General features: G+C 39.6%; 1 pseudogene; it reads right to left on the bottom strand.

Annotated features, from left to right (window-relative positions):
- Positions 1-14,748: 14,748 nt before the first annotated feature.
- Positions 14,749-39,523, bottom strand: LOC100733556 (serine/threonine-protein phosphatase 2A regulatory subunit B'' subunit gamma-like; annotated as a pseudogene).
- Positions 39,524-66,457: the final 26,934 nt, after the last annotated feature.

Genomic DNA, 66,457 nt, shown 5'->3' with positions numbered 1-66,457 from the left:
CACAATAAGCACCTCCTTTGTTGGGTGGAATCTCAGCTTGTCTTTGCTTTTTTCCCTGTCTTGAATTACCAATCAACCAAGAAGAAAAGACAAAAACAGATTTAGGGTTGGGGGAATACAGACTGAAGCAGTTGAACTTTTTTCTTTGGTCTGATTGCCCTTCAGTTAAAATGATGTGGTTTTGAAAGAGTTACTCAGATAGTTCAGACACTTTCAAGTTTACAAAATAATGGTTAACTGAGTACTTACTTGTTTTGAATATTGTTCTGATTTATGTGTGCCAACTCACTTAATTAAACTTTAACCCATTTAATGATTTTTATATAATGATTAATCCTTAGATATATATATAATGCAATTAATCCAGTCATCTAATATATATTAATTAATATTAATTTATTAGTAATATTTAACCTTTATTATGTATTTATAAAAGTTAATGCCTTGTCCCTCAGAGTGTTTAACCATTTAATTTACAAAAATGAACTCTGAGGATTTTTTTTAAAGTTTCATTATCCAATAGTTTATGACAATGCAAGCTAACATTTAATGGCCCTTAACATGGGCCACCCTTGGCATGAACTATCTCATGATTAGATTTATAGCAGCCCAAGAACCTGGTACCAATTTTCCCCCATTTCACACTTAGAGATATTAAGAGATTTATTCAGTTCACAGGGAAATCATGCAATGGAGCTGGATTAAAGTCCAGCTTGTTATGACACTGAAGTCTGCAAAAGCCTGATTTTGAAAATATTCTGCAGCCACAACAGAAACAAACAGAATTCAACCAAAGCAGGCATGTGGTCATCTACAGGACCAAGCCCTCAAATGAACAAAAATATGTGAGAATAGGTAAAATTAGATCCTCTTTTTCTAGGGAACTCTATCTGAAAGCTTTTCTTGTAAGAAAATCCAAATTATGGCTGCACACACAGTCTCAGTGACTCCAAAAAAAAAAAAAAAAGCCAATTTGTTTTACTTGGCTCCTTACACTTCAATCTTTATGAGTTTTGGGAAGGACTGATGTCCAATGTCATTTCACAGAAATCCAGCTAAGGTGGTTGAGTCTTAGAAAACTCTGTAGGTTCCTAAGGCCTTCACATAAAACATGGCTAAACAGAGTATTAAAGTACAGTTTGTGAACAGTGCCTTTCACAAAAGGGCATTGAAAACACTCTAACACCAAGAAAGCACCATTCACTTGTTTAGAATGGATCTTTCCTTCCAAGGTAGCATTTTGCTTTCTTTGCTTTTCTTTCCACTTGGCTGAAATTTGCTTTCCTTATCCTTTGGCTTCACTCTTAACAAAGAACTTTCATATCTAATCTTATGTCATGATCTCTTTCCCTCTCTGGTGTCTTCTCTCTCTCTCCCCACAACTTCATCATGAACTTAAAAAAAAAAAAAAAAACAGAAAAAAAGACTAGTGAACATCAAAGAAATTTCTATCCTGCAAAAATTTCTACCTTTTTTGATACCAAAGTAAAAACTAAATGAATAGTAAGTGCTAATAATCAAAGGTTAACTTAAATACCTAAGACATGAAAAAGATTTTCCATCGTTATGGAGTTATGGTTCTCTGATGTTTTTTGTGGACACGGATTTTGCTAACTTGGTCTTTATTCTTGCAACTGCCACTTAAACAGTAGAGCTAAAATTGATATGAAGCTATTAGGTTTTTAGGGTAAAAAATTTAAGACAATGTTTATTCTTGGTGTAGGAAGAATGTCATAGAAAGTTCACTGTTCTCATTAAACTCTGGCCTACAAACAGCTCCCCATCTTCATCCTTAACACTTTCTCCTCTCTTGCTTCCTTAACCACAGCAATAGGCAGAATGAGCATTTAGGAAAATGTGATCCTAGCATTTCCCAGACAATCCTGATGACTCACTATTCCTCTGTACCCTCACCCTGTGTAGGGCTTCAGATCTGATTCCTATCCAACTTGCCCCCTCCTGTATCATCACTCCGCAGAAGGTTCTGAGGCCCTAGAAGCTCACAGAGTGTGATATACTGTCCAATCTGAATTGTATAGCTGTTACCCATATTTTTGAATAATCTCACCTCTTTACTCTTCCAAGCTAATTTCAACTCAGTTTGCAGATCTCATGAGGAAAGGTGCCAGTGTGGCAGATTATGAGAGGGGTGAGCTATAATCAGATTGCATTTGAATTCCACACTCTAGCTTACTGCACTGACCCTGAAAATAGTATGTAAGACTTTTGGACTCCAGATTCCTCATATATCCATTGTTGGCACCTGCAAAGTACTATACATGTTGCATATTATTTTGTCACCTTCACCGGTGTGCTTTCCATGAGCCTGCTGGTGTGGATGAGAAGCCCTACATGGGCTTCTTATCCACTTGCATCTGGGCTTGCATCTGTGCTTAATTCTTTCCCATGTTGTTATTGTTACAAGTTTAGATCTAAAGTGACCCCCAAAGTCTCATGAGTTTGAAAAGTAGCTAAACTATGAAGCAGTAGAGCTGCTTTGCTGTTGAGAGGCAGAGTCTGATCAGAGGAGACAGTAATTGGACACATGGCCTGGAAGAGTTTATCTGTCCCCTGCTACCCCTTTCTCTGTCTGCCCCCTTGCCACTATGGCTTGAGCAGCCTCTTCTCAGTTATTTTGTACTGCCATGCTGTTCTGCCTTGAAGCCAACCAGCTATGGCCTGAAATGTGAATCAAAATAAACCTCGCTTCCTTTAAGTTGTATCTATCAAGTATTTTGTCCCAGAAATAAGGAAAATAACTAAGACAAACTGATACCACGAGTGGGGCTGTTGCTCTGATGTTCCCTTTCCTTGTGGTTCAGAAACCTTTGGAAGTGGTTAACAAAAGAAGTTTAGAAACTTTAAAGATATCACTGAAAAAATAGATCTAGAATGCTGTAAATTGATCTTGATGGGAGATTTTTGCCTGAGCTCCGAAGACACGAATACACATAGAAATGTAGACGGTAAAAACCAGGTTCAGAGGGTTTCAGTTGGAAGAAGGATTCCACTGGTAGTGAAGTCGCTTGTGCTGTGCTCTAGCAGAAAATTTGTCTACATTTTGCCCGTGAGACTTTCCAGGTGACTGAGATTAAAGGCAACAGACTAATATGGAAAAGGAAATTTCAAGACAGCCCAACATTCAGCATGTGGCATGAATACTTTTTGGGGCATTAGCCAGTTCTACACTGAAAAGAGCAAATGACACAGCTGAGTGATTTTTTTTCTTTTTTTTTTTTTTTTTCCTGGTACCAAGGATCAAACTCACGACCACCTGCTTGCAAGGCAGGTGCTTATGCCGCTGGGCTAAATCCCCAGCCCAGCTGAGTGATTTTGAAAGTCTTGAGTTTCACCAGAAATGAAAAGTTAGGACCTATAAAGTTGGAGCATAGGGAAACCTGGCTGCTGAAAAGATTAGTATTAAAAATAAAACAAGTACTTCAGAACAGAACAACAGGAAAAATGGCTAGAACGCTCTTAATAAATCAGCAAGACAGCACCCTTTGCAGACCAAAAGGAGTAAAAATCAAAAGACTTTGCTTTAAGAAGACAGACTCAGGTCACGTTCTTTGACAAAGGCCAGGAGAATCACCTATGGAATTGGTTTTCTGTTATTATGTTCACTGTACGCAGTCCTCCAGGCACTCAGACACCACCACAGCCATCATGCAAAAGGATGTAGTTAGTGCTTGAGCTGGAAGGAGACCTTGTCACTATCCACACTATCCTGGTTTTATAGGATTTCAGAACTCAAGAATTGTGGAGTCACAGAGCCTTTCACCCAGATTTCAGAAGGAGGCCTAGGAGGCCAGGCAGTGTGCTTGTGAAAAGGCATTGCATGAAACTGTGAAAATGCAGTGGAGACCACAAGAAGTAGGAGACGCCAAGAAGATGTTGCATAAAGAGATAGACATGGGTCTTTTATAAGCCAGGAAGAGAATGTAAAAATTTGAATTTAAAATGGCCCCTTATTGGGGCAGTATAGCTGGCTTGCTGTTGGGTGGCAAGTTCTGGTTTGAGGAGACGGGTCAGTAGGGGCACAGTCTGGAAGAATTTATCTCCCTCCCCAGCTCTTTCTTCTCCCTCTGCTTTCCTGCTACCATGACATGAGCAGCTTCTCCTCAGCTATGACCTCTGCCAAACTGTCCCACCTTGAAATCAACCAACTGAGGACGGAAACATGAGCCAAAATGAACCATCCTCCCTTAAATTTTGGGTATTAGGTATTGCGTCTCACTAACAAGAAAGCAACTAAGACAGCTATTAACATTTTCTTCAGTCTATCTCTGCCTCTGGCCTGCAGGCCTACATCATGGCATGAGTCTATCTGTTGACTGCTAACCTGATACTTTGCTATCTACCATAGAGTGTATACTTGATAAATATATGTTCACTGTGTTAGTAATGCAAGTGGCACAACCACAGAAGCAATACCAATTCTCACTGTGTTACAAGCAACAAAATACAACATTTAGAAAGCCTTACAAGTGCTCTGCAAATAGAGTTCACGGGTGATTTTGAAAGCCACTATGCTGTCATGGGAGTGACAAAGATGAGTGAGTTCAAGCTCTTGCCGTCAATGACATGGTAAGAAAGATGCTCAAAACTCCAAGTCACCATTGTTTCCTGCTGGGATAATAAACTGCTGATCTCCAATGCATAGTTTCAAGAACACAGTTTCTTGAGTTAGACATACTTGGCCTCAAATCCTACAGCATTTCAATTTTCAGTCTGTATCTCCTTAAATGTGTTACTGACTTCCCTAAGTTTTTCAAATCTTTTCATTTATAAAAGGTAGATAAGACTAGTACCTACCTCCAAGGGCTGCTTATGCAGGAAAATGAGAAAATCCACCTCAAGTCACAGCACAACGTCTGACACAGAGAAAATATGAAGAGAATTTTATTGTTATTATTATTGCCTTTTCATCCCCTGTTGGACTGGCTCCACATACCTTATTGTTTTTCCTGATCTCTTTTATAAAGCTTACTTTCTTCTTACTTACTACTTCACCTTAAAGATATGAAAATACACATTAAAGACTCAGAACTACCTAGAAGCATGAGACAAAGCTTATTTTCTGTAACCACAAGATCAATTAAACACTTCTATGTCAAGCCAATCACCAACACTGAGCAGCAATCCAGGCCACATCAAACATTTTTCAGTTTTCCTTTTGCTAAATTGGGTGAATTCTAAGACTCTCATATGTCTTAGGATGCCCTTTGGATCATGGCCTTGTGATAGTCCAGTGGGAATGATTTTGTCTTTTGAGGTGGATTTTCAGGAAGTTAAAAACAATTGTTCTGCTCACTTGGAAAGTTCTTTCTTCTTATCAGGCACAAAAAGGGTAGAAAAAGAAAATAATACAAAGATCTCAGCTACTTCCCACCTTTTATTGATTGATGGTAGGTGCCAAGAGCATCCCTTTGAGAAGAATTCTGTTGCAACTTTTGGGTAAAGAATACCTTGACTGATTAGTAATGTCTGCCTTGGGCACCTGATGCACTAGAATGAAACATCCCTACATTAAAATAACTCTTTCCAGAGGACTAGCAGATTATTTCCTCTCCATACTCCCCATTCCTGTCTGATTCCACTGCGGTATTATAGTTCAAAAATAAATGTATTATTACTTTATCTTTATTTCTTTTCATTTGAGGGGAAGAATTCTTGGAGTGTGATCACAGAAGATGAAAACTCTCAGTGACATTTAAATAGGGGCTGTATATTTCCAAAGGCACTGCTGCCATTTAGAGCGAAGCTTTTCAGAATCACATTACTTTAGCAACCACATTCACATTCAGGAGCATGAGAGTAATAGTAACAGTTAGATATGTTAGAAAAGTGTTAACCATTGTGCTATCCCGTTAATCATTTCACCTTTAACAACGACATACTCCAACGCTGAAAATCTTGATAAATAATACATTTATATCATGAGGATATAGAAACCATATTATGCTACTTTTGTGTATATCTGAAATTGTTAATAATAGAAAATCTTAGATATGATGCCAGATTTTGCTGGTCAGAGAGAATCTGTCATCAGTAGTCTTAAAAGCTTCCCTCGTTTTTAAGGAGCAAACCTGTGCAAACACTTACCCAGTCTCCTCTTAGTCACCTTCACATCTAGAGAAAGACATTTAAATGATCACCCATCGCCATGGACTGGTGAAACTGAACTACAATGGCCAGCCTAGGTCCTCGCAGATAAATAGCTGAGCCTCAGTTCAACTCGGATAGGCCTGTGCTCTGAACCTGTTTTTCATTGGATCTCTCAGAGTATACAGGCCATAAAATTTATCATTTTAGCCAGTTTAAGCATACAGCACGCCCACATTATTGTGTGGTGTTAAGCACGCCCACATTATTGTGTAATTATCACCACCATCCACCTCTAGGATTTTATTATTATTGCTATTATTATTATGTTGTGTATCTGTGTGCACAGTGTTGGGAATTAAACCTAAGGCCAAGTACACACTCAGCAATACTGAACCACTATACTACACCCACAGCCCCCCAGAAGTTTTTAATTATCCAAAACTTAAACCATGTCTCCACAAGGAATTACTCCTCATTTCCTGTCTCCTGAACCCCTGGAAACTGCCATTCTACTTTCTGCCTCTATAAATTTGGCTGCTCCAACTACTTCAGGTAAATAGAATCAAACAATGTTTATCCCTTTGTCTCTGCCTTGTTTCAGGTAGTCTAATATCATTAAAGTTCATTCATGTTACAGCATATGTCAGAGTTTTATTCCTTTTAAGGTTGAATAATACAATTTTTAAAATAAAATGTTTCTGACATTAGGGATGTAGTAATAAATAAAACATGATTTCTGTTGTCACCCAGTGACCTTACAGCCTGGTAATAGAGAGAAATGTCTTAAGAACTTCAGAAACGCACAAACACAGGTCTATGGAAAATTCTAGTAGGAGAGATAACAGTGACATCATGTTACCCCTGGCATACAGGTAAGCCTAGGTCCTTCTCTATCTGAGCTGAAATCCCAAGGCCACTGGAAAACTATTATTCCTGTCTGAGCCTCAATTTTTCCATACATAATATGGAAGCAGTTATAATATATAGTATCTCTGTATATATAGCCAGTTTTACATGAATTAACCGTGCAAAATACTTAGTATTACAAAATACTTGGTATGTGGAACATCACATAGATTACATAAAAAAGCAAGATAAAATAATAATCTCTGAGTCAGTGGGAAATTAGTCCTTTGGTTAGATTTTGGGGAATGGAGAGAATTTCCTTAACGTAGAGTTCCCAGACCAAATGTAGGTCACCTTATTCAATTTGAATTTCAGATAAACGATTTTTAGTACAAATATATCCTAAATACTGGATGCTCTTAGACAAATATTTATAAAATATAAGGTTCTGGGTGACCATGTATTTGATAACTTAAGACGTTTTTGTCAATATATTATGTGAAATAAAACTGTCTGGTTGGTTTCTAATGGAACTGAAGGAAGTGAAGAAAGAAACAGATAATCTTAGAGCTTTAAATACACAATTTAAGCCCCATAAACATGACCTGAAAACGTCTGTGTCTGTCCTAGAAAAAACCCTTATCTTTAATATCTTTGGCAGGACTGAGATTGTTACAAAGCAAACCCAGAGCTTCATTTTTGGCATAACTGAATTACAATTACAAATTTAATTCAAAACTACAAGGATGTCTACTATTAAAATAAAAGCATTGATTAAGAAAAATTAATATACTTACAGTTGCGTGGAAATATATGGGCAGATTCCAATGAAGCTGGGTACACTTGACTCCCAAATTCTCCCTTCCTTTCACCCCATCACTGATCTGGGGAACGTAGCCCTATTTGGCTTGAAGAATGTGTAATGATCTCCCCTGAAGTAGCTACCTTACAAGACAATGCACAGTCTCCTCAGAACCCACTCCCACCATTCTCTTTTTTCCTGGACCTGTAATTAGACTCAAATCCCTGCATGCATGCACCAATGGTTGGAGTACAAAGTATAACCCATGAGGAAGAGTGCTACATCCTCAAAGAACTGCATGACTTTCACAGCTTATACAGGCATAAATTCAGGAACTATATATAGGAATGTATATGGGATAATGGTGGAAGGAACATAAAGCTGGATTGAGCCAAATATCAGTTCACCAAGCAGAGACTAAATCCACTTTTGCAGTACAAGAGGTTAGAAGGAGCTATGACAGTTTGGCTGATGGTTGGCTAAAATGTAGAACAAAAGATACCTTACGGTACATAAAGTCAAAATGCCAGTACATTGGTATGCTGTAGAGGAAGGCAGGGAAGACACACACAAGCATAGAGTGATTTCAGTGCTGGGGGGAATTTGTGGTGTCAGACGCACTCATTCACTCCAGTAAAGTCACCACAATTGTGAGAAATAAATTGATAGGAGTCCCATCATCCTTGAAGAATTCTATTATCTTCTCTATATGTTAGAAATTACAGTGAGAACTTTTGCTACACAGCCAGAATCCCTAAATTCAGTGTCGTAATTGGACCTTGAGATGGTAGAGCCAAGTGGAAACATTTAATCACCAAAGCCAGGTGGGTGTGATTATTGAAATGGGCAGCACATGTGAAACAGTAATCAGGATGGCTTGAATCACAGAGTTCATTCTTGGCTAGTTGATCACAGAGTACCTAAATGAGAAATATGGGCAGTCTACTAAATTCTTAATTTATCTGTGTGAATTTGCAGCTTAAAGTGCATGCCTAAGGGTGAGAAAAATGTTAAATAATTAAAGTAGTTTGAACTGATAGTTAAAGAGCTCTTTGAAATGGTGAAAGTGTTTGGCATCTGGAAGATTCCAGGTAGCATCCTCTCTTTCTAAAATGGATCACATCACATTGGGAGCACAATACTCAATTAAGATCATTTAGACCTGGGGCATTTTAGCAGTCTGAGTCCCCTCACTGACCACAGAAATGCTGACTTATGGGCTGAGGTTGCAGTATTTCATCCAAGCAATTCTACACAGAGGCAATCAACAAATAGAGTGAATGTTTACATTTTCAAAAATTTATTACAGTAAAAGGCACACTGTCATTAATCTCCTTCAAAATATCTACCGTATCTTCAGACACACTTGTCATTTTTCAAAGCAATTCTGGAAGTCCTCTTTCATGACTGTCTTTACAAGTTACAATCAAAAATACATTAAACTTTGTCCTAAGTGTGATCTAAAAACATAAAAGCATGTCATCATTCACCTTATTCACCATGTGACTTCTAGATCTTCCCCAAATTCAAAACAACCATGAAAAGTTTGTGTTCTGAATTATTTCAGGATGTCAAAGTAGTGAAGACAGTGTACCTTAAAATCTTCATGAACAAGGCTTCCAGAACTGCTTCAGAAAGTGGCTAGACTGATGGGGTAAATGTGTTTGAAAGAGCATTTTAAGAATACTGAAAGCAATGTCTTCTAACCACTACTGTAGTACCTTTATAAAAACTTAAACACATACTGTATTTTTAATCACATGTTTTAATGTAGACTTAGGATGGGGAACTACCATCGTGAGGACTTCTGAAGATCTCTAGATGCTAAAATCATCTAAGCAGTCACTGAGACAGCAAAGACTCCTGAGGTTCAGGTACATGGAACTCAGTGTTGCCAGAAGCTGGATGGCTGGTGGATATCAGATCACAGTGGAACCAATGGCAAGAGAAGCAAGGCACAAGAAAAAAAAAACTATGCAAACACATGGAGATTGAACAATTCAGTTTTGAATGATCATTGGATCCTTGAATAAACCAAGGAGGAAATTTAAAACTCCTAGAATTAAATGAAAATGGAAATAAAATATACCAGAGTCTCAGATACTGAAAAGGAGTTTTATGAAGAAATTAGTCGTGAGAGCCTACATTTTAAAAATCAGAGATTTCAAATAACCTAATAATGCTTCTCAAAGTTTTAGAAAAACCTAAATGAAAGCAAACCCCACATAAGGAAAGAAATAATAAAAATTGGAGATGAAATTAATGATATAGAGACTAAAATATATATAGAATCAGTGAGACTAAGATTTTGTTCTTTGAAAAGATAAACAAAATCAATAAAGCCATATCCAAACTGTCCAAAACACAAAGAGAGAAGACCTGAAGCAATACAATTAGAGGTGGAAAGGTGGATATTTTGCACAACATGCTGCCTTGATGCACATATACATTGTGGGATAGTTAACTCTAGCTAATTGATATATGAATCATTGCACAGAATCATTTTTGTGATAAGAAACCTAACATTCATTCTGCTAGCATTCATCAAGAACTCAGCATAACACCATTAATTATATTACAGTCACAATGCTATACAGTGGAACTCTGAAATTATTTCTCCTGTTGTACTTCAAATGTGGATCGTTTGATGAGCATTTGCTCAACTCTTCCCACATCTGCACCAGTCTCTAGGAACTACTACTCTACTTTTCTATGAGATTAACTTTTGTAGATTTCACAAGTGAGTGAGATCATACAGTGCTTGGCTTTCTATTTTTTTACTTAACCCAATGTCCTCTAGATTCATTATATTGTTATAAATGACAGAATTTCATTTTAAAGGCTGATTCGTATGCTATATTGGATATGTACCACATTTTCTTTATTCATTCACCAACTGATGGACATTTAGGTTGATTCTATACTTTGGCTATTGTGACCAGTGTTTCAATAAGTGTAGAAGTACAGATATATATCTTCAGTGTACTGGTTTCATTTCCTTTGGACGTTTACTCAGCCATGAGATATCTGGTTTTTTTTAGAATACTCATTCTCTTTCAATAACACTCTCACTAACAGTAAACAAATGTTCTCTTTTCTCTACATCCTTGCCAATACTTTCGTCTTTTTGACAATAGTCGTCCTAATAGGAGTGAGATGATACCTTATTTTGGTTTTGATTTGCATTTTCCTGATGATTAGAGATATCAAAATATTTTCATATGCCTTTTGGTATCTTATTTGTCTTATTTTGAGTAATCCCTATTCAAGTTCTTTGCCCATTTTAAAATTAGGTTATTTGTTCTTGAGTTCCTTATATATTTTGGATATTAAAGCACAATCAGATTATAGTTTACACATATTTTCTTCTATTCTGCAGGTGGTCCTTTCACTCAGGATTATTTCCTTGGCTGTGAAGAAGTTTTTTTAGTTTTGTGCAATTCCTTTTTTTTCTATTTTTAGTTTTGTTGTCTGTGGTTTGAGTTGTCATATGAAAAAGCATCTCCCAGGACATATATATATATGTGTGTGTGTGTGTGTGTGTGTGTGTGTGTGTGTGTGTGTCTTCAATCTACATAGAGTTTCCTTATGGGTGTGGTATGATATAAAGGTCTAATTTTACCTTTCTGTATTTAGATATGTGGGAGACAACTCCAGTGACTCCCTTTAGATCCAAAACAATTGCTGTGACTTTGATTACTTGGAGACTCATTTCCTTATACTAATGTCATGGTTTATGTCTTGTCCCCCAGGCCTCATGAGTTTGCTTTGTGCATTTGTGATGCTTCATTGTCTCGTGCTTGGATTGATGGTGTCAGTGCTACACCCACATAAGGGTGAAGCCAGGATGTAATGTAATGGCAGGAAGAAGGTGTGTCTTGCTCTTTGCTGGTTCCTGCTTGCTGTTTTTGCACCCGCCATGAACTGCAGCCCAGCCGTGCCTGCCTGCCTTGGAGCCAACTGAGTGTGGACTGAAACCTCAAAAACTGTAAGAAATGAACCTTTCCTTTCCCAACTTGGGCTTCAGGTATTTTGTCTCAGCAATGAGTAAAAAGTAACTAAGACAAAATTTGGTACTGAGAGTGGGATCATTTGCTGTGACTATACCTGACCATGTTTCTCAAGTTTGCAAATGGCTTGTGGGCAGAGTTTGGAAACGTTTGGACATGTCACCTGGATGCATAGAGCTGGAGCAGCTTAGGCTGTTCTGTAGAGGAGATTCTGGTCAGTGCTCAGGTGATGAGAAGGCTGCTAGAAAGCCTCATGGTAAAGACCAGGCTTGGGAGGTTTCTGCTGGGAAGAAGGACTGCATTGGTTGTTGGACTCCACATGATGTGTGTTATGGCTTGGCAGAAAGTTTGTCTGCATTTTGCTCCTGCCCAGAGACTTTGCCTGAGACTGAGTCAAAGGGCAATGGACTGATTAATCTTGAAAAAGAAATTAAACAGCAATCGAACATTGAGGCTGTGGCATGGCTATTATTAGGGGCTTTTATCCAGCTTTATGTTGCAAATCAAAAGCAAAGAGCCCAGCAGGATAGTTTACAATACTGTGAGTTTGGCCAGTAGGAAAATGCCAGAAAGGCTGTGGATTGTAAAGACAGAGTTGAGATTCTGATTGCTGAGAAGAAACAGAGAGACAAGAAAGATGGCCACAGGGCATCCCAGGAAGTGGGTCCCCACCCTTTGCAGCCTCACTGCAAAGGTAAAAGAATTTGCTCAGAGGGAAAAGCTATGGAGCACCATGCTCCAGAATGGTGACTGAAGCCACATGAGGTTCCAGAATGGCAACAGAGGCCACATGAGGTTCCAGAATGGCAGCAACATAGAGAAGCTTTTCCTCACAATCAGGTAAACAGAGCCCTGTGATCCAGGAAACTGACCCCTACAGCCAAGAGAGAGAAAAGCTTGGATACTGCTTCAGCTGGCAGCAGACCTTGGCAGCATCCACAAGGTGCTGATTTTAGGTGCAAGGAAAATGCATGAATTCTGAAGATACGATGGCTTCCACCTCAATTGCAAAGGGCCTGGGAGGCCAAGCAGTGTGCCCCTGAGAGGGCAACTTGTGACGATGTAAAAGTGAAGCCAAAGGTGCAATGGAGACCCCAGAAGTTTGGAAAAGCCAGGAATGTGGGTAATCCAAGGAAAGCTGCAAGAAGCGAACAGAGAGGATTTAAGAGAAAACTCTGTGGGAGTTGAAATCACCAGAAGTGCTGTGGGTGTGGAATCACCCAAGCCTTTTGGAGCTTGTAACCAGATTGCTTCAGATGCTGAGCATGAAACTCTAGGACTTAATGTTTGTCCTGCTGGATGTTGGGCTTGCTTTGTTTCCAATGCTTTCTATTCCCCTGTTTGTAACTTTTGGAATGGTAATGTTTATCTTGTGCCTTTGCATTTCAGAAATGTTTAACCTTGTTTCATTTGTACAGGGGGTTATAGTTAAGAGTTTGCCATAGATGTTGGAGGAGACTTGGGACTTGGACTTTTCAGCAATGCTGAAACTTAGGACTTTGGCAACTCTTGGAGGTGGATTAAATGCCTTTTGTATAAAGGATGTACATGAGTCCTGGGGGCCGGGGGTGGAATGTCATGGTTTATGTCTGTGTCCCCCAGGCCTCATGAGTTTGCATTGTGCATTTGTGATAATTCATTGTCTAGTGCTTGGATTGATGGTGCTGGCCAGTGCTACACCCACAAAGGGGTGGAGCCAGGATGTGATGTAATGGCAGGAAGTAGGAGGTGTCTTGCTCTTTTGCCTGTTTCTTGCTTGTTGTTTGCAGCCTCCATGAACTGGGGCCCAGCCATGCCAGCCTGCCTTGGAGCCAATTGAGTATGGATTGAAACCTCCAAAAACTGTAAGAAATAAACCTTTCCTTTCCCAACTTTGGGCTTCAGGTATTTTGTCTCAGTGATGAGTAAAAAGTAACTAAGACAACTGATATGTGAAAGGCTGGTTAGGATATTTCCTTCTCTCTTCAAATGGCTCTAAGCATTGTAAATAAGGCTAGCCGAAGTGTTAATGTGCAAAGTCTGGCCATCAGACAGTCCCATCTCCTTGCATGGTGCTCTCCGTATTATAAGATTGAGCTGGCAAGATGCAGAGCAAATAGCTCCTAGACTGTCAACTGGGAAGGAGCCTCAAGATAAGAGGCTATGACTCCCCAAGACACAAGTGTTTGCATATCAAACATCAAGCAACATCCCCCCCAAAAAAATTCCCCTGCTACCTTAATCAGGTAATGTAAATTGATCCTTCTGCATGTCTTTATCTCTGCAAATTACAGAGATGCCTGCCTTGCACCTGGCCTGCCAGCTCAAGTTACTCAGCAATCCCTGACATCCTGACTATCACTCATCCCTGAGCGACCTGCCCCCCTTTTCTTCACAAGATAATAAATGCTGGAGGCCTAGGATTGAGGCCATTGTCCACATGTCCTCATGGGAAATGGACTTGGGTCCCTTTGGCTGCCCTTAACTTGGAATATGTCTTGGTGTTTTTACTCTCGCCATGGGTTGGTTGTGATAGATTAGAACTAACTGGCTGGAATTCCAATAACGTCTCAATGGGATTACAAATACAACTTTTTGGATTGAGAGGAAAACTAGAAAGAGGATTACAATACTTGGATGACTGAACTTGATATTTGGGTTTACAATAAGATATCCTGTCTTCCAATATTATAAGATATCCTGTTTTCCAATGTTATTTAATAGGCTATCTATCCCCATTATATGTTCTTGGCACTTTTGTTAAAAATCAGTTTACTGCAAATGAATGAATTATTTCTGGGTAAGAAATCCCATTCCGTGAATCTATGTGTCTGCAGTTATGCCAGTACCATACTGTTTTTCTTCTATAACTTTGTAGTATATTTTGAAATCAGGTAGTTTTGTATCTCCAAGTTTGTTCATTTTTCTCAAGATAATTTTGACCATAATGAGCCTTTTGCAATTCCACTTGAATATAAGAGAGCTTTTTCTACTTCTATGCAGAGTGAAAAATTTGTTAGAGCTTACATGACATTGTAGATTGCTTTGGGTAATATGGACATTTTGACCCTATTAAGTTTTGTAATCCATGAGTATGGAATATATTTATATTTATTTTTGCATTCTTAATTATTTTCATCAATGTTTTGTAATTGTGACTGTGTAGACAGTTACCGCCTTGGCTGAACTGATTCCTAAATATTTTTTTCCTATAGCCATATGAAGTGTTTAATTTAGACCATTTCGAAGAATTATGCTTCAGCAGTGTCATTATAGTATCCAAATATCTTAATGAGACTCCAGGCTTTCAGAGATCATGTATCATCAAGATCAGCAGAGTTCTCAGTGTTATTGTTATAAGGGTTTCTCTGTTCTCATAAGTCCAGAAACAATACAGGTCAATTAGAATGGTAGTAACTGTGTCTTCTTGATTACTGTTGAGTAAATCCTGGAGAGGAATTTTCAAATGATCCTTTGGCTTTACCATGTCAAAGATTTCATCCCTAACATCTTGAAATGAAACAGGATCTTGTCCATGGATTTTCATTAGTTCTTGTATTGCCCTAAAGAAATAATTAAGGGAAAAGACATTCAGATATCCTGTTCTCAATATCAAGAAGTTTGAAGACGTACTGCAAAGTTGAAGTTCCTTCCTATTTTCTAGCACAAGAACAAAGTCCAAGTAGGTCTTTTAGTCCATTTTTCCATCGTAAATGAGACACTCTTGGCAAACATGGTCTAAGAAGACATTGGTTATGGTTGCTGTCCTATAGCAGGAGGCTCTTCTTTACTAAGATTATTAAGATTCAAATACTGGCCATAAACTCTTAGGACAGAAGGAACAGAAAACCAATTTGTCTCCTTGGGCAATTCCTCAGCCCTTAGCTCCAGTAAATCATCCAGGAACATGCATGCTAAAATATCTTGAATTTTCATCTTCCCTCTTCTTAGAGAGTCCAAAAAGAACTTCTAACTGCTGTACAAACATGGAAGAAATAAAATGATTTTTCAAGCACATTTAACTGTGGCAAAGTAGGGATGAGTTCCAATATGTAGTTTTCTAAATCAGATTCCCAAAGGTATCCTTGTCCAACAACATCATATAAACTGAGTCCTATTCTTGTCTGATGAAGCAAATCTTTTCACATGACATACTTAAAGAACTGCATGATGGAAATTCTTCCATATGAATCTGTATGAAGGAGTTTATCAAGGACTTTTGAAGTGAAAAATTGCTTGCCATTTAGTCCAGCCTTTTCACCAACCTTCACAAAATTTTCATAATTGATCATCGCTTCTTCTCCAATCACAGGTGGAGTGTGGTTTTGTTGCAAAAACCACAAGTTCTGTAACTTTCATTATCTAAGAGTTCCCTATTTTTCTTTTGTAGAAACATTGCTCTGGATTAATCTCAATTTCTGTAATAAAGCTTCATCTTCTGCTGGCAGTCCATAATAAAACTGGGCAGTTGTCTTATAAAATTCATTCTTTTTACCTCCTTTCCATTCTGAGTAGTATTTGGTAAAAAATTCATTTCTTCAACTTTTAATTCTTGTTCACTATTTTTTTCACAGTTCTGTTTTACTGAAGGCAGTTTCCACTACCAAGACTAGATGAAGACCATAGAAGTCAGTTTTTAGCTCTTGCAGACTGATTCCTGGGAAAGTTTGGCCCAGAGCTTCAGATCCCTAAAGTACATCAATGCCTCTGTGGCAAGGAGAGGACTCCCTAAGTATTTTTTGTTGCTATCATGCAAACAATTTTTCCTTGATTTCTTTTTTTAAATTTTACTTAAAGAAAGACTAAAAACAGAAAATAGGTAGAAATAATACATACATTCAGAGAAAAAAATAAACAGTAAGAAATCACTAGTTGATGTTTACATATTGTTGTTTTACAAATAGTTGTTCAAGTTACAAAAATGGAACATGTAAAGTGGGAATTCAAACAGCAATACCACAAAGAGTTATGTTCAAGTGTCCAATAAAAACTTAGTAACATGATTGTCAATCCTATACACTTAAACATACATGCAGTTATCCATATCTTCATTTATGTTTAAATTAAACAAACTAAAGCAGGTTAAAATCATTCTGAACAAAGAATAATAGTATTGCTAAATTTCACATCATAACACTCCGTGATCAGCACTGGGTACTGTAGTGTCTTTTTTTTTAAATTTACTTTAAAGAAAGACTAAACAAAATAGAAAATGGGTAGAAATAATATGTAATTTCAAAGAAAAAATAAACAGTAAGAAATCACTAGTTGATGATTACAGATTGTCTTCTTACAAATAGTTATTCAAGATACTAAAGTGGAGCATATAAAGTGGGAATGCAAACCGTGAGATTGCAACCAATTCTGTTCAACTACCCAACAAAAACTTAGAAATATGGCTATCAATCCTATTAAATATACATGCAGTTATCCATATATTCAATTATGTTGAGATTGAATAAACCCAAGCAGGCTAATAGCACTCTGAAAAAAGAATAATATTATTGCTGGGTTTCACATTATGATACTCCAGGGTCAGCACAGGGTATTTTACTGTCTCTTTTTCTTCAAAGTGTCTGTTCATTTCATCATGTGTTATAAGATCAGTTCTCCTAAACTGTTTATGGATTCTACACATGCATGAGTCTTAACATGTATTTCTATCCTTTCTATATTAGAGGGAGAAACATAACAAAGCAAGGCAAAATAAAACATATTCCTATAAACACATCAAGTGAAATAAACATAAAAGACCATTATACAAAGAGTTCTACCGTGGTTCCTGTGTTGTCTCCTGTTATGTCCAATAGAATTGGCTATATCATCAGACACAGTATAATTGAACGTATCAGTACATAACAGTATTAATTAAAACACAACTTTGTATATAGTATAGAACTTCAAAAACTGGCAGTTATCAAACCAGAATGTGTATCATAGAGTCTTGTCATCTTCAGTGTAGTTGCCTATACTCTCAGACTTGATATTATCAATCATATCAGTTTTGAATAAAATCTTCTCTGCCTCATTTCTGTTATGCTCTTTTTTGCCATCAGTTGTCTGCTTATCTTCTTCATTCTGTTTTCTGCTCCATTCATCGAGGCCTCCCTGCCACTGTTCCTGGAATCCTAGTACGTTTCTCTCTCTAGAATGCTCTGCAGTATTCTCTGTAGAGTTGGATTGGTGGTTGTGAATTTCCCAAGTTCCTCTTTGTCTTGCAAGCATCTTGTTTCTCTATTAATTTCTAGAGACACTTTAGCATGGTATATCAATCTGGGATGGAGGTTATTTTCTTTCAGGGCTTGGAATATTTCACTCCACACTCTTCTTGACTTGATGGTTTGTGTCAAGAAGTCTGCCGTTATTTGGATGGGTCTGCCTTTATAGGTGATCTGTTTCTTGTCTCTAACAGCTTTTAATATTCTGTTCTTACATTGAATTTCTGGGATCTTGATTTTTATAAGCCTGGGTTTAGCTCTGTTTTTGTTGTAGGTGGCTGGAGTTCTGTATGCCTCATATATCAGAATATCATTTCCTTTTCCTATGTGTGGGAAGTTTTCCTTAATTATTTCTGTGAAAAACCTTTGTAGTTCCTTTGTTTGTACCCCAGCTTCTTCATTCACATTCTTTATTCTCAAGTTATAGGTCCTCTTTTTGTCTTCTAGCCTTTGTATTGTTACTGCTTGTTTCCTTGTTATTTTTAAAAAGTTTTCCTTTTCATAATCCCACATTGCAAAACTGTCCTCCAGTTCGGATAATCTATCCTTAGTTTCTTTCAAGCTGATTTGCCATATTTCCATAGAATTTTTAATTTCCTGGTGATCTCTTTGAATCTGCTTCATGCATTCTATTTTTTATATTCTTCATCAAATGGTTCTCTCCTTTGAGTTCCTCCCTTCTTCCATCTGTGTCTGCTTGAGGGGTGCTTAGTATCTCTTTTATTAATCTTTTTATATCTGGCTTTACTTGGATAAATATTCCACTTTTGAACTCGTCTATGAGGTCCTGAATATATCTCATTATGTCCACTGGCACTGTGTCTGATATTGCATGTTTGCTGTCCTCATTCTCCTTTGTATTTACCTGTTGTGGGTCAATGTTCTCAGGGTTGGGACCTGGGGACTTTTTGTTGTTGCTTCCTCTTCCCATCTTTTTTGCTTCTTCCAGGAGGCCCCAGTTTCTTTCTTTGTTGGTTACAATTCTTCTGAAGCATGCTGGCTAGATGGCCCTTCACACTGTCGTGTGCTAGTGAGTTGCAGACAGGGACAGTGTATACTGGCCCCTCCCCTCCAGATCAATCAAGCTGCTGTGCCCTGCACTGTATTACTATGTGCCACCTCCCCTCTGGGTCAGTCAAGCTGCTGTGGCCTGCACTACATTACTTTGTGCAGCCTCCCCTCCTGGTCAGTCAAACTTGGAGGCTTCACTGGGTTAGTGTGGTTAGTGTGCACCACTGCTGTAAAGACTTGATTTCGGATAACCTATTGGGTCTCATCCAGGTCACATGACCCAGGCCTAGCTCACTCCACCAATCCCGTTTGGGAAGCAAACAACTGACTGAAGTCACTGCTGCCCCTTGTACTTGCCAGTCCTGCCCCGTCCCAGAATGTCATCCACTGGAGCCTCCCTTTCTGTGGAAATGCTCCACTCCCATCACTCACCACAGGTCATGTGGGCACCCTGCCAACTCAGCTCTCTGTTCAGCTCACTGACCCCCAAACTCAATGTAACTGCACCTCCAGTGAGTCAAAGCAGTAGGACCTTGGACAGCTTGGCAAGTTGTGGTGGGACCTTGGCAAGTCACAGCAGGACCTTGGATGTTCAGCAAGTTGCCTGCTGAGGTGGGAACACTGAACATTTAGCTGTTCCAATAATAGCACCAGACTGTGTGTTTGGTTGGTTCTTATCACCTTAATTTCTCCTTGGGACGAGAGAATTCATCTCCCTCTGTTTGGGGCTTCCCCACTCTGTCTTATGTTGAATTCTAAGTTGACTATCTCAGGGAGCCTCTGTAGCCAGTTTTTATCTACCCACCATCTTTGCTCCTCCTCACCTTTCCTTGACTTCTTTTCAGATAATTTGTTGCCAGTTTATAGAAATGCCTATATATATATATATATATATATATATATATATATATATATTGCATATGTAACTGCAAACAAGGCCATATAACCTTTTCTTTTCCAACTTGTTTTCTCTTTTTTAACACAGTAATACAAAACATTCCCAATCTATTGTTGAATAAAAAATATAATTCAGATATAATATGATCTTTTTTCTTTAAAAAGAAAAATGCTCTGCTGGGGTAGAATAAAGTCAGTGTGAAAGAAACGTATCAAACAGACTTCAGTGGATGGTTTTATGGGTGACTTAAATTTGGCTCTCCTGTTCTACTTTCAATTACCTGTATTTCCCAGCTTCTTCTACAATAAATATGGCTTTCTGAAATAACCAAACTATCTGAAAGAAAATTATATTATACTGCGAAGGCTTTGTGTGAAGTGTCAAAACAGACCCTGTTTTTCACAACTTCCTACCTCAGAGCCACACAGGAAGTCCTTGAGGATGCTCTAGAGACTTCATAAAAGGCTCGAGAATGATTCCTGAGGAATAATCCCTCTTATTACAGCTGCACATTTCCCATCCCTAGTCATATTCCTAACGTCTTAATTCCACATCTAGAATAACTTGATGTTTATAAAGGAAACATTGCAATTCCCCCCATGGATTTTCTTGCTTTTGATTTGTCCTTTTTCTGCTCCTCTCCCTGCCATTGCCTCTGGGGTAGTGCTACTGTCTTTAGAACAGTCCGTCATGCTTTTCGTGTAGCTCCCTTAGGACACTCTTTTCTGGCCACTGTTGCTGTTGAATCTGTTAGTTTTGTACATTTTTCACCCAACTTGTGTTATTATTCCCTTCTCACTTTCTGAATCATGTCCCAGCCCCTCACCCTTTGCATGTATTACAATTTGGATCAGGGTGTCCCCCAAAGACCTCATGCATTCATAGGCAAGGTATTTGAATGATGATTGGATTGTGGAGATACTGTAGTGGGATTTTTCTTAGGAGGTGGCCCTGGGTGGAGGCAGGTCACTGGAGACTTGACCTACAAGAGCACATCTCCCTTCTGGAATCCTCCTTTCTTTGCTTCCTGGCTCCTATGATGAGCAACTTCCATCCACCCAGGCCCTCCTGCCATGTTTAAGCCTGCCAAACATGTACTGAATTGTTTAAGCCTGCCAAACATGTACTGAAACTTCAGAAACAGTGAGTCAAAAGTATCCTTTCCTTCTTTAAGTTGCAGGTGATAGGTGTTATTTCCAATCAATGAGAAAGTGACTGAGATATCATACTGATCAGAAGAGCTAAACACAGCAGCATTTTCTGGGCTGATCTCCCCCCTCCTCATTCTGAGCCCAAAATCCTAGAGTTCTTCATCCTTGCTACATTTTAGAATCACCTGAAGGAACTTCTTAACAATGATGGCAGAGTCCTTTGTACAGAGGTTCTGCTCTATTTAATTTATTTAATTAAAAAGATTTTTGTGGTACTGAAGATTGAACCTAGTGCCTTTACAGTGAGCTACATCTTCAGCTCCCATCCTCACCCTTTTGGAGACACAGTCCCACTAAGTTACTCAGTTGCGCAGACTCAGACTTTTGATCCTTCTACCTTAGCCTCCAAGCATGTGGAGATTTCAGAGCTGTGCCAATAAGCCTGGCTCTCAATCTCTTTTTTTATAAAATAAACATGTCTAAGGTATTTCTTTATCTGATGAAAAGCTGAGTAATACAATGATTATATATTTTTTGAGTTCTTTCCATGTGCCAGATACTATGCTAAGCATGTTACATGTATAATCTCATTTTTCAAATGTTTTATTATAGATAAGTCAGGTTTTGTTGCTATAACAACCTGCCTGAGACAGGCTTTATAAAGAAAAGTTTATTAAGCTCACAGTTTTAGCTATTGAAAGCCCAAATATCATTTTGTAAGCCCTGGTGAAAGCCTCTGTGATTGTGTCATATTTTGGTAGATGGCAATGGGGGAGTATGTGTAGAAAAGAAAGTATATCTTGAAGCAGGAAGCCAAGCCAGAGAGAGATTCAGAAATAAGGTCCAAGGTTTGATATTTCCTCACTAACCCCTTCCTAGGGCTGTTCCCTCAGTGACCTAAAGACTGTATTGGATTCTGCCTCTTAGAGGAAGGATCCCACCAGCTCCCACATTGCCACCTTGGTAACCAAGCTTCCTGAGGATGAAATTTTTGGAAAACCAACAACATGTGAGCCATAATAACTATGAGAATTTTCAACAGTATAGGTTGCTACTCTTTTCTCTATAATTCGAACATCCAAAAAGTTCTGGAAAATATATGGTGATAAAATTCAGTTGGCAGCAAAACCTAATTCAAATAACCACGACATTATTTGTTTCTTTAATCTACTTAGTGTGAATATATAAACATGTCATTGAAATACATCCATATCCTTAATTATAGGTTGCCATTTGTATCTCCCCAATAAGGGAGATTGTAATATAATAGTACATGCAATTGTTTTCTAAAACTTACATCTGAATTCAAAAACACATTTTATCCCCAGGATTTTTAGATAAGGAATTACATATTAGCATAAAGAACTACAGATCTACAACTTAGATGCAGAACTTGCTAGCATTTTGAAAAAAAGCAAAAAAGACAAGGTCATATTGAACACCTGAAGCCTATAGCTATGATCTCATTTGGAAAAGGGATCTTTGAAAATGTAAGTTGAGAATCTTGAGGGGACATCCTCCTGGAGTATCACAGAGGGACCTAAACCCAATAATAAGTCTTAATAGGAGACCCAGAAGAGATATACAGACAGATACAAAGATCAAGGCCGAATTCAGAGTCATATAGCCAAAAAGCAAAAGGGAAGGCCAACAACACAGATAGCTGTCAGAAGCGGGAGAAGTAAAAGAGGGCTCTCCTCTAAAACTAGTAATTGACTTCCAGCTTCCAGCACTGTGGAAAAATAGTTTCTGTTGCTTCAAGTCACCTGGTTTGTGATAATTTGCTGTGGCAGCCCTAAGACACCAACACAGATTTAAATGTAGAATTAGATATTGATATGGCTATTGATATACAAAAATAGCTATAGATTAAACTATTGAAAAGTAGTTATAGTGCTCATGACTTTCACTCCTCAGTCTTTGGTTGCACACATCTCATTTAACACTTCCAGAATCCAGTGAGATATGTGATTGTGCCCATTGTAGAAGGTTAGAAGCTGAGGCACACAGAAAGCGTGCTCAATTCCATTTCTTGCCACTCTTGGAGACAGACTCAAAGCAAGGCATTGTATGACCCAGCACAGAATGAATCAGCAAGTGTCTCAGAAAGAGAATTTAGATCCATCCAAAAAGCAGAGAAAGGCCCCAGGGCAGACAGCAGCCTTAGCACCTTGAGAGGTGCACATCAGCCCCAGCCCTTTTGTCAGGGGAATATTTAGTGAATATAGGCAAGCAAAGCTTCTCAACCATGCTCAGGCTGACAGTGAGGGCTGTAATGACTATGCGAATGGAGCCTGTTCTACGTTCCAATGCTTTGTCTTCCCTGCCCTGATTTCAACAGAGTCATCCAGGGTCAGTCAATGAGATGCCAGGGCTGGGATGGCTGCCTCCCCAGCGGGGATGCCTGTGTTTGTCTGAGCAATATGACACAGGCAAATATTGCTACAGTGTCAGCTGCACTGAAGTGGGAACTGGCTGGGGAACCAACGAGCCTGTAAATTGGAATGGAATTATACAATCAGATGGCAGAGGCAGGACACAACATAGCCACCCACTGGAGTCTCTGCCATAACTCAGGGAAGGCATAGCATTTTCTCTAGGAAGAGGTCAGCTGAAGAGCAAACCAAATCAGGATGCTCATTTGGAGAGGGAATTTATGGCTCTATTAGCAAAGTGGCCCAGGGGGCAGACTCAGGGAGCTGGGAGGAGAGGACACATCATTTGTCTCTCAGCCTACAGAAGGGACTCCGTTGGTGAACAGACCCTTCTGGTATACTCAAGGTGAGGGTTGAGAAAAGATCTCCAAAAGGCAGTCTGTGTGATGCCAGTGGATTTTGTAGAGAACAGCACAGAGGAAGGAGGATAAGTAGATCTTCCCAGTCCTATCCCAACTTGAATTTAACCAGGAAAGTATGTTGGTTTGAATAAGAGAGGCTGAACAATTTTATTTAATGAAAGGAATTCTGTTGTTTAATGAAGAGGGGGGGAAAAAGAAAGAAACCATGCTAAAATGTCATTCAGCTAAGCTACAGTATTCTCCAACAAAATTCATGCAACAAAGATAAATGATTACCATGTAGCAGGAACTGTGCTAAGAACTGGCACTGAAGTGTGAACACAACAGGCAGGATCCCTGACTTTGAGGGACTTTTATCTCCTGGGGTAGCAGACATTACAAAGAATGAATTCACAAATAAAAAATTTATATAGATGGTGGTGTTTACTAATAAAAAAGAATCATTTTAAAACGGTAAACTGAGATACAAGAAAAATTTAGAGAGGTCGTTTCAGTAAACACTGACTAAAGAATCAGCAGCTCCAAAAAAAGTGGTTCAGAAGCTTTTTGGGGAGAACAGAAGGTGAAAATTTTGTAGGACCAACACAAAAGTACTGCAAAGAAACTATTTGATTGGCTGCAATTATGCAAATGTCTTATTTGGTCTATCTAGCTAGAAAATCCCTAGTTATATAGATACAAGAGTGTTACATATTTCTGGTAAGTTGAGTCTAATTTCTGTCTTTTCTTAGGTATTTACAAGGAATAACTCAGGTTAAATTTCACTTATGTTTGCAAATAAGCTTACTTTTAAGGAGTAACTGGTTTTATCTCCTTAGATATTCTACAAGGTTAATCTTCTTTTTAATTTACTTTCACAGTAACGTGAAACAAAAAGAGCAGCAGAGAAAAAGCGCATCCTGAGAGGCCGCCTCAGAAATGTCATTAATTTTTTAATTAAAGAGAAAAAACAATGATATAGAATTTCAAAACAAGTTAATAGAAAATTAATAATGGTTAATATATTGCATATTATTATTTTAGAGTAGCTGCTCAGAATGCAAGACATATACATGCAAAATTGATCACACCGTGTAAGTACAAACCATTCTTTTCAATGAAATAAAAGAAATTAGTATTATAATTAGCTTATATGTGTGTATATATATACATATACATTTCCTTTGTTTTTCTTTCTCCCATCCCAATTATTCTTTCTTTTTGAGTAATTTCTTCCACTTTCAGATTACCTATTGCACATTTTAAATATTATTAACTCTTTGAGTTTCTTACACTAGGAAGACAATATGTGTACCTGATTTATTTCATTTTTCAGTGTGGTCTCTAGTTGCATTCATTTACCATAAGAACCATAAATTTATCCTTTTTATAGCTGAGTTGTATTCCATTTTACAAAAATACTATAAAATTTTATCCATTCCTCAGTTGGTGGGCAATTGTTTCCAAGATTCAGCTATTACAAATTGTGCTGCAGTAAGCACAAGTGCACATATACAGCTGAACAATACGCTGTTTTCAATTTTTCTGGGAAAATACCCAGGAGGGGAATATCTGGATTGAATGAGCCCTTCAAACCTAGTTTTTTGAGGAATCTCCACACTGATTTCCACAGTTTACACTCCCACCAACAGTGGAAAATGGTTCCTTTTTCTCTACAGCACAATCAGCATTTCTTTTTGGTTGGTTTCTTGATGATAGCCATTCTTTCTGGGGTGAAATAGAATCTCCGTGTTGTTTTAATTTAAATTTCTCCAATGACCAATGATGTTGAACATTTTTTGATATTTTTTTGCCATTTGTTTTCCTTCATCTGAGCAGTGAATATTCATCTCAGATGCCCATTTCTGGATTGGGTATTTGAATTTGGGAGGCCTTATTTTATTCAGTTCTTTACACACCCTAGATGGAAGTCCTTTGTCTGAGAGATAGTTGACTAAAGCTTCTCACTCTGTGAGTTACCTTTTCGCTGTATTAGTGGTTTCTGTTTAGAGGAAAGAAGTGAGGCACAAGGGAGCTACGCCTTGCTCACAGGTGCGAGGGGTCTTCGGTGGGAATCAGAGTTCCTGTATTCTTTTCAGGTATGCCAACCTTTTTCAGATGTGTTCCTCAGAGCACCAAAGCTCTATAGAGCTTTCTATGGTACTGCCATAGAAAAAAAAGGTGAAACGGAAAGATGGCCTGAGAACTCTGGCCCTCCTGTCCTTAACTCAGACCACGCATCTCTGACTTATCCTGTATGCATGACAAGGAGGATGTCATGCAAGTTTTGATGTATTCACTACTTTTTTAAAAAATAAGCTGACTGAGGCCGCAGCCCAGTCATGTGCAGAATCCTGCTCTGTTCAAGTCTTTTGCCCATTTTTAAATCAGGTTCCTTGTTTTCCTTCTTTTAATGGCACTCAGGATGAAACCCAGGGCCTTATGCCTGTTAGGCAATTGCTGTACCACCAAGCCACACACCCAGCCCTGTTTGTCCGTCTCTTTATTGTTAAGTTTTAGGATTTCTTGATGTAAAATTTGGATGCCACACCTTTATTGGATATGCATTTTATGATTAGTTTCTTCTAGCCTGCAGTTTGTTGAATATCCTTTCAATGCTGAAGCTAATTTACAAAAAAAGATGAGTTTAAAGAAAATGTGCCAGGGGCTGGGGAGTTAGCTCAGTGGCATAAGCACCTGCCTTGCAAGCAGGCAGCCATGAGTTCGATCCCTGGTACTGATAAAAAGGAAAAAGGCAAAAAAAAAAAATGTGCCATAAATATATCCCTATTAGAAGGAAGATACAGAGAATAGCTAAATATGGCAGAAAGCTCAGTGGGAATAAGTAAGTAAATAAATCACAGAAAATGCTCCTTTTGTCTGTGTCTCTGTCTTCTTCTTGCACAAGCACATACACACTTCACAGGTAACACCTCAGACTCCAGTTTACACAGCACAGGTGAGTTATTATTCCAGCAGCATATACATCTGAGGAGCTCATCATTGCATGTGTGTAAGAAACAGTTTTCACCAAGGAACACATAAAACATATATGTGTGTATCCCAGTACCTAAGTCTTTAGACATGGTTGAAAGCAGAAAAAAAACAAAACTCTTTACTCATTAGATTCATTCAAAATTACAGGGATTTGGATTAAGGGACCTTTCACTCCCACATTCTTGAGATTTTAAATTCCTGAGTTTTCACAGCATCTTCTCCTTTGCTAATTCACAGAAATGAGAAAGTCACTTTCTTCTGGCATTTTTCAAAAACCCTTAAAGCTGCTGAATCAGAGCAGGACAAATGGCCTATGCTGAAGTTAGAGGCTGAGAGGAGGTGGTGTATCTAATGACCCAAGATAAGGTAAGAAGGAGGACTGTCTCAGGGATCAGCAGAGAGTAGGAAGAGGCCAGGAGTCGGGGAGGCCCAGTCACAGAGGTTCTTGACTGCCACCTTAAGGTTATTAAAACCGGAAGAGCATCTGCATGGTGGTGTGTCTGCCCCCCACCAGCTCTGCTCTGTGAATTCTGAGCCCTGGCTACTTTAAAATCCTAGCCAGTTCTATATTTTGGTTCCCTTAGCACAAGTCCACAGAGGCAACACCCAAGCAACTGACATGCTGGTGGATGACACCAGTGCCCTGTGAGAAAAAGAAAGCCCAAAGAGTCAGCAACTTGAGGGAGAAATAATTGAGAGTGAACGGTAATAGTAGCCCCAAGAAAAGCCTACAGCTTCTGTAAACTGCCGAAGAAGTGTGGGTTTACCCCAAAAATGACATTTTTGTGGCAGAATAGAATTAGAGAAAAAAATCAGCGCATTGCCAGTGATTTTGCGGGCAAGAGTTTAATTAGGCACCATTTGACAGAACGACACTGCAGCTTCACTCTTTCAGTGTTACTGATCACAGTGACTGGGTGAGACACGGCCACAGCAGACACACACACAGAGGGTGAAGGCTACACATGGATCATCAGAAGTTCAAACTCAGTCCAGGAAGGACAGGGAGCCCCACACTTCATGGTCAGTCACTGTGGCTTTCAGAGGGGGCCGGATCTGAAGGTGAAGGCATTGAATTCAGTGGTCTGCTTCCGCCCCCTCCTATCTAATTGCCTACTTCCAGCAAAGACCACGATTATGTTTGCTTTTCTGTTTACTGATGTGATGAGGACGCACCTTGCTTTGGCCTATTACTACCCCGTCTGACGTTTATTGACAGGAGGGAGGAAACAGGCAGGAAACAGGATCTCAGAAACCCACAGACTATAAAGCTGGGCAGAGAGGTCTGTTACTTGCTTACTGGATTCCAGGACTGCAGGTGCTGGAAGGAAACCGCTGATTTGGAAAGGAATTTGGGGAAGTGGACATTTTTCTCCTTCATTAATTATTTAGGTGTTGGCCTCCAAACTCCTTTCTTTTTATTTTTTGTTTTTTCCCCTCTAATTTTCCCCTTATTATTTTCTTTAGTTTGCTCTGCTTTTTCTTTTTAAAAATTCTTTTATGCTACTTTTATCTAATGCTATTAATTTCTTTTTATTCCTAAATAGGGTCATTTATTTCACCTTTTCACTTCCTTCTCATGTTCCATTGCTTAATTTTCAAGTTTTACTTTTTCCTATTCCCCACATCCTCTATCTTTACTATTATCTGAGGATATTTAAAAAATATGCTCCTATTAGAGCTGGGAATTAGTCAGTGGCAAAAGCACCTGCCCAACAAGTGAAAAGTCACGAGTTCGATCCCCAGTACCAAAAAACAGCTGATACTGTGGAATACTATTCTATTATTAGTGGAGGTCAAGTTGTTCCACTTAGTAGATATTTACTGTATACTAATGTTTGGTGTGACTTAGTATTTATACTGTAACCATAGATCACTTTTCTACAATTAAGGACAGTATATTATTAGTTGTTAGGGTATATCAAAAGGCAATCTGTCTTTGATATTATTACTTTTGCTGAGTTTGTTACTAGAACCAGGTGACATAGTTGTTGCTATCAATTAATTTTCTCTGTATGTCAATATCAGGATTGCTTTTGTGTCATTAACAATATTGCATCCCATGCTTAGAGAACTGGGTCCTGAGCCAAATACATGACCACTTCCCTTACTAAATAAAGAAGTGGTTGGATCCTGGGACAGATGCAAATGCCTATATCTGAGTGCATCAGTGAAAAGTAAAAACAAACAAAAATCTCCATATTAGCAACAAAATCTTTTACCATAATGAAGCCATAACACAGGAAACAAACAGAAACTGAAATATGAGAAGACAAGGCAACAAAAACTCCAAAAACTCCAAACTCTCTTCACAGATGATCCAGGTGGCATGAAAGGGTAAGAGATTAAAGATTACATAGCTGAATTATTTGAAAGGATAACAGAGATGATAATGAAACAGATGAAAAAGGTGAATCACAACTTCAAGGAAGATGTAACTAAATAGATAATGATCCTAATAAACAAAATGATCAAGTCTACAGAAGACACTAATAAAAGTTAGCTGATCTAAACAAGTGCCCAACATTGAAAATAATTAGAGTATATGAAAAGGTATCAAGCACAAATTCAGGTTATTAAACACTCTAAAGAAAACACAGGCAGCAGAAGAGACCAGTGTGACAAGAAAATGTCAGAACTATAGAACAAGACTATTTTCAGTGACCAAATATTGAGAGGTACTTTTAAACAAATGTGGAGAATAAATAAAATAACTACTAAATGATACAAAGAAGACTAATTTAAGATTAATTGGAAGTAGTGAAAAATCAGAAGACAGAAAAGATGGCATACAAACCTGTTCATAGAAATAATAGCAGAAAACTTTCCCAATATGGAGAAAGAGCTTAACATACAGACCACTGAAGTATATAAAACCTCAAATAGCCATGACCCAAAAACAGCCACTCTCAAACACATCACAGTTAAAATTTCAGAAGTCCAAACAAGAACAAAATTTTAAAGGTTGTTAGAGAAAAGCAATGAATCGCTTATAAAGGTAAACTCATTAGAAGTACATCAGACATCTCAACACAAACCTTAAAGGCCAGGACAATGTGAAGCTCAAAAAAGAAAACAACTTCCAAACCAAGCCAAAGACCTTCTAAACTGATAAATCATGCTAAACTGTGTTTCAAAATTGATGGAGAAATAAGATATATCCATGATAAAAATCAGTTAAAGAATTAATGATCACCAAATGAGTACTACCAAAAAAACTTCTAAGTGGTATTCTATAAAGAAACAGTGAAGTTAAAAATGCATCAGGTAGGATGAACAGTGAGTTAGGAGAGAAAGAGAGAAAATCAGCAACCCAAATAGAATGTTAAGAACAGTCAGTAACTACCGGTAAGAACTCTCAATGTGAATGGTATCAGTTTTCCAGTTCAAAGACACAGTTGACAGAATGGATCAACAAGCAAAATTCAACAGTATCCTGTATACCAGAAACACATTTAAGATAAAAGGAAATTTGCAGACTCAAATTCAAAGGCTGGAAAACAAAGCAACAGAAACTTGAATGCAAGAAGCAACTATCCTATTTCCAGACAAAGTGAACTTTAAGCCACCAATGGAAAGTATTCCAGGTCATTCTTACCACAAAGAATTAGATAAGCCAAAACCTGTACCAAAAATGAGGAATGAATACGTATGAAAGAAACCAGCTCTGTGAGTGAATTGGGCAAAATAAGAGAAAGAGAAGGTAGAAGTGAAAATAAAAGTACATGCTGCACCGGGGAACCATTCACTGAGTACCATGGACTGCCACGACAGCACGCTCCCTGTGGTCTCTGGTGTGTATGCTGACCGTATCTCCTGGAACCTGACGTAAGTTCCACATACCAGGTCCTGAGAATCATTTGACATTGCCCTGGGATCTTGCAACTGACAAGTCCTGCTCATTTCTCCAGGCATTTTACTATACGCTGCCTCCTATATCAGATTCACTGCCAAAATCTGCAAGAATGTCAGGTAAAATCTAATGCCAATACTCCTCAAATACTTTAATTAAATTGAAAAGGAATAAGTATTCCCAAAGTCATTCCTGGAAGTTAACATTACTCTGATACAAAAAACAAAGATACAACAACAAAAAAAATAGGCAGATCTCTTTAACAAACATATATGCAAAAACCCTCAATAAGATATTGGTAAGCAGAATGCACAAATAATTTTAAAATATTCGTACATTCTCAAAAAATAAGCCTCATTCCAGGGGTGCAAAGATGGTTCAACATATGCAAATCAGTAAGTGTAATCTATCACATAAATGGAACCAAAGACAAAAATCACATGATCAGATGCAGAAAAAGAATCTTTGACAAAATTCAACATTCATTTAAGATTTAAAAAAAAAAACCTCAGAGCCAGTGGCAGCCATGCTCATAGGCCAGAAAGAGAACCAAGAAGTGAGTCTACCCTTCCCATGAGTCAGCAGCAGCCATGTTCATGAGCTGGGAAGAGAAAGAGAAGTCAGCCTACTCTTTCCATGAACCAGCTAGTGCATGGGCTGGGAAACAAAAAGAGCCCACTCCACTTTATCCCCCAGAGGCAAACAGCTGATTCAGAGGAACACAGACTGGAATAACAGCAACTAAGGTACAAAGTCAACATCACACTTGCAATGACAGATTGACTTTACAGCCTAAAACTGGTAGTCTGAGCATCTATTTAGAAGATAACAATAAGCAATATAGCAACTATGGAGAATTTCCTTCTGTCTCGTATTTGAAGTCCAATTTGTTCTCACTGTTTTGTGTTGTCCTGTTTCATTGTTTTGTTTTATTCCCTTAAAAATACCTAAAGAAAACATGTACAGAAGAATCTTATCTCCAGTTATGACCTCTTCCCAACATTAATAATAAATGACAAAAAACTGAAAGCTTTCCCTCCAAACTCATGAACAAGACAAAGTTGCTCACTATTACCTCTTATGTTTAGCGTAGTCCTCAAAACTTTAACCAGAGAAATCAGACAAGAGAAAGAAATGAAAGGGGTACATATAGGAAATTAATAATTCAAAGTATCATAATTTGCAGATGATATAATTCCTCTACATAGAACAAAAAGTTCCACCAAAAGACTCCTAGAATTAATAGCTAAATTCAGCAATGTAACAAGACATAAAATAAAACTCAAAAATCAATACTGTTCCTGTACACCAATAATGAACTCATTGAAAAAGAAATTAGGAAAACAATAGCATTCACAATAACATCAGTAAAGATTAAGTACTAAGGAACTTACCTAACCAAAGAAGTTAAGAAAATCACAGCAAGGGCAGAGGATTTAGCTCAGTAGCCTAAGCACCTGCCTCACAAGCGCAAGGTTGTGAGTTTGATCCCCAACACCAAAAAAAAAAAAAAAAATCACAGCACTCTGAAAAAGCAGATTAAAGAGGATAACAGAAAATGGAAAAATGTCTCCAGTTCTTAGATAAGCAGAAAGAAAATAGTCAAAATGGCCATACTTCTATAACTAATCAAAATACCAACAGCATCTCTCACAAATCCTAATTTCACATATAACCAAAAAAAGATCTAGAATAGTCAAAGCATTCCTGGACAAGAGCAAAGTATGAGGCCTCACAATCCTGGATATCAAGTCATATAACAAAGATACAGATAAAAGCAGCATTGTATTGACTCAAAAACAGACATGTGGATCAGGAGAACAGAAGAGAGAATGTATAAACAACCCCAGCATCATTCAATTCATCTGACCTTTGACAAAGGAGCCCAAAACACACACTGGAAGAAAGATAGTCTCTTAACAAATGGTGCTGGAAATATTGGCTATTCACATGCAGAAGATTGAGTCTAAACCCATATAGCTCACGATGCAAGATGGATCAAAGATCTAAATTTTAAAATATAAGCACATCTGCTGTAAAGTAAAATATTTTACATCATAAACACATGCAAAGACTTTCTGAACAGAAATACCATGACTCAGAAATACCGTATTCTCTGAAAATAAGCTCTAGCTGGAAGATAATGAACCTTGAAAACCAGATTTCAAAACCCCAGCCCCAGTCAGCTTACCCTTGACTTCCTGCCTTACTGAGTATGCACTGAGCAAGAAGACAGTGATGGCAAGGAAGGTGAGCATAGGCTGGGCTGGCAATTTTGATATTCGTTTTCAAAACTATTTTCCACCTGGGTCTTATTTTTAGGGAAGGAGAGTAGCTTCTAGAATCAACAAATGGGAGCATGTCAAATAAAACACTCCTGTGCAGCAAAAGAAGCAACTGACAGAGAGAAGAGACAACCTACAGAATGGGAAAAAATATTCCTCAACTATTCCTTGGACAGAGGACTAATATCTAGAATATGTAAGGAACTCAAAATAAAAGATGCAATTTTAAAATGGGCAACTGAAATGAACAGAAATTTCCCAGAAGAAGTACAAATGACCAATAGAGATATGAAAAAATATTCAACGTCACCAGCCATGAAAGAAATGCAGATTAAAACACTGAAATTCCATCTTACATCAGAAAGAATGGTTATCATCAGGATAACCATTGCTGCAAGGCTGTGAGGAAAAAAGAAACCCTTCCTCCTACATTGCTGTAGGGATGGAAATACAACCACTATGGAAAACTGTAGAGATTCCTCAGGAAACTAAAACTAGAATGTCATTTGACCCAGCTATTCTAAGTATCTTTTTGAAACAGTTAAAGACCTCATATGACAGTGATACCAATGTTCACAGCAGCACCATTCTTAATAGCTAAATCTTGGAAACAATATGTATGCCCATCAATAGATGAATATACTGTAAGAAGAAAATGTGCAATTTTATACACAAGGGAGTACTGCAACAAAGAAGGATAAACTTATTCACAGATAAAAGGATATACCTTGCTATACTATAATATTAAGTGAAATAAATCAAACATGCAAGCTTAAGTGTCATCTGGTTTTCTTGAATGAAAAAAACAAAATATAGATAAAGAGCAAAATAAAATATAGATAATAGAAAGTAGGGAGATATTTTGAAAAAGGGAAAGGTTAGTAAGAGATGGGGGGGAAGAGCAGAAGAAAAAAGGATGAAAAAAGTAAAAAAAAAAAAAGGAGACAGATCTTTTGCAAAAAGGACTAGGACTAAGAGATTTAAAGAGGAGAGGTAGGGGTACAAAAGCAATTAAGATGTGTTATGTATGAGCTAACTCCTTCCAATAAATATAGTCATTATTGCAAACATGTACCAAGAAAGATAAAAATTAATGAAGAGGTATTAAAACAGAGAAAAAAGTCATGGAAGCTTGTAGTGCCGAGGAGACATGATAACATTTGACTTGCAGGTTAAAACCAGAGCTGTTTCTCCACCATGTATTGCTAGAATGGTTACATCAGCATTAGAAGATAAGGTCATGCAGTGATGCTTTTGTCGCTTTCTGAGCACCGGATAAGGAAGGTACTCAGTGAGTTAGTTACTGAGGGAAAGAAAAGACCCTCATGACACACTAGGGCTAGTCAGTCTTCTTTCTCATACATACAACTCTGACCTCTTCTCTTTGTATGTACTTCATTTATTCTGTCATATATGCCACTTTCTACTGCCTACAAAGAGAACAAGGTCCTGCCCAAACCCTCGACTCAAACTTTGTACCACCAGCACTATGCGACAGAACATTTTTGTGATTTAAGCCAATCAATTTGTGGTGGCAGCTTTATTATGGTGAACACAGCAGGGCAATCCAGCATCATCAACCAATGACATGTGCTAAAGCCAAATGCCAGCTGCAGTGCCTAGGACTTTGTCAGCACTGGAAATCAGGGACATTTTCATATCTTATACTAAGTGTTACAGATATTTCAAAATACTGTGTATGTTCATCAGCACTTTGAAATCACAGTTGTTATAAATCTGCTGCTAAGATGTGATTTAAAGTGTTAGTAAAGTAACACATGTTATCTTATCATAATTTTTTAAATGTGGATAATTGCATTCCACATTATGACATAGTACTATTTATATTATGTGTTTAAGCACATTGCTCTGAGAAGGGGTCTACAGGAGTGCCAAAGAGGTACAAGATACAAAATGGACTAAGAGCCACTTCTTTAAATGGAAGAGAAAGTATATAAAGATGTGTCTCCACATCTCACATCTCCCATCCAAGTAGGTATTATGGTGAAACTGAAAGCACGACACAAATGAAAAGCCAGGCACAAAAATCAACTTCCCAGTCTATCCACCGGCACTAAAATGTAAGTCTAACAGCTTTGTTTATTTCGCTTTTGTGTTTCCATACTGAGCCGTGCTTACCACATCACTGGCACTCAGTACATGTTTGTGGAATGAACAAATAAAGAAAGAAAGACCCCAGGGGTGTCTCCAAGGAAGCAGAGAGCTAGTCTCAGCGGTGACTGCCACATGTGGCTTTCTGAGGTTGAGGAGGAGGATGAGGCAGACATCTTGGCTTTGTGCCGTAGTTCACCCTTGTCACACATCCTCAGAAGTCATGGGCTATCTCTGTCAATCAGTAAGTTTTCTCCATTACAGAGCTGAAGTGATTTACTCAAAGCTGCCACCAGCATGTCAAAAGGCAGTGAGAAAAGATTTGGGGGAGACCCTGGAGCTCAGGCAGGATCTAGAGACTGCAAGAGCCACCCAATTTGACTCTCAAGACAGAGAGAGGTTCTGGCTCTTGCTGCGAGACTCTTCAGGTTCTCTCTCTCTCTTATGGATACTGGCTCACCAAGTCTCAGGGCCTCAGCAGACACTGAAGATGATTCTCAGATGCCTGACTCAGTAGTCACCTCCTCCTTCAAATGCTGGATGCTTTCATACTGATGCTCCTCCACCTACAAATAAATGCAGTTCCTGATGTGCCAGAGGTCTCCAGCATAGCAACTGTGAACCCCAAAGGACACAGCAGACAACACCCACATTCAGAGGACTAGTTGGGAGGGTTCAAAGGCTGAAGACCATTATTCCCAGCACCAGGAGGACAGAGCAGCCCTCTTGAAAACTCCCAGAGGGTGTCACTGAAGCTGAGAGCGGCTGGATAACCTGCATGTGGCTTCCCTCTTAGGAAGGATCCTATTTTCCATTTAACTTTTCCTTTGAAGGTGTCACTTCATCCTGACACACAGGCACACACACTCACACTCACACTTGAGGCTGTTAGCAATAAACTCCACTCTAGGGACTTAGGCAACAGCTGCAGCACAGCAGGGCCATACAAGCAATGAAGGAAAAAAGAGTACAGGCTGACCCCAGCACTCCTGGGTTATCTCTTCCTAGCCAGTGGTTGCCATAGCAAAACACGTCAGCAAAGTGGTGAAGAAACAGAACTGGATACAGCCTGGCTCTCTTTTGCAACAGCACATCAGCACTGAGACAAAGAACTGGACAGGGTGGCAGTGGCCACGAGAAATGGCACGAGATTTCTATTTTAGTCAAGGACTCTTAGCCCGGGAACAAACTTCAGTATCAATTTTCACTCTTTGAGTTTCCCACCGCTCATTTGCACAATTCAAATAGAACATGTAGGCACTGTTAAAGGTTAAATTGTGTCCCCCACCAAATTACACAGGGGGAAGATCTTAAGGCCAATATCTCAGAATATGATTGTATTTGAAATAGAGTCTTTGAAGAGGTGTTTAGAGAAAACAACGGAGGTCATGAGGGTGGCCCTAATCCAACATGATGAGTATCCTTAAGAGTGAATTAGGAGAGGGCTCCTTGCGCGTGCAGGTGCGGTGGGCCTGTCAGCTGTCTCTGCCTGTGGCACAGTGGCACCTGCCCTGCAGCCTGCAGTGTCACAGGCCTGAGACTTGGAGGGAATGGCAGGCTTCCCCTGAACCTCGCTGGATAGCAGCTACTGCCATTCTCTTCCCTAACATTTTGAGGAGGAAAGAGAAGGCAGCCACGTTGGGAAGCCAGCGTGAGTCCACCTCTACCCGCTCAGCATGCCGGGGCCCTATGCCTAGTTTTTTTGTTCTGTGGTTATTGTCTGTTGCAGGATTGCAGGTCATCAGGAGTCATGAGGGGAGTTGGGATCACTTGTACCTGAGAAGAACTACAGAGCAGCACATGCCAGCGGTGGAAGTCAAGTGGAAACACAGAACAGCTTCCTTAAGGAGAGCAACCCAGAGTGTCAGTTGTGCCCGAGGCATTCTCAGCAGCACGGAGGTCCTGTGGTGGATTTCCAGGCACAGCTGAGACAGGCATTCTTAACTGAGACACAGAGAGGTGGTTAAAGAATATTGGAACATTAAGAATCAGTTGCAAAGAAAAAGCCAAGGTAGGGCTGGGCATGGTGACTCGTGCCTGTAATACCAGCTACTCAGGAGGCTGTGAAAGTTCAGTTCAAAATATAAAATATGACATAAGAAAGACTGGGGATGTAGCTCAGTTTGACTCTCTGCGTCCAATACCCAGTACTGAAGGTGAATACACAAAAGCCAAAAACAAACGACAATTGGAGCAGAAGAGGTACTCACGATGCTGCAGAAGTTGATGTGGAAAGATATCACAGAAAGGATGCTGTCCACAATTCCTGGAATACAGGATGGAGATGTGAATGTATTCACGGGGTTTACATTCACCATACAGGTAGATGAGCTTTTAAATATTTCAACAATTGATAGCTTTCCTTTTTCACTCAAAATATAAAGCACAGAAACATAGTAAAGGGCACCACGTTCAGTATCCTTAATTCAAAATCCAAAATTCCCTCAGAATCTGAAAGTGTATTGAAGCCAAAAATAAAAAATTCCACACAATTAAGCTTTGTTTCGTACCCAAAAATATTTTTAAAAGTATTGGGTAAAATTACCTCGAATTGTATATGTAAGGTGTAATGTAAAATAAAATTGTATCTCCTTTATGAAAGGAGTCTCATTTATATATGGCAAATTTCTCAGTCTCAAAAATATATGAAATAATTCTGGCCTCAACTATTTTGGTTAAAGGTCATGTAACCTGTAATTCTGGTATTTGGTATCTAAAAATTCAATGAGTATTTGAGTGTAGGATGTAGCATGCTAATTTATATGAATTAGGTTTACATTTTTGTTTTTAGTCCAACAATTTAAATATTATATATTACTTTCTAAACATCACAAAATGGTGCTTGTTTTTATTGAACAGAGTTTTAAATAAAATGAGTGAATTAGAACACAGACTCATGGAGAGGGAAAGACCACAAAAATACTCAAGACTTCTAACAATAAGGAGAAGATGGTGTAGATAAGCCAAGGGCACGGGTGACAGAAGGAATTATCTTAGTCGTGGGGCAAAACACCCAACACCCACAGTAAATGAGGAGAGGTTTATTTTGTTTTCTTTTATTTTTATGTTGTTTTGTTTTGTTTTGTTTTGTTTTGTTTTGTTTTGTTTTGTTTTGTTTTGTTTTGTTTTGGCTAACAGCTTTAGTGAGTTCATTCTATGGTCAGCCAGCTCCAGTGCAAACTGGCAGGGTGGAAGGCTTGGCAGAGAAAAACTGGTCACATGGCAGCCAGGAATCAGAGAGGGAAAGGAAAATCCAGGGACAAGAACTCACCTTTCCAGGTCATGTATCCAGTGACCCACCTCTTCTGACCAGGCCAACCTACGAGCAGATTCAGCTACAATCTCTTTAGTGGGTTAATCCACTGATAAGTAGGATATCTCCGTGATCCAAAGAGCCCTAACTCTGTGCCCATGAGGTTTCCGGGGGGGGGTGGGGGGGTGCACATTCTACATCTAAATCATAACAGCAATCAAGCTTTGATATCAACACTTTGATATCAGCCCTCTAGTCTCCAGAGTGAGTATATTAAATTCTGTTGTTGAAGCCACTCAGTCTAGGATCATTTGTCGGAAGCCACAGCAGGCACATACAGGCACCCAACAAAAAGAAGTACAAATTCATCACCCCCACCCATCAGTGGGAGTATCCATCTAAAAGACACCCAGGCCAAAGGAATTCCTCCCTTGCCTGGGAGCCTTCAGCCAATTTAGTAATTTCTAAAGTTTAGTGCCTAAAGATAAAGTCCCAATTCCCCTACCCTAGTTTCAACTGTGAAATTCAGCAAGAATCCAATTAAAACTTGTCTTTCTTAAATCTGCATGCCTGTCACAAATGCTTTTTCTATGGACAATCTCTGGCAGTGTCTCAAATACTGGCGATTGAAGGCCAGGCAGAAGCAGCCTTCTGTACACGTCTGCCCTGAACTATAAAAACCTGGGCCTTATGACACTACCATCCTCCCAGAAACTCCAGGAGGCACTGAGGGACCACTGTGGTTATTTCTGTTCTACAGATGAGAGAGTTAAGGCATTGAACAATGGAGTAACTCAAGACATTGTTTTCCAACTCCAGTGGTTGGATCACTCCAGTGCTTGTGTAAATCAGTGTGTGTGTGTGTGTGTGTGTGTGTGTGTGTGTGTACATGCGCTTAGATTCTATTGTGTGTAAGTGTGTGTCCCTGTGTTTAAAACACCAACCTAAGTGGTGTACCCACTACTAATCTCTGTCCTTCTGATTTCTCCTCCACATTGCTCCCTATATGTTCTATAGATTGTTTCTGATCATATCTCTGTCATATTAAAACCTTCTGGAGATTTCTTACCGCCTTTAGGGCATCTGAAATGTTAAGTGCATCTTAGAAGACCATAAAATATATAACCCCAGTCCTCCAATCTGATCTCATCACCTTCTACCCACCTCTCCCACTTTCATTCTGAAGCCTTCTCCATCATTGTCCTTGCCAATTCCTTCTACCATGTTAGTTTCACCTTAGACAAAACTTCCAGATGCCCCCTCCTAATCCCATAAGTTGGCTTTCATGTCCCTCTTTGGCCTCTACTGCAATCCCTGACTCCTTGTGTCTTGCACTGTGTTGTCATCTTTGACTTGTCTGTCTCCCCATTCAAATAATAGCTTGGTAATAATGGAGTCTATGTCTTGTTCTTCATTATATCCCCAGGACTGAGTTCAGTGCATAGTACATAGTAGATATTTATAGAATAGTGGTTTAAATGAATGTTGAATAGAAGCTAAATGTACACACAGAATGGGAGAAAAAGTATCATCCTTCTCTCATGTTTGGGCATTTTCATGGGTATTGTGATAGATTAACTAATGGGCAGCTTGGAACACCCAGCTGAACCCAATAAGCACAGTGCTAGGTGTGGAATGCCCACCTGAGGATTGTTGCCAACAGCATAAAAGGAGAACTAGAGAGGAAGATAGGATGCTGTTGAGCTCTTGAAGAAGCTTATCGTGCTGATTTTCCTAGTATGAACTCAGCTGTTCTCATTATCACAGGATCTCAGGTCCCCACTGTCACTGAGGATGGCTGCAGTTTCCAGAGGTGCTCTGATCCTTACCTTGAGCACTGCTTCCTGGCTCCAATATAGATCTTTCAGTCTGCTGGCACAGATCCTTCATCCCACTAATACAGAATTTCTAGCTTCCTTTCCTGACCTTTGGGCCTTTCCAGCACAGAACCTTGATATCTAGGCCTACAGTTGGACCTGTGGAAGACCACTCTAGGTCTTCAGCTGGACTTGTGCAGGACATTGCTGTGCTGTTTAAGCCCTCAGATGGATTCTTTGGGTCTCTGCATTCATTCTTCTTCACTTGACTTTTTGGGTTAATATTATTAAAAAATCCTATAAATTATGTGTCCTGTATTAAATCTATTCCCTTGAAAATCTTGACAATGAGTACATTCTGAAAAGGTGATTTTTTTTCAAGACATACCTTGATCATAAGTCAGGCAAAAGTTGACCTTTAAGTGAGGGAACTAATACTCCTGACCCCAATGGAATAATTATTTTCTTTTCCCATGAATATGGATAGGATCCACTTTGACATGAGGCTCTGTGATCCAACAATGGAATTCATGGAAGAGCAAAGATAGTTGTGATGAAAAAGCCAGGTCTAGTCACTCTGGAAAATTATTTTACAAATGCAGTATTCTTCCCAAAGGTAGAAATTAAGTTATCAACCAACCACCCATCACTCATGAATACTTATAAAACATCTCCCCAAAGTTCTCTCCAATCCTGATTCTTCTACTGTGTACACCCTTCTATGTTTATCTCATTGCTGAGATGCTGCACTGGTGATCATACGAGCAATTGAGCCAGCAGAAAAGGAAGAACAAACTAGAAGAATGTATTTATCCATTTTAAAGAAACCTCCCACAAATTGTACATACCACCTCTTACTTATTGGGTAAAACTGTGACACATGGCCACACCTTGCTGCAGGGAAAGTTTGGAACCTTTATTCTAGGCAGCCATGTGCTCCACTCTGAAAAACAAATTGTTTTACTCTGAGAGACAGAAAGATTGCATAGGGAGGTTAAGTCTGGTAGGGTAATCAGGTATCCATGGCAGTTCCCCCCTACTGACCCAACCTGTACCTTGTGTCACATTTCACAGGAGTCTCTGACACATGTGACAGCAATGAAAAGTTACCATGCTGCATCTCAAGACTTACAGGACCCACTGGTGTATGACATGAGCCATCAGATGGAAAAATTAGAAAACTTTTCACCTTCCCTCAGAGCTTCATGCCCCTTTACATCATCTCTCCCCCACCTCCATTTGTCTTACACCACATTATTTGAAATTCAAAAAGAACGAATTCTAATTCGTTCATGGTTAGAATTCTAATTCTAACCTTGATCCAGAAGACCCAGGTTTGAATCTTAGATAAGTCACTGACTAGCTGTACAGACTTAAACCATTTAACCTATTTGTTTCTCATCTGCAAAATGGGGATTACAAAATCACATGCATTGCTTCAAAGACTAAGTGGCTCATTGTAAGGGCTCAGTAAATAGGAGCTGCTATTACCACCTTGCCTCTCTCCATCACTGAGGTCCTTGCTGCTGCCTTCCTCATAATCACTCAATAAGTGCAGTTTATTAAAAGAGTCTCCCTCCCAGAGCTAAGCCACATGGTTTTCAGAGAATCGATAAGTTAAGCCACTCAGCATAAGCAGACAGGCTATAAATAAAATTAGACTGGAGGACTGTCCCAGATAGAAGAAATCTCTGTTACCCTGATTGGTCATTTTTTTCTGTTTGTTGCTGTTATCTCTACTGTTCATAACAGCAATAGCTGTCATTTATCAAATGCTCCCTCTGTGCTGAACACTATAATTTTTAATCCCCACAATGGTCCCCTGGGGACAGTTTTCACATTCCCCTTTCACAGATGTGGAAACTAAGTTCAAAAGTGGGTAATAACTTGCCAAAAGCCACCCAGAGCCATACTGGTATTTGGATCCAACTCTAAAACAATGTTTTACATTTGCTCCTTTTCATATCTTTTAATGTGGAAAATCTCCCCAAAACCATAGAAATTTTAAAAAAAATGTTCCATTACATCACTCTTTCTTTTGAAGTCTGTAATGAAAGAATAAGTGAAAAGTTTACCTGAGCCCCTCCAACCTCTTCCCTCAGAGACAATAACTGTTAGCACATCATTTTCACGCTTATGAAATTTATTATGCTTTAACTTGTCATTCTCCCTGTTTCAAATAAGTCATTTCAAACAGGAGGAACTAAGATAGCTGTGTTTCAGTCAGCAAGGGGAAATCACTTCCATTCTGTATCTTCTGGGTGGTTTTTGGAAGTATTTCATTTTCATTCATTCATTCATTCATTCAACAAACAATAACCAAGCACCTCGTCCTTGTTAAGAACTAAGTAGCTGTTTAGAACACCAAAATGAATAAGACTTAGTTTGTGTCTAGGCAGAGTCGCCCACCTAAGCCCATCCCTTTTATAACACAAATTTAAAGAGCTATCAACAAGATGAGGGCCAAAAATATGGAGTAAATCTAGAGACCTCAGACGTGTAAACTGGAAAATTGCCAACCTAGGGAAACTAATGCTCCAGAATTAGAGGCTGTACTGAAGGCAGGTTACTCCAAGCAGAGGCCAATAAGTGAGGTAAGTGAGGCCCAGAGGTCTCATGTGAGTTAAAATGTCATGAAAGTGTGAGAAAGCAATGGGATTGGGACTAGAAAAGGAATCTAGGCCGGAACTAGCACTCTGAACTGTTCACTGTGCACCTGCCGTTCTGATCAGTAGAGAGCCTCCTATTCTGGAGAGAAGATGGATGCTCAACCTGAGGAATGTTAATGAAGGAGAGAGATGCCAGCATTTAAAAATCCATTATCAGGGATGGTGTTTGGCAATTTAAAACTGAAATGCCGATATGCTGTGTGGATGAGCTTGAAAACATCATGCTAGGCTAAAGAATTCCATCAGAAAAGATCATATATTGGCATTTTGCAATTATGCAAGATGTCCAGAATAGGCAAATCTATAAAGACAGAAGGTGGACCAGTGGTTAGTAGCACGGGGATGTTGGAGGGAGATGAAGTGTGACTGCTAATGGGCACAGAGTGTTTGCTTTTGACATATACAGTCACCGCAATAATCAAGGTAGAGAGCATTCCCATCTTCCCAAAAGTGCCCCCTTCTCCTTTCCCAAACAAATCAGTGCTTTCTAACACCGTGGATTATATTCACCATTTCCAGAATTTCGCATAGTGGAATCATCACAGACGTCTTCCTTTGTGTGTATACCTCCGGAGCCCTCCCAGGGTGGCATGGTCTTCTATTTATCGAGTTCAAGGGCCTGATGATAGATGAGCATCCCTTCCTAGGAGTCTCCTGCCTTTCTGGGACAGACCCAGCTACCATCTGTTCTCACATGCCGTGTTCTCACCCACCATTAGCCACTGGCCCCTGAATTTAATTTTCCCCATAGCTTCCCCTGGGAAATCTGGGTTTAGGGTGCTTCATACTGTCCTGGATGCTGCTGAGCCACTTATCACTTCTGGACCCTTCAGTTTTAATCTGATAGTGGCAGACTTGATAGAGATGCTCACGGTTTTATTCACCCTGCCAGTTCCAGTTTTGAAAATTCATACAGTAGCTGACCTTGGCCCATTGTCCAGACAGACAGTGTCATGCTGATGGACTGCACTAGATAAATGACTTTCCCTCTACTCCTGTACCTCATCAGTGAGGAGATGCTATAACATATGGGGCTGAGACACACAGTGAGTGGGAGTGGCTAAAGACTGTCTTTGTGATCTTTACAGCACCCCCTCAGAGGGTGGTTCAAGCTGTTACCCTGAATATTCAGAAGGGATCCCATTCCAATCATCCCAGGTGCTGTAGTATATATATTCACAGGGATGTTTGGTTCCTCTCTGCCCGCCTCCCAGAACACTAAATTTCAGAGGGCATCTGTGATGGCCCTACCTGATCCTTGATGCTTGTAATATCACTTCAGACACAAGATGATCAATAAGTATGTGTTTTCAAAGCTACTGAAGGGACAGAAGGAGGTGAAGGAAGGGAGGGAAGAAATAAAAAGGAAGGAGAGAGGAAGCTACAGATCATATTATCCAAGTCTTTCTGTAGCATATGTAACAAAATGAAATCTGAGTAAGCAGAATATCAAGTCCTCTTGTACTTAAACTGTGGATTTGGTTGGGTCCCCAAAAGACATTTGCTTATGTGTGAATTCCAAGTGAATATGGTCTGATTTGGAAATAGGGTCCTTGAAGTTATAATCAAGTAAAGTCATTTGGCGTAGGATGGACCCTAAATTCAAAATGAATAGTGCAAAAAAGAGGACACACAGAGGAATCCCATCCATGTAATGAAACAGACAGAAATGGAGCAAGGCATCCAAAAACCAAGGATCAACAACCAAAAACCAGATAAAGGAAGCAGGCTTTTTCCCTAGAGCCTTCTGAGAGAGCCTAGACCTGCTGATACCATGATTCTGGACTTTTTGTGTCTCCAGAAACATCAAAGAATATGTTTCTGTTATTCTATGTCATCCGTGTTTGTAGTGATCCGTTATGACAATCCGAAGAAATGAATACATCCATCCATCCTTTGGGATTATAATTGCCTATTTGCTTGTCTGATTCCCCCTTTAAAAGGCAGATGCCATGACTCATTCATTTTAGGAATTCTAGTCCAAGGACAACACAAGGCCTGGCGGAGAGTTGCTGCTTAGTCTCCATTCACTGAGTGGACAGGGGTAGAAAAGATGGTAGCAGCTATGAAGGACCTTCTGGGCCTCTCCAACACAAGTAGTTGCATTTTTATATTTTTCAGTCTCAAAGACATCACCCCTGCAGTGCACTTCCTCTTCCCCAGAAAATGGAACTGAAGAAACCATCTTATGTAGTTGGGAGGATCAGGAGATTGAAAACAAACTGACTTCCTTTCTGCCCCGAGACCCCATGCTACCACCGCTTAGCTACAGACAACCTCATCACCAACCCACCCTCTGTCCGTAAAAGTCCTTCATGCAGACAAACAGCAGGATTGCTTATAAGAACAAAGTTTGCAGGTGACTGAGCCACACTGAAAAATCACAGTTCATTTTTAGAAAACAAACTCAAATTAGCAATCTCAGTTGCTTGTTTCATTTCCTGGCTGCACATTTTTCACTTGTGCTGTTTTTATTGATGTTTCTGCTATGCGTTTCTTGGGACTTCCAACCCGAAACCCTGGGGATGTGAGCATGTGGTTTCTTTGCTCATTTACAACAGAGGGGACTTTATGTTCTACAGAGGAGAAATCTGAGCATAGAGCACACACTTATCACCCCCTATGTACCCCTGAAGCACTAAGAAACTCCATTTACATCCTTGTATGATATGGTATATTAGCACCATTTTATAGATAAGAAAACTGAGGCACAAAAGGTTAAGAATTTTTCATCTCTGAGAATGTCATCTTTTTCCCTTTAGTTGCCTAAACCATAAAACTGGAAAGCATTCTAAATTTTCTTCCTTCTCCCCATAAATTTGATCTCAAATCTACATGATCCTCTCCAGCTCCACAGCCATTGCCGAGGTCTGGGCCCCTGCTGTTCATGAGCTGCTCCTGCTTATCTGGAATGTACCAAGCCCTGCTCCAAGCACTTGTGCTAGCTGGAGAAACACAGCTAACACAGATCCTGGTTCTCCAGCAGCCTTCATTCTAGCAATCTCTGGCCTGGTCAATTTTTTAAAATTTATTTTTAACTCATATATCATAACATAAAAATTATAGATAGATAGATAGATAGATAGATAGATAGATAGATAGATAGATATAGTGTGCCATGTGGTATTTTGGTATATATACATTGTGCAATGTTTCTTCCAATCAGGGTAAAAATATTTTTCTCCTCACACATTTATCATTTCTTTATGATAAAAACACTCAAAATCCTTCCTCTCGTCTTGAAATATATGGCTTATTATTGCTACTATCTGTAGTCACCCTGTAACTGATTCTTCCAAAATAAAAACTTGATTATGTAATTCCCTTAAAATTGTCCCAAAGGGTCCTACTACTTTGTAGCTTAAGGTCTATTCTCCTTAACACAGTTTACAAATCTTTTTCATGACCTGGTGTTCACTATCTCCAGTTTCAGTTTTCATTATTTGCCTCTCTATTGCACAGTCCATCGTATACTTTCCTTCATTTAGATTTTTCTTAGTTCATTTTGGAGTCTAAGACACCCTACTCTTTCTAGCATCCTGGCTTCTATAGCAGAGGGTCTTCCTGCTGTGCATGCAGCTCCCTTCCTCTCTCCTGCTCAATTTTACTTTCAGCTATAGCAGTTTCCAAACTGGCAACCCTTCCTTCACCTCCGCCTGCCCAGACACATCAGGAGATTCTGCTATGTGATCGCTGAATGCCAGGTCTTTCTACATCCTCTCATGAGTCCCACTCTGTCTTTGCCACTAGATTGTATTCTTAGAAGGCAGGGTTGGTACCTACCCTGTTCACCATTGTATCCACAGCACCAAAAACTCATCATTCCGTGTTTGTTTGTGGAATAAATAAATGAATGAATGAATACTGAGGATGTAACAGGGTCAGTTGCATGGCTAGTAAGTGGCTGGAATGGAATTTGAGCTTCAGATGCCACTAACATACCCCACAGTAGGGAATGTTGTCGGAAACACAGTCTTTAGAAGGAGCACACCATAACTTGTTGCAGATCTTCCTGGAATAAAAGTAGAAACTTAGGCTGGACAGACAGGGAAGTGACTCAGCTATAACATGTGCCATAAGTGCTATATCCTCTTACATCTTGGGCCTGAATTGTGATGGATTTTGGATGTTGTCTTGCCAACTGAGACTGGAAGTGGAAAGGGAGACCCTCACTCAAGTAATGCATAGTAAGAGGCAATTTTTGGCAATGAATCTAATTTCTCGGCACCAGAGTCTATGCTCACACCATGAGCAAGACTGTACCTGGAGAGGTCTGAGCACTTAATCCTCAAGAAGTGGCTTATCTCACCTCCAACCCATACTCAAATCCTGAACCTACTCTTATCCATCAGTGCCAAGACTGTAGAGGGGAGAGATGAATATTGATAAAAGTAGGGTAAGCACAAGAACCACTGTGGGTCATTTGGGGTAACTAATGGCCTTTAGCCACTCCCAGGAAGACACAGGAGAATAAAGGAAACATAACTAACTCGCAGAGCTAGTTTTGTCCACCTCCTTTGGGGAAGAAATGGATAAGTAGGGGCCAATGGGATAAATGAGTCAGTTCCACCAGCTTACTATGCTCCAGGCATGCTCAGACTAATGCTAAGCCCTTCACATTCTCACATGCACAGGTAGCAGGTGTTGGGTGGGGCTTGAGTCTAAGCTCAGAGCTTGAGTTCGTAACCCAAAAGCTCTGTTGATTCTTGGCCATTAAGTTTGTTGGCCAAAGCCTGGTGACTATTCATCAAAAACACTGTAGTATAGAATTTCCAATCTTACCCACTCAAGTAAAGTTCCAGCCAAAATAAGAATGACCTCCAGTATCATTCAGAGAACCCACAACCCAGAGTTGGCAAATGATTATGAAAAACACCACATAAACACTAACCTTGTACATTCTAGAATGTTCTCTTCCACTGAGAATCACAAAAACCACTACTGATCAAGTGCTGTGTACTTTCCTAAGACAGTTTCAGATGTATACAATGGCCCCAGAAGGTCATTATTATCTCCAGTTTTATTTTATCTAAACCATCTTCAGATAGATCAGGTAGCAGGTCCAAGGCCAGCAAGATGGCTAGGGATAGGGCAAAATTCACCCCTAAGTACATACTGTCTCCAAAGCTGTTGCCCTTCAACCATGATGTGAGGCCAAATAGCCATGGCACAACCACCAGTACAGTGATGCTACCTGGGAAAATTCAGTGAGTTTAAGGTCAAGAGTTCTGACTTCTGTGTCTTGACTTAATCCGTCAGAGAGCACCTAGCCACCTCCTATAAAGATATGAAGGTAAAACCAGGTAACTTTAAAATAAATTGGAAATCTACAGTGTGTAAATGTAGGCTGTTTGCTCTGCTTTGATTATATTATTATATCCCTTAGAAAGGGATGAAGGAGGGAGATGCAATTTGTTACTAAACCCCCAGCTGCAGGAAGACATATTTTAGAATGGAAGTAGAGCACAGAGGGAGAGTGTCCTTTCCCTTTCCTGTGGCTGGAACCTCCCACTTTGATTTGCATAAATGCAGTTACCAGAGAAGCATATGTGTAGCCTCTGATGGCACTGGCCAACTCCACTTGGAGTGAACTCACGTGGAGCAGAATATGCTCAGCTCTGTCTGAGTCCTTTACATGATTCAGTCCTAGGATCCTTAGTGGGATTAAAATTGGAGACAGTAAAACTAAGTGACTGCTTCTAGAATAAATACCTAACAACCAAACATCAGTTCATATCTCTCAGGCGCAGTTCCCTACTCAGAGATTCCTAAGTGAAACATGGAGCTTGTTAGAGCGCTCTGCAGGAGCTGTGAACCAGGATCCAGTTAAGCTGGGGGCTTTCACATCAACTCATCCAAGTCTTCCTCAGTTTCCCTATTTGTAAAGTAAGAACAATAATGGTGATTCCCTCATAGAATTGTGGCAAGATTAAAAGAGTTGATCCACATAAAATGCTCATGTGGAGAATAGAGGGCTGGCATGATTTGAACATTCTGTAAGTGGTGGCATGGAGGCTGAAACAGACTGTAATCAAATGGCTTAGTGGTTAAGGACCTGCATTTGGATGGACTCAGGTTCAAGTCTCACTGCTTCATTTCCAAGGGTCTATTTTCTACTTGCAGAACACTAGACACTTCTTTAAGCTCTACCTCTCTGAGTCTATTTTCTCTTCTGTAAAATGTTGGCAAAGAACTTCATCTTGGGCTCTCACCTCAAAGACTGTGATAAGAACAAAATTCATGACTACACCTAGCACAGGTATGGCTTTGCTTGGCTACACAGCGAACTTTAAGCCACTAAATGGGTGGCATAAATAATAAACATTTATTTTTTCCCAGTTCTGAAGCCTAGAAATCTAGGAAATTCAGTTTCTTGTGGGGTCTCTCTGCTGGCTTACTTGGCCACCTTCTAGACATACCCTCATGCCTTTTCATCTGTCCAAGGAGAGATATACATATCTGGTTTCTCTGTCTTTTTTAAGGGCACCAGCTCTATCAAATTAGAACCCCATTAGGTCTTCAACATTTGGATTGTGGGGAGATACAACTTAGTCCATGAGGACATTCAAACAATGTTAGCCATTTTAAGTAGTCCATGATGGATGGAAGTAGCCAGAAGTGGACTATGGAAATAGAAAGCTAAAACATGTTTCTCCTTCTGTCTGCAACTGCTGTGCCCCCTCCAGCATGCACACAGAATCTCCAGTCCTTAAGGAGTAGGTATAACCACCTCTTCTGGCCATGTTGCTCTCTCTCAAAGGGAAAGAATGACTCACAGCCACCCAGATCTTCATCGAGTGTCTGTTCTTCATGATGTAGAATCGATTTTCTCCTTCCATTACTCTTTTCTAAACATCTTTTCCACTTCCATTATGCCAAGGTATGATGACAACTTTCATTCACAGGATCTTGTGAAAACCAGTTTCCCTGTCCCAGCAGCTGCTAGTTTGGACAGAAAGCAAAATATTTTGCCAGCAGCAGGTAGGGGAAACTGGAGATTCCCATCTAATAATCACAGAAGTTGAGAATTCCAGAGTCAAGGCTCCAAAAGATTTCTCCAGAGAAGAAAAGTATTACATTGTTTCCACCAGTGGTTTATTAATATGGTGAATAGCTGGCATGTACTGAGCATCTGCTAGGCAGTATCCACCAAGCAGCTTGAAGCAGGAAGAATTATATCTAGAGACATATTTACTCATCACAACTGGGAGAAAAGGGCAAGTGACTGGCATCTAGTTGGCAGAAGCCAGGGACACTGCTAAACATGCTACAATGCCCAGACCAACCCCCATAGCAAAAATTACCTGGTCCAAAATGTCTACAATGTCAAAGTTGAGAAACTCTGTTGTTCAAGATGCTATTTTTATTGTTGCCACTTCATAGTAAGAACACTGAATAATGGAGGAATTAAGCATTTGACTTCAAATCACAGAGCCAGCAGGGACTTAACCCAAGCGTGATGGATTTCAAAGCTTCATTCTTTACCACACACCCATAAACAAGCATGATTCCACCTTAGACATAACATTCTGCTTGCTTAGAGCCACCAATGATTCTGATTCCAAAACCAAGTGTGAATCCACACTTCTTTATGGCCACTGGGTAAAACTGTGCAATGTGTGGACCCTAGGAACAAATGCACTCTTGATTCAAAACTATCTTTAAGCTATCCAAATAATTACCTTCATAAGAGAAGAAAAGAGAAGCTATGATTCATTAATTTCCTGTCTTTCTCTCTAGCTGCAACTAACACAGGTATTTCCAACTATAGATTATACTGAATCTTTGAGACCTGAGAAAAGGAAAATCAGCTTCAGGTGCAAGGAGAGAAGAAGAATGAATTTGAGAAGAAGAAGAAGAATTCATCCTACTTTCCCATATTCATCCTCATACTGTGGATCAAAAAGTAATTGTTGTCATTTTAAGAGAGAGGTAACTGTAGAGGTCAAACTTTCTGATTTCTTATTCAGAGAAATTTTCCATTCTCCAAACCCTCATCCAAAAGCCCAAGCCTAAGAAAACTGAACTACTAACAGGGCTCAGGAAACACAAATGATTTTCTTTATAAACTCCTTTGTGCCTCAGAAAGCAAGTGACTCAATCAGACTAATTATTTCGCAACAAAGACATATGGTTTCCTTTTAGCATCTGCTTGCTTCTTGCTATCAAAAGCACATTTTTAACAAATGTATCCTGGACAAGAAAGATCAAAAGAGAGGCACGTGTCGGGGGTGAATAATATATTTTCACATTATTTTCAGTTGAATTTGCCTAAATCTCTCATATTTTACTACTTGTCATTATTTGGAACCTTCACCTTGAGTTATGACTGGTGAGGGAATACAAGACACTGGTGAATGATGCTGGGCAATAGAGTATGAAAAAAGACAAAGACAGGGCCTGGGATGACTGATGAATAAAGAGAATAAACAAGAGGTGACTGTTTCATCTCAATAACGTTATCAATACCCATGTCACTGGTAAAGACATGGAGAGGTTTTGTGTGCAAACTAGAAGGAGACCATTCCAAAGGAAAATCGATATTGGCATTAAAATGCATTTATGAAGTTATATCTTGTGAACTTCTCCTATGTCTTGCCTCAGGATTACCCTAACCCTGAAAACTAGCCTGCCATTTTTCTAGCACACCTGAGCAGGGCGAACATCTTTTTTTATTATCTTTTTTCATCATGTAAGAAACCAAACATGATGAAAGCTACCACAGATACAGCTTTGAGAGCACTTCATACATATTAGCTCATTCTATTCTCACAATAACCTTATGAAGAGGACGTTGTACAGATGGAGAAACCGAAGAACAGTTGAAAGGTCGATACACGCTGCTTGAAAGCTTAGCCATGTAAAACTGAAGGCTATGTGGGTTCATATTGAGATTCTGCATTCACTGGCTTCGTGAGTTTGCACAGAGAGTTGTGTTACTCTCCTGAACCTCAACTTCTTCATCATTAAAAAGGGTGTAACAATGAAGGTACTATTTCAATAGGTGTCATAAGATCACTTTGAGGATAAAATGAAAATATCTAAATAAAGAACTTAACCCTTGCTGGGCACAAAGCAATGACCTATAAACGTTAACAGTCTTTATAATTTATCTTTTGAGCTATAAACTCAGCTGAGATCAGTTCACTTAGTCTGGCACCAAGAAAGACCTTATGCTTGAATTATCTGTTAACCCCATCCCAGCTTCTGTGTGACTCTGAACAGCTTCCTTAATGTCTCTGAGCCTCAGACCAGTGTGTGAAGAAAAGCCTAATCTGGTGGTGGTAATTTATACTAGCCATTTAATGATTAAATGGCATTTCTCCTTCCCTTACTTCTATTCCTCTTCCTCCATCTTCTTTAAATCTCAAGACTCTACAGCACTCTCTCCTTTCTTTCAGTCTCCATCTCTCTTAAGATTCCCATCCGTAAGGCAACTCCAGAAGCTCTGGCAAGGGACCTGAATCTGTCCTCCACCACAAACCCCTGGGGATACACTGGTCACCATGACAGCCCTCTCTCCTCAGCCCTGAATTAGGCATTATTTCTATACTGGGACAAAATGCCCAACTTAAAGGGTATTTATGGGTTTGGTCCATAGGCAGCTGGATCCAAGGCAGAAACACATGGTGAAAGGGTATGGTGGAAGAAACTACTCATCCCATGGCAGATAAGAAGAAGAGCAAGAGGGTAGGAATTGGAAACCATAACACACCCTTCCAGGTTATGAGCCAGTGATCCATCTCCAACCAAGCCCTACCTCCTGAGAGCACATTCAACTATTAACTATGAAATGATAAGTATAGTACCCCCTGATCCAATAACCTTCCAAAATCCACACATCTGAACAAGTAAGATTCTTGGGGATATTTTAGACCTAAACTATACACACCTGTTGTGTGGGCTCCAGCCCCAGGCTCCTGTCTCATGCACCCCACCAGTGGGTCAGAGACCTCCACTGTAATACTGAATCCATGACCCCAAGCTGAGTCTTGACAGCCCTCCAATCTTGAGAGGCTGGATGCTATGCCCTCTTTTATGTGCCTGAGCCATCAACCAAATCAAGGACCCAACATGAGTTTGAGTCCTACCATCACTGACCAAGTCATTTCACCTCTATAAGCCTCACTTCCATTACCTATAAAATGGACACGATACGCCCCACCACTCATGTTACTATAGAGATGTTGAAATATAACAAGGTATGTCAAACACTTAAGAGATTAAATGGCTCACAATAAATTTTCCATAAAAGATAGTGACTCTGTGGACCCCTGTAATAATTCAGCCCCACATGCCCACTCTGATCAAACCTCTCAAATCTCAGTCCCCATCATATGGAGCAAGGTAGAGCCCAGGTTCATCATGCTCCCTTTATACCTGTTTACTCACCCTTTACATCTCAGGGTATGCCCTCCCACACCTTTCCTGGGTTATTGACTCACCAAACCAAGTTCCATTGTATACCACATCACCCAGATTCCCAGGACTTCCTCTAGGAAGTATGACATAAATGTTACCTGGAAGTTTCAGATGCCAGGACATTGGTTGGTGTTAGGAAAGTGAGCAGGTGTAGGTAGGAGACTCCTCAAGTGCATATCCCCCAGATGTGCACACACACACACACACATTTCTCTCTTTCATCAGCCAATCATCCTGGCCCTACAATTCTTTAGTAAAATTCTGTACTCTTCAGAACTCTTGGGTTACAGGGAACAGAAACCCTACTCAGTGTCACTTGAACAAAGACAGGGAAATTGATTGGTTTTCATTAAAGATCCAGTGGTTAGACTATCTTGAAATAATCAACATTGTGTCATGGAGGCATCGCCAATAATGTGTTCTGCTTTCTTTCATGTGTTGAAATCATTCTTAGCCATGCTTGCAGTCCCAGGTAACACTTTCAACCCTCTCTCGCTGTGCTTCTAGCAAAAGCCTCCAGTTGCAATCTCACTGGCTCTGATCAGGTCACATGGTCATCCCTTGCCCAATCACTGAGACTAGAAAGATAGTATGTATTGATTGATCAGCCCTGCAGTCTATTGACTCTGGGCCTGCATGTAGAAAGGATCACTCCCCAAGGGACACAAAGGGCATCTAATTAAAAGAAAGAAGTATGGATACTGAGCCAAAATAAGGATATCCATCAGCAGCTGAGGGTCACAAGATTTTTACTAAGAAAGATGTAAATTCAGAGACTAGATTGGTTTAGCTCTACGTAAGGAACGCTCCCTCCCCTGAGGCCATCACAGTCTGTGGGTTCACTTGGCATTATTCTCACTAGCAGAGTTCTCTTCTTTCAGCTGTCAATCTCATTCCCCAGCACACACCTTGCTGGTGCTAATCTCCGACCTGCTGTTGACACCTTGTGACTTAATTCCCACAGAAAAGTGTCTGTATTTAAGAGCATGCATTGTCATTGAAATAATGGGATGCTAAAGCCTTTATAAATTGATATGCCAGACAAGAGGGAGGCAAAAATGAATGCTAAGTTTCCTTGTATAATACTCTGTGGGATGTGTTTTTCCCCCTAAGAATATTTTAGCATTAATTAAGATAAACAATGATATATGCTGAAAGACAATTGAATCTGTTCTTGGTTAAAAATGGCCTCGTTGTGTAAAAATAGTACCCAAATTATAGCATAGAAAGATGCAGGGGGAAAAATACTGTAAACCTATAACATGATTAAAATAGAAATGCAAAATGGTAATGACGAAGCCCCCAACAAATCTGGGAGGAGGGAAAGACGGGGAAGAAGTAGGACTGTCATCATGCTAATTTATTCACCTCCCTCTGGGATCCTCTATTGTGCTGCTCTTTAATGATAACTATTTATCATAGCGTGGTTAATGTGCGTTTTCAATGAAATCAGTACTGTTATAACCATTTTATAAGTGAGAAATCCAAGTTTCAGAGTGTTTCTGTCAAGGTCGCATGGGTAGAAAATGGCAGAAACAGGTTTTCAGGCAGGTGAGTTTGAACCCTGTCGCTTTCCACCTCTCTGCTGCTCCTGTTACCGTGGTCCCTTCTCTGAGGGTCCTCTTGAAGGCAGGACGAGGATGAAAGTACAAGGTCATACACATACACTTAAGATGCTGCAGGAACCGCTGGCAGCTGTTCATAAGATTTAACTCATGTAATCCTCATAACATTACCTGAAGATCATTACTGTTATTATCCCTATTTTACAAACAGGAAGAGTTAAATATTTTGTTCAAGGTTACACAGCTGGTAGAAACTGGAGCTCAAGGCAACCAAGTGATCTGACTTCACAGTTCCTGCCCGTGATCACTATACTTTTAGGCTCTGTCTCTTTTGAAGAGTCATTTGTGACCTATGATGGTGACTCCTCCAGCCCATTTTCCCTGAGTGTCTGCAGGGATGACTGCCCACAGCATCTATTTGTAGAGATTTCAGGAGAGGCTATTTTTGCACTGAATACCTACCTAGTAAGTCTGCAGATTCCTTAAGACCCATGAGTCTCCAGAATTCCTTCCATGTCTCACAGCCCCTCGCAAAGGCTTTTCATCTGGTAGAGGCTGAGCAAATGTCTGATGAGGAGACTGATGGAGGCCAGTTCACTCTGTTATCTCCACATAGGCTCCATGCTGGGAGCCAAGGTCATTATCCTTGGATGGATCACAGTCTGGGGAGATGGACAACTCTATGCCAAGCCTCCCTTGTGGAAAGAAGGATGCAGAGCTTTGCCAAGGCCTCTTCTGAAGCACACATTCATTCACTCATTCATTCATCCACGTCTCATCTGTCCATCACTTATTCAACCTTCAATTCTCTTCTTCCTCCATCACATATTCACCCAGTCCTAACTGAGTGTCTGCCTCATGCGAGATTCACCATCTGATTCTTGGAGCAGCAAGATTCCTGCAGTCTCACCTCTCCTGATCTGGATGGACAGATCATCAGATAAGTGGCTTCTGGCTGGGTCAGGAACTTAGGACAGCAGTACTACCAACTGTTAGAGCCTGTCAACCCAGCAAATTCATCAAAGTAGCAGGAAGGCTCAGCTATGTCATTGACTTTGCTCATGATTTGTGCTAAATTCTTAGCACAGTCAGTGCTGGGATGCTGTGGCCCTGGTTGCAGAGTTGGGGTTGTAAAGCAATAGGTTGGAATTTTCTCTTTTCCTGTCATTTTCAGGCTTCCTAAATCAAATTTTCACTTACTTTTTTTCTGAGAAACAGACTGTATAATCTTCTGCTCAGGTACTGTTGGTTTCTCTAATTTTTTGTTGTTATTTTTGCAATGCTTCAGATGGAACCCAAGGTCTCAAAACTGGTGGGCAAGTGCTCTGCCACAGAGCTACTACATCCTTGGCCCCAAGAGTAGTTGTTGTTTTTTTCTTCCACAATGACAAGGGCTTCATTGAACTTTGATAATTATATGGCTCCTTGTTCAACCATATGTTAAATCCCCACTGTGCTTCTATACATTTACAAGTGTTACTGTTAAGATGGGTTTTGTTATTGACCGCTTGTAATTGCAGAAACACATGAACCTCGGGAAAATAATTTAAATAATTGAGATAAATATAAGGAAACTCAATAGCCAAAATGTTACTGTTATTTGTTTTGAGTTTTTTATAGATATATGTACTGAGTTAGTGGTAATGTTTTCACACATCTCCAAGTGTGTAGATGTGTATATAGGTACTCAGATTCATAATGTCACGCATAGGAATTATCACGTGTTTTTTATTATGCACACTTTGTTTTAACTTTCTTGCCTCTTCACTTCTTCTCTCCCCAGATAAACAACATGAGAAATTAATGTGTATCTTTCCACAGTTTGGTCTATGTTCACATAAATATACATAAATGCATACATTAATAGAGACGGTCATCATTTGTTCTATGAAAAGAGATTTGTGATCTACATTTCTATACATCTTGCTCATGCCATGAGTCAGGAAACATGTGGAACCTCCCAAATGAACTGGTATAGACTGAATGCATTTATTTTGACAGCTACATAATGGCCTGTGGTCTGGGCACCTGCATCACTCATCCATCCACCCACCTCGGGGAATCTCTTTTCCTCAGCTTTTTGCCATTGGAAAGCATCAGACATAGAACTTCTGGCTGCCTGTCTGGGATATCTCTTGACTCATCTGGGGAAGAGGAAAACTTGGCAACTCTTTCTTTTCTCTTTCCCTCAGGCCTTGCCTTTTGAAATTTGAAAGCAAGAGAACATTTCCTTTGTTCTTCTTTTTGCTACCGTACTTATTCTCCTGACAGGATGAAGAGAGGATGGTGTAGCAGAGGGAGGGCTGTAGAAATAGGAGCCGAAGTGGAGAAATACATTATTTCAAATACATTCTTCCCTTGCACAATTATGGTATTCTATGGCATTTTACAGTTTGCAAAGTGATTCCTACACGTATTCAAAGTGTACCTTCACCTGCTACCTTTTCCCTCATTCCTTGGAACTCAACTCAGCTGTCTCTTGCACATCAGACCAGGGAAGCTGAACTCTCCTTTCCTGAAATTCTTCCTCCCATAAAAGAAAGTGTTTTAGAAACAAGTACTAGAAATTGACATTAGTTGATCTACTAAAAAAAATTAAGTTTTACCAAAGTACAGACAATGCCATAAGTGTCTGTATACCCATCATAGAGAAGCACTATGTAGCTAAATCTGAATCCACTCTTATTTAAAAAAAAAAAAAAATAGAAATTTCCTACAAATTCCCGCAATCTTTGGTGTCTGCAACACTTCTTTCTCCACTGCTCATATCAGGTTTTGTACACTTTTTGTTACTGAAAGACCCATAGGCCATGTTCTGAAAAATGAGGTAAAGTGGATATCTGTGGTTGTGCCACAGGCACCCATCCATTCTTTCTTCTTCCAATAGCTCTCACATTTAGCCCAAGAGATTCAAGCAAGTCTTTATCTCCTGCAGCACTACAGGAAAAGGAACTTTTGGCCAAGTTGCAAACCAGGAGCATTACATGACTCTTTCAAAACCAGTAAAATACTCTTTGAGATTCTGAGACAGATATTCTCTACTACACTGACATGACAGCTTTCAAGGTATATCCTAAGCATTTCTGGCAGCTATTTTGGCATCAAGAGAAAGAACTGTTAAAACCAAAGTCAACATGGAGGAAAGCAGAACTGAGAGATGTTAAGAAGCTGAGTCTTGATGAATTCATTGGGATCCCTACATTCAACACCTAAAACTAGACCAAAGCCAACAAATATCTTTATTGCTTGGGCCAAGAGTTTTCAATTTCCTCCTATTAACCAGTTCTGATACCCATCAAGAAGGACAAAGAGATCTTATTGAGGAATCTGAAAAGGGAAGGGAAAGATATTCTGAACACTGATGCCCTCCTTATGACTCAGGCTTTACACAAGCATTTATCATTCTAAGGGTAGTGTTTGAGTTCCAAGAATAGTGGAAGTAAATAGCAAGGCAGATGTGGGAAGCCCTGTAATTGGCTGCCACCTTGTATCTGCAAGCTGCACCACCTTAATTCCCTCTAGGAGTTAAGTTTGGTAATTAAGCAGCATCTTGCATAACTTGTTTAGCCTGGTCCATTATTGAGGGATTATGCTTATTGAGCCCACACACGGTAAATTTGAACTGACCTATAAATCCTCGGTCTTGCCACTGTTGCTAAGTTACCTGCTGATGTCTGAGCACCCAAATCCCTCTCCTCAATACCCTATATATCTGATACTCGTTCCTTGAATAAAGAGAGACCTGATTGGAATTCCTGAACTTGTCTCCGCTCTTTGTGTCTCTTGTTCCCTTTTCATCCCCACTCTCCCTCCAGGGTCTCCGTGGACTTACCCACAGGCCGGGTCAGGCAGAGACCTCTTGATTCCTAGCCCTTTGCTTTTTCTACCCCACTTCATCACAAAAACCATCTTTGAGGTCTAAGGTAAGAAAGCATTCCTCAAGGGGAAAGTTCCAACACAAAATGATTCTACCATTACTGTCAGCCCTTAGCATTCACAGGTGATCTGTTCCAGGACCCCCAGAGATATTAAGGTCTAAGGATACTCATGTATCTTATGTAAAATGATGCATAATTTACATACAATCTAAGCACAAGTTTTTGTATACTTTAAATCATCCCTAAATTACTTATAATACCTAATGCAATGTAAATGTTATGTGAATAGCTGTTATAATATATTGCTCAGAAAATAGACAAGAAAAAAGCCTGTATGTGTTCAGTACAGAAACAATTTTAAAACAGAAACAATATTTTCTACCTATGTTTGGTTGATGTGGAACCATAGAGACAGAAGGCTGACCATACAAAGGCATTTCATGTAGTTGATAATCCTTCCTTACCTCCTCTTTCTACTAATCTGCATTCCTCAAGAAGTCATGGGAGAGGGACTGACAGGTCCCAGCCCCACCCACACCTCTACCAACCCAGGAAAGGGCAAGTAGAGGGATGCACCCCACTATCTGGTCCTCCCTGATGTCATCTGTACAGCAATTAAGGTAAAGTTTCTATACTAGATGAGTTCCAATTACTCTTCCAATGGCACTGGGCTATTTCTTATCTTACGACAGGGATGGAACTATTTGACATCTGAATTGAACTGCAAACTGCTAAGCAGTCATTTTCATTGGCGTGTTATAGCAGGGTGTGGAGGATGAGCAGCACGCTCTTTAATTACTCTCAGAAATGACAGCCTAAGCCAAACTCTAATTTCCCTCTAGGGAGCCAGGCAGCAGGGTGTATTTGTAGAAAGCAGGAATGTGTGGCTCTAATGGGACATGGTCTGAAGAATGATATCCCTTTGGGGACAGATGTGGCATTTATGATGTCCACCGAAAGCCACATTGGCTGCCAGCTGTCATGTCTTGTCTGTCTTCATCTTCTTTCTTCTGGTTAAGAGCAAAACCTCCCAGGTAAGGAAAAAGCTGCCAATGTCTCTGCCGAGTAAAAAGGGCAAATTGCTACAGTGACACAACTAGAATTTGTCATCTGCCCATGGATCAAAGTGGAAAGATGGTAGTGTTAAAGTGAAACCCTGGTCAACTCAAAAATCAGCTTGGTGATGTCATTTATACTTCGTACAACCAACTCTAGCTTTATCTATGTGACACTGTCACATCTTCACAAAGAAATCTTCAAGGACAATTTTCCTCTAGTTAGAAAGTAGTATTGTTTATGGCTACCACAAATTACCATTACTGAAAGTATTCCTCTCCAGTGATTTTTCTATAGGAAGTAAAACAGAACATTTTAATAAAAGTGAAATACAATCCTCAATGAATATTTTTAACTAAAGATCATATGCAAAGGAAAGCATGATCCAAAGAAACGTACTGTTACTAATTGGTGACTCTCTGACTAATCTTTAAATATCAATTCTTTTCATTCCAATGCTGCTCATAATAGTTACCTGTTAAAATTCCATCTTAATGTCTAATAATGCATTTTATAAATTCAAATGCATTATGCAAATATGAAATGTAAATATTCACCTGATTCTTTCTTGGTGATTTTGGAGGTGGAATTTTATGCTTCTAGGAATGGCCTTTTTGAGTCTCCTCTGCATTTCTAATCAGACGGAAGCTGGGCTCCTTAGGATGCCTTTAAATCCCCTCTTACTCAGACATACAACAGTGAGATCACACTTACAAGCGTGAAACTGCAAAATCCACATTTCTCAGGATGTAACTTCTGAAAAACACATTGAAACTGGCATAATAAGGTTTTAAAATAGACACAATGCAATTTCTCCTTCTAGGATTCATTAAAATCCAACCAGATGGGTATTGTGGACTACAGACACTGATGTCTCCAACTAGCTAAATTTCAGGAGGTCAGCAGAAAAGAGATCTGGTTCTTTACAGGCCTGGGGTTCTGGGGTATTTTTATAACAGTAAGAGAATAAGAACTGGCATGGGAAATTACAAAATAAGTGAGATTCTTACCTTGAATCCTGGTCCTCTCAACAAACGATGTGTGCAGTTTCCTAAATAAAAGGCAACCTGGACTCCAAACAGAGTGGCCTACTCCTCTATTTTCTAACTTGTTTGGTAGAGTAAGACATTATCTTTGAAACTGTTGCCTTTTCACTGTCCTCAACAAAGATCCTGTGACTCCTAACCCTTTTTTACCCCCAGTGCAATTTCATGGCATTTTTTTAATCAAAGGAAGGGGTAGCAGAAAAGTCTTTAAATTTCAAAGATTTCATATTGTGAGTTCAAAACTTAGGTATTTCAGCTTCAAAAGCCTACGCCTAAAGATCAAATCAAGGTATACATTCTACAGAACATAGGCAAATTATTAGTGAGCAGTGAAAAATGTCCTCTCTCTGAATTTTTTGCAGACTGAAATTATTCCTAGTGTCTGGGGGAGAATTAGGGGGAGAGAACAAAGGGCTGTAGAAGAGAGGAAAGTCAGTTGGGCTGGGGGTAGAGGAACCTACTCACCTCAGGGAATGCTTTGAGAGGCACAGAAACTCCCAGCACTCCCTCAGCTGTCTCCTGGAACAAGGACTCTTGTTATCAAGCCTAGGAATTTCCCAGGACTCCAGCCAGTGCCTGAGAACGCAGAATCCCTGCCATCCTCATTAAGAGTTAAGTTAGCACCTAGGGCACTAGGAACAAGAATACAAGTTGAGACCATTTCTCTATAAAAGACTTATTCTTCAATCTTAATATGCATCCGCTAAAGCCTTGTTCAAGTGGAGATTTCTGGGAACCACCCCACCCCAGGTTTCTGACTCAATAGGTTTCAATGTAGTCCAAAATTGGTATTTGTTGTTGTTGATCCTCTAGCGACCCCACTTTGAGAATCACAACTTTAAATTGATTGTTTTTTTTTTAAAAGCACCACCAGGAGGCCACCTTGCTGAGTGTGTTTCTGCACCTGCCCACAATGACAGATCTTCAGATCTTTCTTTCTTTCTCTCTTTCTTCCCATCTATCTGTATTTTAACTGACATACAATTGTATATATTTGGGAAGCACAAATGTCATACTTTGATACATGTACGTATATATTCAATGATTGAATCATTATAAACATATATGAATATTAGTATGTATATACGCATATATATTTATTTATATATGTTAGTATCCACAAGTCTACAGATACATATCTACATTAGTGCATTTATACAGTGATACATTCTTTGTCAAAGATCTCCAAGCTCATACTTCCCACTACTCAAACAGCAATGCTGGAAGAAAAAAAAAGCCTGCTCAGTGTTTGTAGTCTTGTTTGATAGTCAAATTGAAAGTCAGACTTGAAAAAAACTGTACCAGCCAAGAATGAGTCACACATTATGTCTCACGACAGACACAAAGGAGTGACACTTCAGTCTACGTACCACTCTCCCCTCGACAACATATAGTCCTTGTGTTAGTGCTTTTGTGTGTGTGTGCTTTGTTTGTGTAAAATGTAACCATGGCTCCGAAGAAAGTTACTGATACCAGCAATAAAGCTAAGAGAACAACTGTGAGATTGATAGAGTTAAAGGAAGAAATCATTGTGAAATTTGTTAAAATCCCGGAAAAATAAATTTCTAGGTGTAATTTGGAGGTCTCAGAACCAATTATTTGGTTTACTCTATTTCTTATGGGAAAAATATGCTCAACTCTCAAACTTTTTGGTGTTTAAACATGAATTTGGAACACATTGAGTTCAACAAGTGCAGTATCATTGTATATTTGTATCAGTATCTACACGGCTGTAGATATGTGTATTAATGCTCCCCATATATTTATATCTATATGTTAATAGATCTTGGTCTGTATTAGTGCATATATTTCTATCTACATGTCTACAGAGGGCCAGGGATTTAGCTCAGTGGCATAAGTGCCTGCTTGGCAAGTGCTAGGTTGTGAGTTTGGTCCCCGGTACCCGCCCCAAAAAAAGAAGGAACTACATGTCTACAGATATATGTCTATATTAATGCATCTAATATATCTATGTCAATACCTGCTAGTAAATCTCAAATCAGCATCAGTTCTTTACAGTAAGACCTTTCAAAACCCCCTTTTCAAGCTATTTAAAAATATGAATCACATTACCATTAGCTGTGGTCACCTTCCTGTAAAATAAAACATGAGAGTTTATTCCCCAACAAAATTATAAGACTGTACTCACTAAACAACCAACATGTCTACCTCCAACTTCCACATGAAAATACAGGAGTTCAGAGAAGTAAAGTAACTTAATCAAGACCACACAGTTCAAAGAGGTGAAGACAGAACAGAACCTAGTTCTTCCTGGCGCCCATCCAGTCCACCCTAAGTTACATAGAGCCATTGAGATCAGACCTCAGCTCTCTGAAACCTCCCCACCTGGGTGCTCACGTCCCAACAAAACTGGACTCCCAGTAATGCCAGCATATGGCAGCCATGGCCAATCCCAAACACACAAGGAATTACGGATGCTGGGTAGAGGCTGTGCTCCGCAGGAGAGCAAACTATTCTTTCAAGGGACTGCAGACCCCTGCTGCTCCCGTTATTTGAGTTATGTGTTATAGCTCTCAAGGGATAAATTTATCTTGGTTTTACTCACTCCTCTAGCACAGTTTTGCCCACTTAGTGCTTTTGGCTTTATATATCATTATCACATGCTCTGGTCTCCTCTCGCAGACAGTTTAGCTATTACTGCTTTAACTCCTCTCCTAGAGTTCTTGTGGGGGACAACAGGAAGAGCAGACAGCCTTCTGGAATAAAGAAAAAGAGACCAGGTCCCTTCACCTTGGAGGCAACGTTGGGGAAAAGCTCTAGGCTAGGTAGGGACTTCCTCCTTTTACTCTAAGCCTGGTAAGGAGAAAAGAGCAAGGGTTTACCATGCCCATCCCAGCTGTCAGCTTCCAGTTGACAAGGAGGGTATTAATAGGATAAAGAGCTAACACTTCTTTAATGCTCTGTGCACCTCTGACACCACCAAGCACCTCCCACTCATTAGTATGCTCACATTCTCTGAATGCTTCTAGGAAATAGGTACTGTTTATTCCCCATTTCACAGATGAACAAATCAAGGTTCAGAAACTTGGAGAAACCTTCCAGCTACAATGAGGCAAAACTGTCTCTTGAACTCAATATAGGTTTCTTTGATCTTCCAGACTCTAACTCTGTGCTGAGCTGTCTCCCCCTGGTGAAAATTACCTTTGGTGAAAATTCTGAATTAGTCCCCTCTCCAACATTTCGAGAACTTGGTCCATCAGCTGCCACTTTGTAAATTTCACATCAGATTTACCTTCTGTCTCTCAGCACCAAAAAAAGCCAATCCTTTGAATCTACACATGGAAAATTGCACTCTGAACTTGGAGAAAACAGGGAGAGGGGTCAAATATGATCTGAGTTCTTGCCTCTCTATTCCTCCTCCTATTACCATCCAAACATACAAGACTGCTTAGGTAAGAAAGGCTCCATACATACCTGTCACACATGCTGAGCTTCAGTGTAAGATTTTACTCAAAGGATTCAAGATTAAAAGTGAAAAGCAAAAAAAACCCACTGATTTTGTTCAGCACTAATTTATACACAGGTAATAGGTAGTTCATTCATCACTGTAGCTACGGGTACTTTGGGAATCTCGGGGTGATTTAGAGAATGCAGAAACTTGCTATCTGGCTAACAGACTCAAGAAGTCCTACCATTATCTGACATGTTCCATATTGTAACTGGTAGGAAATGTCTTGGTCTAAATCTACCTCCAAAAAGGAGGTCCGTGCTAGGCAGCTTTCTGTCACTATAACAAATATCTGAGATAATCAATTTAAAAAGAGAAAAGGTTTCTTTTGGGTCACAGTTCTGGATGCTTTGATTCACAATTGTTGGTCCCTTGGCTTTGGGTGACACAGCATAATATGGCAGGAGGATGTGGCAGGACAAAATTGCTTATCTCATAACTGAGAAACAATAGAGGAAGAGGAAGAGGCTTGGCTCCCACAGTTTACTTGGGTTCATACTCCCAGCGACCTATCCCATGAGGTCTCATTTTTCAAAGGTTCCATCTCGGGGCTGGGGATTTAGCTCAGTGGCATAAGTGCCTGCCTTGCAAGCAGGCAGTCATGAGTTCAATCCCCTGGTACCGATAAGAAAAAGACAAAAAAACAAAAGGTTCCATCTCCTCTCGACATCACCATGTTGGGAACAAGCCTTTAACACATAGGCCTTTGAGGACATTTAAGATCCAAACCATAAAAAACTGGCTCTCCACATGCCGAAGACTGAAACTAGACCCATGCCTATCACCATGCACAAAACTAAAGTCTAAATGGATCAAACACCTAAATATTAAAACAGAAACACTAAATCTACTGGAAGACAAGATACGTCTTGGAGACATAGGGGTAGGCAGAGAATTCATCAACAAAATGCAAACTGCAGGGGAAACACTTGAAAGAATCAACAACTGGGACCTCATATTATTGAAAAATTTCTGTACTTCAAAAGAAATCACTAACAGAGTGAAAAGAAACCCCACAGAATGGGAAAGAATTTTAGGCAACACCCTCTCAGACAGAGGACTTATATCCAGAACATATAAAGAATTGAAAAGCATCAAGCCACCCAAATTCAAAGACCCTCTCCAAAAATGGGTATCTGAGATGAACACACAGTTCTCAGATGAAGATATACAAATGGCAAATAAATACATGAAGAAATGTTCACCATCACTGGTCATTTGAGAAATGCAAATTAAGACAGCATTGAGATTTTATCTCACTCTGGAAAGAATAGCTGCCATCAAGAAATCAACTGATACCAAATGTTGGTGAGGCTGCGGGGAATAAGGAACACTGCTCCAATGTTGGTGGGAGTGCAGACTGGTGCAGCCACTATGGAAATCAGTACGGAGAATTCTCAGAAGACTAGGATTGGAAGTTCCATTCAACCTAGCTATTCCCCTCCAAAAAACTGAAAAAGTAATGTCACAGTGATATATGTGCACCCATGTTCATAGCAGAACAATTTGTAATAGCTAAATCTTGGAAAGAACCAAGATGCCAATCAATCAACCGCAGAGTGGATGAAAATGATGTGATATTTTTATACAATAGAATATTACTCAGCTATAAAAGGATGATCTTGAAGCCTTCATAGTCAAATGGAGACAACTTGAGGCTATCCTTATTAGTGAAATAAATAAGAAGCATATTTATAAATATCACATTGTGTCTCTAGTGTAAAAAGTAATAAGAAATGTAGGAGTAATAAAACCCAAAATGTGTAACTGCTATTGTAAAAAAGAGAGGAAAATAAAGTGCTCTAGAGAACATAACTGTATGTATGTTTAAGTGTGTAGGATTGACAACCATATTACTAAGTTTTTGTTGGATAGTTGAACAGAACTGTTTGCAGTCTCGCTGTTTAAATGTCCACTTTGTGTGCCTTACTTTTGTAACTTGAACAACTATTTCTAAAAGTATAATATGTAATTTATCAACTAGTGATTTCTTACAGTTTTTTTGAAATTATGTATTTTTTCTACCCTTTTTCTGTTTTTTTTTTTTTCTTTAAATGAAAAAAAGATCCAAACCATAGACACGTCCTTACAGAACTCTTCAAAGTGAGACTGACTCCTTTCTCTGCTTTCCCTGCCAACTCCTTGTCCCACATGCAATGGCATAGGACATGGTGGGGGCTGGCTGACAGCGCTGGGAAATTTGCTTTTCAACTTTTAAGGTGTTTAACGTCCCAAC

This window comes from Cavia porcellus, unplaced genomic scaffold (assembly GCF_034190915.1).
Source record: "Cavia porcellus strain 051 isolate PalLab524CR breed Dunkin Hartley unplaced genomic scaffold, mCavPor4.1 scaffold_16, whole genome shotgun sequence".
In the NCBI taxonomy this organism is placed as follows: Eukaryota; Metazoa; Chordata; class Mammalia; order Rodentia; family Caviidae; genus Cavia; species Cavia porcellus.
This window is presented reverse-complemented; position numbering and strand designations above follow the sequence as displayed.